This window comes from Erigeron canadensis, chromosome 9, assembly GCF_010389155.1.
Source record: "Erigeron canadensis isolate Cc75 chromosome 9, C_canadensis_v1, whole genome shotgun sequence".
NCBI classification, from domain to species: domain Eukaryota; kingdom Viridiplantae; phylum Streptophyta; class Magnoliopsida; order Asterales; family Asteraceae; genus Erigeron; species Erigeron canadensis.
Window position 1 is genome coordinate 1,425,437 of NC_057769.1, and position 71,793 is coordinate 1,497,229.

The following is a 71,793-nucleotide window of genomic DNA, read 5'->3' on the forward strand; positions in this document are numbered from 1 at the left end:
GCTGACTTATATGGTCCAGACATAAAGGAACACACTTCCTGTCAAAATACCCATGAACACCACCCATCCCGGAAACCCATGATTTCACATCTGACAAATTCAAGTTCAAATCTTTTTGCAACAACCGTATACGATACACAGTTGTATCAGATCTTTGACAGAAATGAGCACCACATCGATACAAGTTCTCCTCAGAAGCCAATCTTATTAATATCATCGTCAAAGTTCCATCAACGGGCTTTGGGTCTGCAAGACTTTTATCACCCATCATCTTGATTTCCCTTTCGGTAGGAAAATGAAACTCCTCATTTCCATCAACATCAAAAACTCTCAAATCTTTAGTGTAATGTTTCATAGCTTCACGTTTAGTCGATTCATGTTTTTCTGCTAAAGTCAATATACAAGAGAACCTCAAATGATAACTTACAACGGTTTTTACAATCTTAAAGTTGTGAGAACAACAGAAGTAATCAAGCCATCTTTTTCCCACACCCGTGTACCATTTAATAATGTCAACATCTTCAAGAGCCATGAGTGCACTGATTGGCCTTGGACGACCCATGTTATTAGTGAACCCAGCTAACCTAACTGTTTTTCTGACAAGTTGTTCAGGTGTATCAACTTTTATACATAGTTGGGTCAAATCTTTGACCGTTCTTTCTGTGTATTTCTGTTCCTCCTCTTCTTCCACCTTCCTTTTTCTTTCCTCCAACTCTTTTCTAGCTTTCATCGGCTTCAAATACTTGTCCACTTGCTCTTGGAATTTGTCATAAGACTCAACAAGTTCCGGAGGAAGTTGATCTCTAATTCTTTTCAAAGATAAAAAATCTCCACCGGAAAGCTTACGATACCAGGCGGCACGCTCCTCTATCGACTCCAAAAACTCATCAACCACTTCACGGCCCCAAGTTTTAAAAATCTCCCTCACCTCATTTTCAATTTGGAAATCAAACTTGAACCCGTTGCTTGTCTTCAACTTCTTATGAACATGACTAAAGATTTTCATAGCAAGTTTCTTCCTGTTCGTCTCCCTCCTATTTTTAAGTTCTTGAAGCCTTACTTCTTTCTGTCTCAAGTACTTCTTTCTCGCCCTAATCGCCTTCTCAGACATTGGAGGATGCAAAACAGACGGTGTTACTGCCCGAATATCCATACCCAAAAAATGAACTTCCTCAGAAACCGCACTATGTACAACGGTTTTCTCTTTATCAACCGCCAACACCAAATTCTTTTCAAGAAACTGTACAACTAAATTCTTCAACTTTACAGTCAAACCCTTCGACCCTGATGTAATCACAAGTATCTCATCCAAGTACCTAACAGCATACACCTTCAATGGTTTATAAAAAACACGATCACCATCATCACCGTTCCCCTCATCTAGCCTACTTTTCACATTTTCCTTATTAATCATAAGCCGTAACTCTTGCAACTTTTGATCAAACACGTTCAAGTAAACGTTAATCAATATCGAATTCAACCCACATTCTTGAGGCAGCCCTTTCCCTAAACAACATCCACCCAATTCAATCCGGGCGACTTCTGATTCAACCAATTTCCTAACCAAACCAATAAATTTCTCATCTTTAATCTTTTCACTAATAACTGAACACAACTTATTCACATTCTCTAATCCAAAGATCCTATCTTTTTCAAACTTTACACTAAACCACCAGGAGGGGTTCTCTACATTGCTCTTTAAATACCGAATAGCGGTATGTCTACCCATACCGACCCGCCCACCGTAACTAAACGTCGCGAAACGATCATCATATATTACTTCTAACACCATCCTAATTGATTCAATCAAAACTTTCAACTTCAAATTAGGCAAAACAAGTGAAAATGAATCAAACTGAGAAAATTGAGAAAAGGGTTTACCTTTATTATTGTTATTTTCCACCGGAAGCAAGCAAGATTCGATATCGAACCGGTTTTCGGTGAGTTCTTGGGCCATTTTAGTGACTGAAAAGAAATGGGTATGTAGTGAATCAACAGAAAGTGGTGGCGCCGGAGAAATGGTGAGGTTGTGGACGGCGGTGAGGAGGACAGCCGGCGAAGAGATGACATTTTGAAGAAGATTTATGAATTTGTTATGGTGGTATTGAGATAAGACTAGGGTTTTGAATTGGGGTTTTGTTAAGGGTTGTGATGTGGTGGTTTGTGGTGGTGAGATGGTGGTTGAGAGTGCTGTCGAAATGGGTCTTGCCAGCCGGAAATATGAGGTGGTGGTGGTGGTTCGCCGGAAAAGAATAAGCATTGATTGAAGTAGGGTTTTGTGTTGGGGGTTTTGGAAATGTACAACTAATGTTATGTCTAGTTAAAAATTTGACTCTGATAAACCAGTAATTATTAAGAGTTCTTTTTTTTAGTGAACTTCCCTTTCGTGATGCGAGAATCGAGAGTTTTAATATATGTTGTCTTAATCGAACTTATGCTAAAAGATTTTCTCGAAATAAAACTACATATCTCAAAGAAACCCTACTAATCCGATCGAAGACACACCGATTAATAGAGTAAACTCTGGTTCCAAACTTGTATACTTACCAAACCCTTACAAAAACCTTAACACAAAAATTGTTCTATACTTTTGAGAAAAAAAATATAAAATAATTTAATGGAATACAAATTAAAAACAGACTCTTAATTTCTTACTGATTTATTTACAATAAAACCATTGACCCCACCGATTTAATGTTAAACTGGTCGGACTTGTTGGACGGTTCGGTTTTCAAACCATGCTAACAAGTATGATGAGCAAACACATGTCATTAGCCAAACGGCCTAGAAGGATAATCACCAAGCTTTGAAAATTATCTTATGTTAACAAAGAAGCGTGCATGATAATAAATTAGTAATAGTGGCCAATGAAAATGAGAGGTGTTTGTTTTGAAATAGTTCTTTGAGTGAAATGAAAGTGAGCTTTTAAATCAAGTAATCAACCATCTTAGATGGTTTAATATATGCATGCATTAACCAGTTAATCTAACTTAATTTTAACGTACTTTACAAACACTTTTAGCAAGAGTAAAAGTAATTCTTTCATCCTGCTCATTCCTACAATGAACAGTTGTCGAACAAATCACAAAAATTTGGTCAAAAGATATCATGTAGATACAAAACTTGAAAGTTCAATGGTATATTGGACAATAAAACGTATATTATGTAAAGAATTAACAAATTCATTAGCATCTTAAGTCTTAGAGAAAATTACATTTTTGGTACCTCAAGTTGGCAGATTTTGCATTTTTAGTCTCTAACTCAAAAAATTGCAGTTTTCATACCTAAAGTTTTGTGTTTTTTTCAGTTTTGGTACTACGTTTATACGGCGTTAATTTTTGCCGTTAACGCCCTCACGTGACAAACACGTGAGGGGTATTTTAGTCTTTCGGCCCCTTATTTTTGAGAAAATTACACTTTTGATACCTCAAGTTGTCAATTTTTTCACTTTTGGTACCTCAAGTTGTCAATTTTTTTACTTTTGACAAACATATTTTTATTACACTCTCCAATTTTCATCTCACATATTAGCATCTATCAAACAACACACACTCAAAAATCAACACATGATTTTTTTTTTTACGGCTCTTAAAAAAACACCCAATGGTGTGTATCCATTCTTGAAATATTATATGTTGTTGGCGTAATTACGGGTGATGGTGGAAGAACTAAATGCATTGGTGGATTGATGGCCGGAAAAAACTCATGTCGCCGGAATACGCACCCACCATCGATCTCTTTTCTTCATATTATTGAAAACCCTCTCACCCCTAAATTACCCTATTCTTCGATCGGAGTACGCTACAAACGAAATTTGATTGGAATCTGGTACAAACGAGATCTAAACGGAATCTGTTACAGATGAATATATTTGCTACAAACGAGATTAGATCGGAATATCTAGCTAAGGTGGAGGTTGTGGTGCCTGGTGGGGAAGGAGATAGTCGGTAACCCTTTCTGATAGTGTATTATTCATATAAGAGATTTGAATTTATTTACGCATGTTTATGTATTGGATTTGGTATGGTATACAGATATACGTATACATGGATATATGGATGATCGCAATGTGTGTTGATTTTTGAGTGTGTGTTGTTTGATAGATCCTAATGTGTGAGATGAAAATTGGAGAGTAGAATAAAAATATGTTGTCTACTTGAGGTACCAAAAGTGAAAATATTGACAATTTAAGGTATCAAAAGTGTAATTTTCTCAAAAAGAAGGGGGTCAAAAGACTAAAATACCCCTCACGTACCCTCACGTGTTTGTCACGTGAGGGTGTTAACGGAAAAAATTAACGTTGTATGTACGTGGTACCAAAACTGAAAAAAAACAAAACTTTAGATATGAAAACTGCAAATTTTTGAGTTGGAGACTAAAAGTGCAAAAACTGTCAATTTAAGGTACCAAAAGTGTAATTTTCTCTAAGTTTTAACCTTTCTAATCTATCTTGGGCTGCTACGTATACGTTAATGGTATGAGTTGTACAAGTTATATTCTCCTTCCGTCTTAAATTTATAACCCATATTTTTGTTTCGAATGTCTAAATAATTTTCCATTACCAAATTATTGAAATGGTATATTTCAAATATTATTGATGACATAATATAATTATTGGTGTATGATTCCCCCTCTTTATTTCTTCTCAAGTAAAGACTTGTTTGAGGCTCATCTTCATGGTGGACTTGGAAAGACGAAAGGGATGGTGATACAAGGTATCATTTTCACTACTTGTTGGATCATTTAGAAAATGCGTAACGAGAAAAGGTTTAAAAGTGGGAAGATTTGTTTCGAGAAGATGTTCCAAGATGCGAAAGCAATTGGCTTTTTTGGTATTGGGATATATACAAAAAGTTTGCTACAACATGGAAAGATTGGTGTAACTTTACGTTTTTGTAAGTATATAATGTATATTTGGCCACATCACTCTTGGTGTTTGTGGCGATTTATGAATAAAAGTCAAATTTAAAAAAAAATAAAAAAATATAATGATTGTAATATTGTTAAATGATCGGGCCAATGAGGTCATTAAAAATAATTTCTCATCAATAAGATACATAAAAGGTTGACAAATCACACAAACTAATTTTTTACTTGATTCGACTGGTCTAGTCTTGCCTTTGCCACCTTAAGGAAATGAATGTTCGTTCGTGGCAAATCAAAATGAATTACAATGATTAATCAATGATCAATAGTATTGTTTTTTATATAGGAATACCAAGTTAATCATTGTAATTAATTAGAGAATGTCAAACAAGGATTAGATTATATTGTTCTTCAATTATTGACCTTGTGAAAATTATGAGGTGTACAAAGTTAATGTATCTGGTATCCCTATTTCGCTAGACTAATTCATATTTGTTTGATTTGATATGAATATGTAATGTAAATAATCATATCCATGTAGATTCCATGCATAATGTCTTGAGATCCATTGGTTATTCTGCTACAACAAAACATGTGACAATCTGATGCTTTTTATGTACATACTATACAAACACTAACACTTGTATCTCTTTTTCTTATAACTCTTTTTTTCGGAAGTTTTCATAAAAGTAGTCTCTCTACGCTTGATAAGAGATGTCTACATCTCACGTCTCCCATATCTCGTTTTGACGGGATTGAATGTTTATTATATGCACTGTATTTAGTAGCATAACATTGCTAAGAGTACTATAGTGATTCTGATTTGCAAGAATTCAATTAGTGTTTTTTGTTGAATTCAACAGAAACGTAAGTTAGAAGTTATTCTTAAATTTCAACACAATACTTTTTCTTCTAGCTAGTAAAGCTTTGCTAATTATATATAGACTTATAGTTTCCCAGGAAAGTCTTTACATGTTATATACAGAAAATGTCTCATGGGCTCCTGGCCAAAAGAGCCTGCCTTGTAAATAATGTTATCGATTTTTAGCCTTCACCGGAAACTTGTGGAAAGTAAAAACTGGTTGTTATAAAACATATCCCTGGCATTAAACTAGCATAATAATTTCTTTTGGAGCATCACTTTTGGTATGAAGAATACCCAAGTGCATGGCCGGCTCTTTGGTGGCTCAGATGGTGCTAAGAAGCCAGGCCCATCATTTTTGGGGGCTCACGAATTTCTACACAGTTTGTTTATATATATATACTAGCTTAAGAACCCGGGTGATACCCGGGTAGTATTATGACAACTGAGTAATGTAAAACATAAAAATAGGATAACACAAGTAACTACGAAATAAGTAGTCAGTTAAAATAGAAAACGCTAAAAGTTTATTGCAATAAAGAAAATGTATATGTACGTAAACAGTAAACAATGTAATATTTACACTAAACAATCTAAACATACAAACGGTATAAAAAAGTATCTAAGTAGATCATATATGTATTTATGTAATCATTAAAATAGATAATTAATCAATTATATGATGGAAAAGAAAGGTTGTACCAAGCATGAAGGATATTAGCCAATTAAAATGATTTATGTAAACAAATAAATATTGCGTATATCTGTTGTTTGTGTTTTGTTTGAATAGATTATCTAACTATAAATACATTAATCACCAATGTATATCTTATAATTTAGTTGCATTTTGTTCATTAAAGAGGATAATATGTTAATAATAATTATTTGGTGTTGCATGACGTCATTAAAAGATTTGTTTTAGTTAAGTTAATGAATGAATAGATTATAGAAGTACCAAGTAAGCTTTTGTTTAACTATTTTTTAGGCTTGGACTTTTGTTTTATATATGAAAAAGATTCTTTATGGTGTTAGTACAAAAATCTGAAAAATTGGTGTCTACAAAGAGATGTGGGCTATTATAGACCATAGAAAGAAAAAAAAGCCCATGGACTTTGAGGTCATAACCTGACATCCTCTGTGTTTTCAAAAAAACACCAATTGACAATTCATTCATTCATTGTCATATATAAACTATTAACTACAATTAAAAACGGGGAGGTGTAGGCCGACCACCCCATATGTAATCCGACCACCCCTTTTGGAGTGACTGTCGCTCCTAAAGGGGTAGTAGGATACGACAACGGGCGACAACATACGACAAATGTTATGTACGATTCGAACCTACCACCCCTTTAGGAGCGACTGTCGCTCCTAAAGGGGTAGTAGGTTCGAATCTAACTATTTGCCCCTATAATGTTTCTGTTTCCCCGTGACGATTCATATTCCCTTTAAAAGTTCGATCGATCGAGGCATTTCATTTGCTCACTTTTACACTTCATAATCTACACATTCCTCATTTGAATTTTCTCACTTTTACACTTCATAATGTTTCTGTTTTCATTTATTCAAACTCATTCGGTCGTTTTTGGATATAAAGTATAGTAAGTATAGATATTACTGATAAGTGTTTTTATTATTTTAGATGGATTGCTTGGAGGAAATTTTCTTAAATCCAAATGCGCCGGAAGGTGTAAATGACGAGTTTGTGTACGAAGAGCCTGATGACGAATTTGAATCCCCAGATGTCCGTGCTGAATTTGATTACGATCACGATGTTTTTTATACCAAGGAGGTATGTATATAATCCAACCTTTTCATTTTTTGTGTTGTTATTTTGTGAGTAATTGTATTTTGTTATTATTCATTAGATTTGTTGCTATAAAAGTATGTAAGAAAACTAATTATTAAAACTACGGATAAAAAATTGTTTATAAAAACATATTAAAAAATGTACGTAAAAATGTAGATTAACAAAAGCTATTGAAAAATTGTTAAAAAAAGTGTATAAAAAAGTGTATTATAAAAAAGTGTATAAAAAGTGTATTATAAAAAAGTGTATAAGAAAGTGGATTATAAAAAAGTATATAAAATAGTGTATTAAAAATAATGTATTATAAAAAAGTGCATATAAAATCTAATTATAAAAAAGTATATAAAAAAGTAAAATTAAAAGTGTATAAAAAGTGTATTAAAAAAGTGTATAAAATATTTCAGGTGTTTGACACACACATAGATTTGGTAGACTGGGCTCAAAGAACGGCAAAGGAGCTTGGTTATGTGTTAGTAACACGAAGATCAAATGCCACAAAAGGCGGAGAAGTTAAAAAGGTGGTCCTTATTTGCAACCGTGGTGAAAAAAAAAGATAAGCGGTCAACCGGGGCACCCAAAGGGAGTACCAAAATTGACTGTCCATTCAAATTGGTAGGCCGTCTGACAAAGGACCATAGTTGTTGGGTTGAAGTTATAGATCACCGACATAACCATCCATCAGCTCGTAATTTGGAAGGTATTGCGTACGCAAGACGACTAACCGATGTTCAAAAAGAATGTGTGGACGAAAAGGCGTTGCTAGGTTTTGGGCCAAATAGCATAAGGGACCAATTGAAGGATGCATTTCCCGGCAACTTGACCCGTTCACAAGACATTTCTAACTACCTGCGGCAACACCGGCTAAAGCACGCCCAACAACGAGGGGAAACTCGAATGCAGGTGAAATAAGAAACATACCTGCATGTGGATCGTATAACTATATGTTTATTTTTTTAAAAAATACGACTTCCTTATACTTTGGTTGTTTACCCGTTGCAGATCGTGCTCCAATTACTATCTGATCATCAGTACACGACGGATAGCAAAACCGGATGTTTGACCAATCTCTTTTTCGTACATCCTACATCACTTGACATATGGCGTGCATTTCCTTGGATCATTGAAATAGACGTCACGTATAAAACCAACGTTTACAACATGCCGCTTGTTGAGATTGTGGGTGTCACTCTAACTGGCAAGACATTCAGCATTGCGCACGCACTTATTGAAAATGAGCAACATGCGGCATACACATGGGTGTTACAGTGCTTGAGATCGACGCTCGAAGAAGGGTTCGTCGTGCGTGTGGCACTCACTGATCAGGATCTGGCCCTCATGAAAGCGGTTAAGGATGTCATGCCGGAAACGAAGCTGATACTGTGTAGAATACACATTTGGAGGAATATTGAGTTACATGCCAACCCATCGTTTGGGTCAAAAAAAGATTATGGTTCGTTTAGACACCGGTGGGATAAACTCGTAAAGCCAATCACGGTTAAAGAATACGCAGAGAATGAGCAGTGGCTAAAAGTATTCTTGGCAGATAAACCAAGTATATACATCCCGTCCCCATACTGTTTTTATGATAACGCTTACGATGTAACCATGTAGCTAAATCACTTTTTATTTTCCTGCAGATCTTTATAAGTATCTACAAATACAGTGGCTTGCCTCGTACAAGGAGTTATTTGTGTCATGTTGGGTCGACCAACACCGCAACTATCGTAACTACACTACCAACAGGGTTGAGAGCGAGCATTCTTTGCTGAAGTCAGTTATGCATCAAAAGCGGCTTACGTTCCACAGAATCGTTGAATGTGTTAACTCTGTTGTCAGCGGGAAATACACCGAAATAAAGGGGTCACTGGAACATTGCAGGCAGTACAATCAAAATAAACACAACTATCCCTGTTTAAAGGATTTGCTCGGTAAAGCCTCCCATGTAGCCTTGCAAATTATGGTTGACGAAATTGATCGATTGAAAAATACACTAAAAGGGGACGTGTCAAAGTGCGGGTGTACAGTATGGGCTAGCTGTGGCTTGCCATGTAGTTGTCGACTTCTAACATACATGCAGGAACGTAAGTACAGTTCATTCAAATACAAATGGTCCATTTTACTTAAAAATACTTAATGTAATATTTTTATTCCTGCAGGAAGGCGTGTTCAAGAATATGAGATAGATGCATTTTGGTGCAGGCTCGATATAAACCCGTCCACCTGCCTGCCTGGAAATGTGAAGAAAGACTCGGATGATGACGAGCCTGTTGAGGACTTTTGTGGCGAGGTTACTACTGCCTTGGAACGACAACCCATAAAACAAAGGAAAAGCTTGATGTCAAAAATAAAGGACCTCATCTATCCGGGTCGGTCCAAAATCAAGGATCCGGAGGTCCAAAAGAAAACACGTGGTAGACCTGTTGGGTCAAAGAAAAAGGTATATTATTATAGTCTAGCAAATTATTAATTGTTAAATACTATACGGGTATACATCTAACTTAATTATTCATTCATTCATTGCAGATGCCAGACTTGAACGTATCACCTCCGATGCCACCACCACCAAAGATGAAAAAGTCGAGGTCCGTGCACGTGACAATACCTAAGTATCCGGATACCGCACCAGACTTAGGCTCATGCTACAGAGACTTTCAGGCGGCGAGACACAGTGACCATGTGCCCACGCAGTCACGTTTCGCGGAGCGTGACACCGAATTACGGGAGGACACCGGTGATTATATTGATGAGTTGATCCGATCGTCACAATTTTCAGCAGCAGGGCCGAGTAATGAGCCTACAACCGAACCCTCATTCTTAGATCAGTTGTTCGGCGCAGCCGAACCCGCGTACTATCCTGTGCCACCAACAGCACCAACAGGCGTAGTGGATCAGTTCTTCAGTGCCGAGACTTATTTTCCTGCAGGTCCTAGCACTCCGATGCCAGCTGCACCATCATCGTACTTTGATTTTTTCACTACGCCCACACAACCTTCGATGCCACCAGCACCATCACCTCCGATGCCACCAGCACCAGCACCATCACCAATATCTCCCATATCAGCTGAGCAGCAATTGGCTGCTCTACCAGTACCACCACCTAACACTCGCCCACTGCAGACGACGGGTATAAAGGGTTACCTTGATGACATACCGAATGTATTTAGACCATACGTCAAGGGGATTATTAATGTCAGTGGTGATGGCAATTGTGGATTCCGGGCACTTGCTGTTGCATTGGGGTACGATGAAAACGAAGGTTACGAGTGGATCCGACTACATATGCTGGCCGAGTATGAAAACAACAAACAATTCTACAATGAACTAACAAGATGGGGACAGGCTGAAGCGAGGTTTTTTGAAGGGTTATCAAGGTCTTATGTAGGGGTGTTTAGACCAACTGGCTACTGGATGCACATGACTATGGGGGCCATGTTGTTGTCCAACAGGATGGGTATAGAAATTAACTGTTTATCTACTGCCGCCAGTTGGACTTCGTTCCCATTTACCTATGGTCCTGATGAGATGCCTAGGACAGAGCCCATATCAATAGCATTAGTACATGGTCACGGTCACTATATCATGGTGCAGTTGGAAGGTGACTACCCGATGGCCCCGGAGATCGCATATTGGGTACAGGATCGTGTAAGGCCTCCCGTGAGCAAATGGAAAGATTTGTACTGACACCCCAGTTAGCCTACAATAGATATATAGATGCAACAAAACCTCCTCCCATCTATATGGGAACAGTGGACTCATCTGATTAGGATTGTAATAAAGTTTTTTGTTTTTTGTTATGCCCGTTTTTTTTTGTTCTTTTTTTTTTTATTAAAGAAAACTTGGGGTGTTACTTCATAACTTTATCATCTTTTTACTTGCTATATTACTTTTAATAATATAATAATACTACGAAATTTGGGGTGTTACATTTTTGCAAACCGGATAGTCCACCATCATTATAAACAAACTGTACACAAATAATAAAAATGTCCATATCAAATACAAATAATAAAAATGTACATAACAAACTGTATTTATAAAAATGTCCATACTTCGTACAAATAAAAAAAGTCTAATCACCGGAACCGTCGTCGTCCTCACCGGCATTATCATCACCCACACCTGGTCCGGATACAGAGCCTGTTCCACTAAAAATTCCACTCATATCCGACAAGCTACCAAATTCCCCTGATGGAGGTCCATAATGCGCCGATGTCCCATCCCATAACTGGCGGGGGTCGAAATACTCATCACCAGGCTGGTTCAAGTCAACATAGTAGCCGGAAGGTTGGGATCCAGAGGGGCCGGAGGAGGATCCAGACGGGACAGAATACGATCCAGATTGGCCTTCCGGAGGTCCATAATGTGGTTGCGGCAACTCAACAGGGAAATCATGGGATCCGAAACCCCTAAGAATCCTCACTAGTCCGCGCTGATGTCCCGATCGCGATCCAAATGCTTCCGGGAACAACTGGGTTGGAGGTGTCGGTGCAGGATCCTGTGAATGTCTCACCTGCGCAGCTTCCAGAAGGGACTGCATATAAATAGTAAGTTAAGTTTAATAAATGGAGCAGTAATTAAAAGTAATTTAACTTAAAGTTATGTATCTACCGCAACTTCCGGAGGTTGTAGTCTGTGGGTTGCCGCCCAAGTCGACTCCCACGTGGGCGGTGGCCCCTCCTTCTTTTCGTTATGGTGCTTGGCCTGCAAACAAGTCAAATAATTAGCATAAAAAAAACACAAGAATTGTATACTTTTGTTAAAACCAAACGTACCAACGCCCGATCGTGGGCAAGAGAAATAGATCGCCGACCTTGAGTCCCCACCGCCTGTTTGGACCGGTTTGTCTTGTTTGTCTCGGCCCGCTTGACCTGGTCATCCCTCGTATAGAAACGCAATAGTTTTCCCCACTCTTCCGGGTCCATACCAGCTGGCGGTGCTGTCTGCAGGGTATCTGCTGCACCTACACCCCCCCGTGCTGTAAAATGCTGAGATTTGAATTTTGACTTTCTCTGCCTATATATGCTAGCTGCATCAGCACGGAAAGCCTGTTTTGCTGCCTTCCGGGTGGGGTCGTCCCCATCAAGCTCTAAGTACTGGTCCATCGCAAACCAGCGCTACATTGTTTACAAATACAAGTTAGCATTTTCGAGGTTATCATTGTAAAACATATTAAGTAAAAAAATATAAAAAGAAACATATTCTAACCTGTATTTCCTCCAAGATATTGTCCCTCAGAGACTCAGGCACATCGTCCCATGACTCGTAGTACTGGGGGACATCTCCGATCAATGAGCCTAACAAAGATTTGTACATAGCCCCGTAGTCCCCGATCGATTGAAAGGTCTTTGATTTGTAATCGAAGTACATGGGTAATGGGCCTCCATTTTTCTTGAAGGCAGCCTCAAGATTTAGATGTTTGGCTGCCCCTCTTGGTGGTGGTGGTGTTTTCTTCGACCCTACAAAACCAATAAGTAACAATAACATAAATAAGTTACTTTAAACGATAAGAATACAATTATTTCAATGCATAACTAAATTTAATGTAAAGTCAATTTTCTTACCGCTGTTTTTGCAGCCTGTTATTTTCTTCCACCACGATCGGTGCGGATCGTTTCCATCGCCGTCGCCGCCGTGAGCTCCTAGCACTTTTCTTATATCTACATAAATAATACACGTATTATAATACTTTTTATATCAACTTTTTTAACTACTTCTCTTTTAACTTAATTTTTTATATGACTTTTGTACTACTACTTTTTCAATATATGTTTTAATATCTTTTTATACTTATGTTTTAATACCTTTTTTATTTATACATTTTTATATTTTCTAATACAAACATTTTCTAGTACAAACTTTTATAAACTTTTTTTAAATATATTTTTTATATACTATGTAATACACTTTTTTTACATTTTATATTTTTTACACTTTTTTACAAACATTTTTACATAACAAAAACAAGAACAACAACAAGAACACAAGAACAACAATACATTAAATCTATGGGCGTATACAATACGTTAAATCTATGGGCATATAAGATCGATCCTAATACATCTATGCATAACAAGAATAACATCAAACTAATACATATACTATATAGCAAATTAATAGATACGAAATAAAAAATAAAAAAAAACTTACTTCAACGTTGGGTTTACGAAAGGGGTAACGACGGGTCGCTCCTAAAGCCTCACTGAAAAACTGGGTCGCTCCTAAAGCCTCACCGGAATATCTTGGCCGGAAAATATGGGGGAGAGGGGGGTTGGATGGGTTGGAATGGAGAAGAGAAAGGGAGAAGGGAATGAATAAGGGGATGGATCGGTACAGAGAAAGAATATATTAATTATTTCGAGGCACCCCTTTAGGAGTGACAATCGCTCCTAAAGAGGGGTTTGACGGGTCAACGGTTCCAACGGGTATATGCATAGGTATCCGCGAGCAATAAATGGGTCGACCCTTTAGGAGCGACTGTCCCTAAAGAGGGGTGGTCGGGTTAGTGAACATTCCGTGGTCGGGGTATGTGGCCTGTTAAAAACCCATTTGTTGTCAAGTTGTAGCCGTACCCGTACGTCCTTAGCAGATAGTTCGACTCTTTTTTTTAGCAGCCTAGCAGGTACTATTATTCAAACCTAAATAGCTATAATTTGTTATTTAATTGTTTATTATTTTAAAAAATATATATAGCTTAGTTAGATTTTAATAAAGTGTTGATCGACAACTTTGCTTTAAAAAATGCATGGAGAGTTGCACGATTTATTTAATAATATAAACTAGGTTTTTTTTTTTTTTATCATACTTTGATTTTATTGTCGAAAATGTTTATCGGCATAATATTATGCCTTTACATTTTATTATCGACTTGCTATATTTATAGGCCCATTTTTTTATTTTCGCTCCAGACTCAGAAAATTTTTTACATTCTTGAAGACGGCACTGCCGAAGTGTAACGAGAAAAATCATCAACAATCACAAGAATGTATCTCTTTCCATGAAGTCCTCACATTGGAAGGCAAGCCTTTCGTGACGGAACACCGTCTGAACGAACGAAAGCACATAGAGCCGGTTCACCAGAAAAAGCGCAGCCTCTTTGCCGACAGAAACGAAGCTTGAAAAGACAAATTTTAGGAGCATGGACCCTCTCCCTGCAAGAATAAAACTCCAATCTTCGTATCATCAGGATAAGATATACCATGAGTTTGTCTTTTCAATTAATGATAAAATTGATACATAAATATTCATAACTATATTAAATCGATATGCGAGAGTTTTCATGATGCTTAATAATTTTGAGCTAATAAAAATTAAATTTTTTTTTTTTTTTAAACCAAAGAATACTAAAATGATAAGCTCACCAATTAACATGAAACACTTTATATAAGCTACCAAAGATGCCTAGTAAGAAGTCTATCTTGTTTATCTACATTTTTACACCTGATTACAACAAAACATTTCTAACCAAAGATAGCGCTATCATCCTTCTCTAGCCACCCAGTGCCCTCGCTATTAGAAAAGGGGAAATAATAAATAACGTTATGCTTAATTAGTTTGATTATAAAACAATGTTTTACTGTCCATTCAAAAAAAACGAGAAACAATGTTCTACTTTGCTATTTATGCATATTTCAAAGAAATAATTGTATCGGATGTGTTATATTATACTTTTAAAAATGTTTTAACAAGCTAGACGTAATCCCAAACTATACTTATTATTTTTATTAAATGAAAAAAGTTGATAAAATCATCAAAGTTATTCACCACCACATTACATGAATACAGACTTGTTCATCAAACCGTTTCAACCGTTGTCTTTTTTCATATATATATACAAAATCGAGACAAATACACACAAAGTTATATGAAAATAAAAGAAAATTGAAATTACTCAAAAACTGAACTTATTTACATGGTTTGATCTGATCCGACCAGTCGACCCGACAACTTTTTTGATTTGATAGCATTTGATATTTGATAGGCAATGAAACCGAATATACCAGTTTGATTTGGGATTTATATAAAACCGAACCAAACCTTGAACACCCTAATAAGTACCATACTTTTACAAATATGTTTTGTAAGAAATTTTTTTTTTTTTTTTTTTGTCTTTTGAAAAAAAAAACACCTGGCTTCTTGTGACCAAAAAATGAGTGAATCAACTTCTAGATCTTGGTCTTAACCAAAACATTTACCAAATTACATCCACCGCCACCAATCCCACTCTAGTCTTCATCGCCGGCGATCTCACGCCACTAAAGTCTAAAACACAAAGTGAATTTTTAATTTAACTTTTTCTATTGGTCTAACATGGCTAGTACAATTCACAAAATTTAATCAATTCAAACCATCGATTAAACCTAACATTAGATGGGAACCATTAACCATCCACGCACACAAACAATATTCCCAAAACAAAATAATTACAAAAAAATAATAATCAAGAATATTATCTTAATTTCATTAAAAACATTAGAATCTTTGATAGAATCTTTGGTAGAATCACATTAAACAGCAAGTATATTTGTTGATTTGTTACTTATATTTTTTTGCTTTCTACATCTATCTTTGTTGTTGTTCCATCATAAAAACAAAATCCTCAAAACAAACAAACCCATCACCTTTCTTATCAACACTACTTATCATACGTTTACAATCATCTAACGTTGTTGTAATAAAATCACCAAACAACATTTTAAACACACAAAACAATTCATCAGCCGATATCATTCCATCTTTATCCGTATCGAAAAACTCGAATGCACCTTTAATATCCTCGTTATTATTATCATTCGACTCATCAAGTCCAAAAGCCGAACTTATAACATTGTTAAATTCTTTCAAACTTATATTTCCGTCATTGGGGTCAATACCAATATCATCTATCATTAACTTAACTTCCTGTTCTGATCCGGACCCATTTATCCGGATTAGAAAGGCTTCTAGGTCGGATCTTGTAATCCGACCATCTTTGTCTGTATCAATGATACAAAAAGCGTCTAGTAAACCAGACGTTGCATCTGGTAACACACTCGTGGGAGTTGCGTTACCAGATGTTTTTTCTTTCAAATAATGAATAGATGGCTCTGGGGACGTAGACGATGTCGTGATGGACGAGTTGAATGAGGACGTTTCGGACCTCGTCACGTTATTTTTTTTGGACTTGAATAGGTTCTTTGGGTTGAGTTTTTTGGCTAGTGTCATGGTTTTGTAGCTAGGAAAAATGTTGAACAAAATGATAATGATAACAATGTTAATGATGTTATTGGGAAAGGATGGAAAGAGCAAGGAAGATGTGGGAGGGTTATAAGGAGGAAATATGGGAAAACCATAGTAAGGTTCCACGAAGGTTCGTGTTAAAGAGCCGTAAACAAACTATTTATTGGGGACCAAATTTTGTTGGTTTTTATTGTGCGTTTATTATTAATAAATGATATAGTATTTTTTTTAAGTTAAAAACTTTGATTACCCAGAGGCGGTACCAGAAAAAAATTCGAAAGGGGTCAAACTTAGAAAACTTATGAAAAATAAATCTAAAAGGAAGCAAAATATTAAAAACCTATAGAAATCTTTTAAAAATTTATAAAAAATTTAAAAATACATGACAAAATTTAAATTTGAAGGGGGCATTGGACCCCTTGCCCCCTTTGGTACCGCCACTGTGATTACCATTTGTATTATTTTAATTGGGATAGTTGCATTGAAGTCCCTACACTTCTGATATTTGTATATTGGAGGTATAGTTTTTGTTTTAATGTACAACTTATCGTAATTATTTATCACCGCCATTAAAGATTATGGTGTACACCGTTAGCTTTTTATTGACCTACATATATCTAATAAATTTCAGAAATTATGTATATTTGATAGTTGATACTTTTGATTATATTTTGATGAATTTCAGGCAATATTTTCGTTTTCCAACATTAATAGTTCTCACTGTTTTTTTCTCATCATCAATTTCACACTATATCCATCTTTCTTTAGTACAAGACTTATGAAATAATGTTTTGCCAATACTAACTTGTGAAATATAATTATATACAACTTATCGTAATTATCTTATCTACAATCTATGTTATGGTTATACGTACACGTAGGTTGTTTAGGTCTTTCTGCGTTGTTGAAGACTTGAAGTACAACTGTTTTGTAGTTGGAACTTTTACTGCAAAATAATAATTGAATAAGAAAGATGTAAATGACAACTTTTTATGCGATGCAAAGTTAGATAAAAGTTAGATATAGGATAAAAGTGGGATATAGATAAACTTGAACTTTTATGTGAAGTACGAAATGTTCTTGTAGTTCTCGATCGTTAATTTGTTCCCATAGAATAGTATAAAACCAATCATTCTATCATAAAAAAAAGGCTCGTTTAGGACTTTAGGTACTCAACATATCTATAATCCCTTATAAAGAAGATTGAGATTAAGAAATTAAGCAAAAATTTTTTTTCCAAAATACCCTTACTTAAAACATAAAACCTTTATATATTCTCCTTTCCCCAATTTTCTCTCTAATCATTATACACTCTATCGACTTTCTATCACTCTCCGTTGTCGCCCTCCTTCTCCACAGCCTCCCTCGATCTCCACCACCGCCTGCCTTTCTCACCTTCTAGCCGCCGCAACGCGCGGGCACTATGCTCGTATACTACTACACAAATACCTTTTATAGAACGATGCATAACATAATAACATTGTTCCAAAACAAAGGTTAAAATAAAATGTCAAAATTCAAATTTGATTTAACCTTTGATTTTAATTCAAAGTTAAAGTTTGTTCAACTTTACCTATAAAATTAATTTTAACTTTAGAGAACTTCTATCCATAATTTAAGGTATAATAATTACTGAAGTACTGATTTCACCAATTTTTGTTTTAATCTGCGCATTTGATTTATCGAATTTCAACACCGTATGTTTTAGCATACTTATAAGACTAATAAATCAAATTTAATATTTTTCGATCATAAATTAATATAGTCGTTTTTTGAAACTCTTCATTATTCTCAAATATCAATAATACGAAGACATTTGAGTTTGAAAAAGTTTGATTATTATTTTCTGACGATATATTCTGGAAGTCGACCCCCTGTGTACATTACAAAAAAACTAATTAATCTATGTATCCATATCAAAATTCTAGAAAACATAATAATCTTATCTTATGAGTTATGACATTGTTGCCATACTTCTATATTGTCACTAAACTCATGTAGTCATACGTAAATTTACAAGTGTTGTAGTTTCAATTTAAGTCCCCATATAAATTCCGATCCTTAATCTCGACATAAGTGTAACTATATGCTTATAGGTCAGTCTCTTTTGGGTCGAGTCAGAATAAGAAAAATAAGATTGGATCGAAATTAAAAAAAAAAAAAAAAAAAAGGATCGAATAAAATAGCCGTTAGATAAAGATAAAAACAAATGCATTTGATACAAAGTGAAAACTTGTTTAAATAACATTTAACAATCACATCAACTGTTTTAATAATTTGGCTAATTAGGAATTACGAATATAATTTCCACAAAACGCAGCACACGGTAATAACACGGAGTCTGACGTGCACACCATACATACAAAATAAATATTTGTAGTATATTCACAAGTATGGTTATTGTGTCATACTAAGTCCCTAATCTTTTTTGTTTATCACAAAAGAGCTCTGATGTTCAAATTGTCTCACTTAAGAGACCTTAACTTCCAAATACCGAAAGTTAGGCCAAGCAATCCATAATTCATGAATCCATTCTCTCCAATAAAAGAATGGACGTGTCGAAACATGTATTCGTATTATGATACAACCATGTGAAACGTCATACTCGTCTATTAAAGCAAAGAAATTATATCAGTAGTTCCAACCCCACGCGTCTCTTGGTAATCGAGTAAACTACATCTATATGTATCCATTATTAAAGTTTATTATTAGTGTTGTTTCTCGGGTGCTGATAAACTAGAATCCGAATTGAAAGTTATGTAATTAGTTATAGAAACAATATAAGGGAGCGCAAACAAAAATATGTACGCACAATTCCACAAAATAGTTTATAATAAACTAGTTAATATTGTAGTGTGTCTTATATTTATCTCGTATATACTACTTTAAGTCCTTTTTATCTAAGGTCAACATTGAAACCGGCCAAACACTATACCATTGTCTTGAACTAATCATAATATTAATAAATAACAATGATAAGCTTAGAAAAAACAGTAGAATTTTTCATAGGTTAATTAGCGATTAATAAAAATAACAATTGTTGTTAGGTAAGAATATTTGATTACCATGACTCCATGAGCACAAGTCATAATTAGGCTTATAGTGACTAGGACCATTGGGTAGCACTTGGCCACATGCACACACCACTCCATGCGCCGGACATGCTTTTGGAAATTGCTTTCATTGTCTCTTTGTGCATGTTTGCTGGACTTGTCCATATATTTCTTATATCTATATTTAATATAAATATTGGAATTATAGTTAGTAAACATACTTACATTCAAAAGGTACTAAATAAGTAAATAGTATATTCAAAAAAATGATGTAATGATCTAATCTATCTACTAATAATATAGGTATTATTGGAATAATATCTATTAAAAGGACATAACTACATTCAAAAGGTACTAAATAGTATATCCAAAAACGTTAAACGATGTAATCTAATCTTATAATCCGGCTCTCAATTTGTTGTCATTAGTAAGCAAATTTGTTTATAAAGTATAATTTATTTATTTTTTATATTAAACTTGTTTGATGATAGCTGGAAGTTCAAAAAAGCTTTAAAAAGATAATCGCTTGAACGTGTTCAAAAGCCCCAACATTGTACTAAAAAGGAACAGAAATATGAATATGGGGAAATGTTGTATGAGGGAGGCCGGGAACAATGGCCAAGCTTAACGTTTTTTAGTAGGGTTGCAAATATATGTAATTAAAAATTGATTACCTTCTAAAATAATTAGTAAAGGATTGAAAGGGGGGCATATATATTACCAAAAGTCATATCTACTTTGTCTAATTAATCAAAAAATTTTCTTGTTATTCCAAGTTTCATTTTACATGTTGAGTTACAGGTTAATATTTGATAAATGGGAAAAGTTATTCAATAGCTTTAAGCACAAAAGAAATATGGATATATATATGAGAAATTATTTGAGAACTTCTAAAAAAAAAACTCAAAAACTCCTCTACACCCTTGGATCAAAGAAAATGGATGGACAAGATTAAAAATAAAAAAACTCCTCTCAATACTAGAGGGGTATTTTCGTCAGCTCATTTTTTTTCTCTCTCTTATTTTAATATAATTCTATCTAATTCATTAAAAAACTTTTATCTCACAAACCGTAAATCGTTAGACGAAAAGAAACGCATGGGTAGTCTTAGAATTTCATCCTCTTTCATTAGAGATGCGATTCGATATACTTTTGACGACTTTTTAAATTTTGTTTTTTTTTCCATCACGTTCATCTTACACGTGTAAGTTATATATATATATATATATGGGTAACACTCCGGTGAGAACACTTTTAAAATAAGAACGGTGAGAACACTTAAAAATATCATTTTGATGCATTAAAAGTCCATAAAACTAACATAGTGCATAACTAATTATCATTATTTAAGTGTTTAACAACACATTAATCCTTCAAAATCAAAAAAATAACTTTTTTTGTTTTGTGCATCCATCTTAGATGCATATTATCAAAATGATGCATCCAACAAAAAACGTGACTTTTTTTGATTTTGACGGATCCATGTGTTGTTAAACACTTAAATAATGGTAATTAGTTATGTACTATGTCAGTTTTATGGACTTTTAATGCATCAAAATGTAGTTTTTAAGTGTTCTCATTTGTTCTCATTTTAAGTTGGTTCTCATATGATTACCACTTTATATATATATATATATATATATATATATATATATATATATAAACACTCCGGTGAAAACAGTCTTAAAATAAGAACGGTGTGAACACTTAAAAAATATCATTTTGATGCATTAAAAGTCCATAAAACTAACATATTGCATAACTAATTATCATTATTTAAGTGTTTAACAAAACATTGGTCTGTCAAAATCAAGAAAATCATGCTTTTTGTTTTGTGCATCCATCTTGGATGCATATTCTTCAAAACGATGCATCCACCAAAAAACGTAATTTTTTCGATTTTGACGGATCAATGTGTTGTTAAACACTTAAATAATGATAATTAGTTATGCACTATGTTAGTTTTATGGACTTTTAATGCATCAAAATTTAAGACTGTTCTTATTTAATTGTTCCATATATATATATATATATATATATATATATATATATATATATATATATAATATATATATATATATATATATATTGTATTGATTAAGTTAATAGTTATTATCACAAACTATAAAATAATATAAAGCATAGGATATGATATTGTAGCCATGGCCTCTTGGTTCTCATGAATGGTCTGTAAAAGCCTTTTACAAAAGTCATATATCTTATCGTTTGAGAATACTACCAAAAGACATATACTCGTATATTTTATGAAATCAAAATGAAAAATTATTATTAGAGTATGTATAGTTATTGTATGACAGAGATATGCATAAATGCCGGGAAGTGGAGAATGGAGATGCTCCATTTTGATTTGCTGGTTACCATAGTGTATAGTTGTTTTTTTAAGAAAAAAGAAGGTCGTTTTATTCTTGACTCAGATGTAACAACTTAACTTTTTTCCTCTTGATTATTTTTTAAAATTTCTCTAACAACGTACTTGAATGAGTAGTAAACATTATGTCCTCTGGAGACAGAGATTATGAGTTCGATTTCCTATTAGAAATTAAAAACAGTCTCTATTTAGATAGAGATAAGGTTTGTCTACATAACTTCTCCCCATATTAAGTCTTGTAAAGAATCTATTTCTTGAATTAGGTCACTTGATGATGATGATGGTTGATTTATGTCATTCTAAGCATGTGAAATATTCATTTGAAAACTAAATTTTTTGTGAAAACTAGAAAACTGTCCAAAACACATTGTGATTTGAATATAACACAATGTGTTTCAATTGTGTTTTCTTTATTGAGTAATTTAAAAACACATTATGTTAGGTTTAAATCACAATGTATTTTTAATAACGTGTGAATAAAGAAAAGTGTTCAAACACATTGTGATGTAAACTTAACACAATGTGTTTTCTAAAAAAATTTAAAAACACATTGTGTTAAATTCAGATCACAGTGTATTTTAATCAGTTTTTTGTTTTCACGAAAATTTTAGTTTTCAAATGATTAAAACTCTTCTAAGCATTTATCACAAAATTTGTTAAACTTTCTACAATAATAATTTTAGCAAATTATAGTTTTCAAACTTATACTAGTAAGAAAATTTATTTTTGAGTATAAATCTTTAAAATCTTTTTTTTACCATCAACTTTTATTAGCCACCCAAACAGACATTGTCACGATCAATAGTCACCGTCATCACCATTCGACGTCGACATTACCAGATAACTATCGTAGCCACCACCGTCGTATTGCGTGGATAATATGCTAGTATAAGTATATGGGGGTTAGGTAATGTAAAACAAGTATTAAGTAAAATAAATAAGACAAGATCTTGACCCTTAGATTATGTTTAATTTGATGCATGAAGATTCACGAAGCAATTGATGCACGATGATTTTCATGATGCACGGTGGTTTTCAGTGAAGAGAAATATATTGTTTTATTTGTTTTACTTTAGTACTTGTTTTATTTTACCTAAAACCTAAGTATATGTTATGTGTTTTAAGTTGTTTAATAAAAATAAAGGGCAAAAAGAAGAGATCATTTGAGTTATATATAAATGCAGATTAATCTCCTATACCTAACACATGCTTGTTACAGATTAGGTTTGGTTTTGTATCATTTTGTTCTTGTTATTCTAATGAATTTGTTAATTAAATTAAAACTTCCTAATTTTAATATCATTTTTTTTTTCAATTTCCATGTTCATAAAAAATGTATAAAAAAGTATTATTCTAAATTGGTATAATTTACAACTGAGTAAATAATAGATTTTCTCTTAAATTGTTCCTAACTTGAGGGATCAAGTTAGAACAATCTTGACCATTAAATGAAAATCAATTATTAAATCAATAGTCAAGATTAAAAAAATTATTTTTGAATTTTAACTATTGATTTTAATTCAATGGTTATGATTTTGTCAAGTTAAGAAACTTAAAAAATCTCACCCGTAAAGAATATGCACCTTGTTGACAATACTACAGTAGGCATCCCAAATCATCAAAATGTGCAAACTTTTATCACTCTATCAGTCTATTGTACATCATCGATTATATGGCTTAAAATTTACTGCATATAATCATACTTGATGACTGTCAATGTGAATGTTAACGATGCTATTTTGTCATTAACAGAATAGAGAGAAAATAAAATGATAACTATATAATAATCTTTGCGGTCAGCAAAATAAACGTGTTTTACTAATAAAAAAGATTTTAAGAGTCTGTAATCATGACATATTTGTCATTATCAACCAAAAAGTTCATTTCGTGTTATCGTGTACCGTTTCTATGTCTTGATTTGTTTTCTCATGCCAAAAAATCTTTGGCCAAATTCCAATATATCGACATGTTTTACATGGGTCATGCATTCTTCTTTTTAAAGCAAATACATATCCATACAATGTCAACTGTCACAACGTAATTTTTTATTAAACTGAGACTTAGAACCCACAGTCTATTATGCTCGATATAACGTTAGAGCAACGTGTTTGTCACAACGTGTTTGTCACAACTTATTGTCCGTTTGTTATCGCTCTGATAAAGAACCAACACCACTAAGGACTCGATCATTATTGGCTCGTTATGGAGGGACTAGTTATGGTGTTAACAAGCGAGGGAAGTAACTTATCAATATATATTGCTTCATACATTTTGAAGAATACAAATTAAACAATAAGGCATTCACAGTTTCATCTATATGTTTCCTAAGTATAATATAATGACAAGTCCACAAATTAGACCTGTTGCTTACTCTCCTACCCTCAGCTCAATGGCGCAAACTTGGACTCGAGTTAGGGGCATTACTAACTTACTACACTTTCATATCTACACCATTTTAGTGATCATCATCATCTACATGACTGCAAGGATCCATTGATTCATAACTAACCTCAGGTTCACCGCATTCAGAAGTCGAGCTAGCATCAATGTCCTTTTCTGGGGAGTCGAGTTGCACACACTCAGCAAGAGAGTTAGATGGTGAGTTGTTCACCGAGTCATGGCTCCTGTTTGATGGTGTCAAGTCACCTTTCCTCACTACATTAAACACAATCCCGTTATGAATCTTCTCTGGCTGCAGAAGATCGCCTGCAGCAACTGTAATGCTACCACTACTGCTACTGTTATGAACTCTGTTGTTAGGGGTCTCCCTTTGGTCAGTTTCGGGATCAGAGATTCTATCGGGTGGTATCACCCGCAAATTCTGAAAAGCTCTAATATTTTTGTTCATTTTCGAGTCGGTATCAAGGTTCTGAACGAAATCAACGAACTGATCAGCAGAAGTTGTTCTCATTAACGGCCCACCAGATCTCGTCCATGTGTTTAACTCGGTACCCTCGGATTCGCTATCACTTCCATCATGTACCCGGTGGTGCCGCCAGCTCTTATTACCATGGTGGAAGGAAGAAGCAGCATCTGCAAGGTCTTCCTCAAGAGAACCAGTTGAATTCTCTCGAGCTATACAGTTCCATGAAGGGATTCTTTTTGATGCATTAAACCGGCCCGTGTTTGGAGCACCATGAGATGCTGCAGCTGCTCTTTCTGCACTACGTTTCAATCTACGCATATGATTGAGAATGGCAACACACTCGTCAAGAGCAAGCTCAATCCCGCAATTGGCTTTTATGGCAGAGAGCTTCTCCCAGGTGCATCTCCGACCTTGATTAGCAGCTTTTTGGAGCTCCAGATGAGATGGATTCTGTATGATTTTTGATAACTGCCAGTAGGAAAAAAAAAGTTGCTTAACATATTCGTGGGTAACACAAATAATAAAGGATTAATTGCTCTTATAAAGAGGTACCTGAGCTAAGGTTGCAGGCATAACGACAGTTACATCACCTTCCCAGTCTTGAGCAAATAGCTTTGCCAGTCCTCCTAACGGAAAACCAAGTTCTAATACCTGATTACATCGGTGTTTCACCTCCATCTCAACAAGATGTGCAAGCTGCACCAAGAGATTATAAACGTAAAAAACCAAAACAGAAGATATATATTTCAGGAAGAGGCTGTAATATTGGCTTATTTACTTAAAATGGTCCGATTTGTATCAGGTTAATTTATGTATTTGAACAGTTACACCCTTTAACAGAAGATAACCTTTTTGACCCAAATCCTCTTTGACCCATTACCCAACCAACCCCCTAGCCCATTTTGGCATTTTGCCACCTCTAATTTAAAAGCAGGTATTTCCTTCGTAGTTAATACAAGATTAAAAATGACATAAACGAAACCAGGTTTTGACTTGTGTCCAATCTTTAACATTTAGGCAAAATCCTGTTTACTGAACGGGTCATTGAGAAATTACTAATACCAATTTTACAGGTAGGAAATATACCTTTGCAGCAAAGTTGCCTCCATATGCTCTTATGAACTCTTTTATCCGTAGTAAAGGAGCAATATGTGGATTAGCTTGACTTACAATGAAATGATTTACGTTAAATAGTTCTTTCAATTGAATCATAGGTAAATCAATCTCCAAGCTACCATCCCTCCACCGCCTAACAGACGTGCCATTGGCTTCTTCAGGGCCCCAATGAAACGGCGGGTGATACGGGACAATTTCTCCACTTCTATCCTTTGCCATTAGCTCTTGAGCTTCAAAAAGACCAGGGAAAGCACAAGAAGCAGTGACAGCACTCCATATAACCACGTTAGGTGACGTCAGGTAGTTTAGACATCTCGGGGGCTCATGTTTTCTTGGAGAACATACAGTTATCCCAAGAACACGACCTGTCATATCATAAGCTTCTTGAAATGTAAGATTGTTCGTCAAGTTTCTTAATAAAACTTGCAAATGTCTGATGTCATGAAGTGCTCCTTGTGTCATAACCCTCTTAAAAACATTGAAAATCCCACCCATTTGATCAAAGAACTGCAACGAATGCCACGAATCTTCAAAGAAACTTTGAAGTTCAGGCCAAGATCTGGTCGCGACAACTGAACACATTATCGAGCCAACACTAGACCCTGCAATTATTCTTGGCATAAGTTTATGTTCAACCAATGTTTTCACCACACCAACATGAAAAGCTCCAAGAGATGCGCCACCACTCAAAAGCAAAGCCGTTCTACCAAAAGCATGTCTAGTTTCATGCATAAACGCAAGCTTTTCTTCTAAAAGTAACTCATCAGAATCCGAATCACATACCATCCTCAACTGCATTGTAACCTCATCAATGTATTCCTTTATGAGTTTCGGTACTTGATGTCTACCCTTATGAAGTTCAGGATTACACATATTACCAAGATTTCTAATCAAATCCGCTCGCATACAGAATATAATATCTCTAAGTGAACACTCTTGACGCCTATGTCTAAGTTCCTCAAATTTATTCCTCACAAGTTCTTCATCATAAAGATCATGTTCATTCAATTTAGGCGTTTCTTTATCTAACATTTTAGCGGCATGAGCCCATTCCTCATACGTTAACGCAGCCCTCATCATATTCCTCCAAAACTTCCTTTTATACGCCATTTCCGCCTTTACTTTCACATTCGTGTAACGTTTAAGCAAAAACGCTATTAGAGTCACCAACACTAGTATCCCTTGTGGGTTTCTTGGGTGTAACCATGATATAACCGGTGTAACAACATCCGAAACATATGTCCTAATCCTAAGTAAGTAATACAACAACACATGATACATTTGATGCCTTAAATGTACCATTGACTTGCAGAACAAAACCCTAAAAGCAATAGTCCTACCAAATATAGTCGATGGCCCGATCGAAAACCGATCAACTGCAGCGTCATTACTTATATCCATTTCTTAACTACAACTTAAATCCTAAAACTATCCACTAGACTATATAATGCTATAAATTAAGATAATATTAACACAAAACAATTGCAAATTCACTAACTTTGAGCTAATTTGATGAAAAAATTTTCTGGGTCATAAAAAGATTAAAACTTTAAGCTAAACTGAATCAATATTTTACTAAATTTGAACTAAACAGATGGAATAAAAAGACTGAAACTTTAAGCTAAATTGAATTACAATTTCACTAAATTTTAACTAAATTAATGAATAAATTTTCTGGGTCAAAAGATTGAAACTTTAAGCTAAATTAAATTACAACTTCACTAAATTTAAGCAAAATTGATTAAAAAAATTACCAAAGATTGAAACTTTAAGCAAATTATGAGAAAACAAACCACAAAGAATTGATGGAATCTGCCAATATCAAAAGGGGTTCACCTAAATTTATGAAAGAACAAAACCCAGATTTAAAGTTTGAATCTTGTCGAAGAGTGTGATGGAATTGAATGGCGTAAAAGATTGAATCGAAAATGAAAGTATGGGTGACCATCAAGATCAAGATAATGATATATATAGAAATAGATATAATAATGTGCACATGTAACTCGTCATATATGTGTGATTGTGTGAGCATTTAAAAATATTATAAATACGTAACGAAACAAAATTATTCAACGTTGCGGATAAGAGAAGAAAAATGCTATCATTGATGACTGTGCAAAAGATGATGAAGGAATTTGGGTAATGAATTTTGAATATTTGGGTTGGTTTGAACTTTTGTGTCTAATTTGAGGATTTTTGAAAAGGTTTTAGCAATTTTGACATTATCAACACAAATACACGTGGATGTATGAGGTAAAAAAGAAAATTCTGAAATAGAGAACCAAAAATGGTTAATACTTTCAATTTTGGTGTGGTTATGTCAAGTTTGAATTATGATAACGTTTAAATTGTTCCACCGGAGTTAGACAATTCGTTTATGGGGAGTACTTTTCAGGTTTTTAATCAAGTGTACGCCGAGCTTGAAGATACTGGCACCTCTTCCGACACTCGTAGGTATATCGATCGAGATCGAGAAGAAGCTCACGTGATACTAATGCGTGACTACTTCGTTGAAGACTCAAAGTTTGACGAACCATTTTTTCGTCATCGTTTTCACATGAGCAAAAGGTTATTTTTGAAGATTGTTGGTGATATTGAAGCTAACTTTAGCTACCTTTAAGAGGGGTACGACGCACGGGGTAAAAAAAGTTGCACCACTCTTCAAAAGTGCACATCGGCGATTAAGCAACTGTCTATGGGTGAACCTTCAAACGCGTATGACGAGTATTTATGTATGGCTGCCAAAACGGGACGCGAGAGCATGGAGTACTTTTGTGATGCGGTCGTCAATTTATATCAAAAGGAGTTCTTGCGTAGGCCGACATTTCATGACGTTGCTCTCATCACACAAGCTCATGAAGAAAGACACCACATTCCAGGAATGCTTAGCAGTCTTGATTGCACACACATCGAATGGATGATGTGCCCTAGACACTTAATAGGGAAATACACGAGGGGTGATCACAAGATACCTACTATTATGATTGAATGTGTTGCTTCCTATGACTTGTGGATTTGGCATTCGTTTTTCGGTCCTGTTGGATCGAACAACGATGTCAACGTTTTGCAGCAGTCGCCGTTGTTTCAAAACGAGCGTAATGGATCTGCGCCAGACAGTACATTTAGCGTAAATGGACATGATTACAAGTGCGGGTACTATCTTACCGATGGAATCTATCCTAGGTGGGTTGCGTTTGTTAAAGTTTATCCTCATCCAGTGGAACAAGATGAAAAGAAATTTAAAAGACTACAAGAGGCTGCAAGAAAGGATGTTGAGCGGGCGTTTGGTGTTCTCAAGGGAAAATGGAAGATTTTAGACCGTCCCCTCCGGCTATGGACAAAGGAGAAGATAAAAAAAGTCGTCGCTGCGTGTACTATACTACACAACATGATCATTAAAGACAACGGACGGGCAATATCACCGGTTCATATTATGGATCCACTGGTGCCAAGAGTTTATAACCCAGAAGCAAACCGGGAGTTACAGGACGAGGACGTGCATCATCGGCTCCGATATAATCCCCCGGCGCATGTATCGGCTTTAGACTTATCATACCTTGACGATCCAGCGATGCAGCCACCATCAGTTGCGAGTTTGATTTAGTTGTCTTCATTATCATGTTGAACTTTAATTTCGGTTTATGTTGTTATGTACTTTTTAATTCATGTCTATATAATGTTTAGTTTAATTTTAATGAAATATTTAAGTTTTTATTAAAAAAGAAGAAGTTTGATTAAATTAAATGAAAAAGAAAAAATTAAAATTTGTGAGGGTTGAGAAGGTCATAAATGCCATTAAAAATGGTTGAGAGGGTTGAAAAGAAAAATTGAGTTGGAGGTATTTGATTGATAAGATTTGGGAGGGATGAAATTTTGGGAGACATGACTCCTTTCCCCCTAACTTCCATCCATGTAAAGACTAAAGAGTCAAAGACTACACATAAATAACTAGTGTTATACCTGACAGCAGTGGTGGATCCAAAGATTTTATTAAGAGGGGGAAAAAAAAATTTTTTGGGGCATTATAGGTGGAGAGACTTCTAGTGGTTAATACATTTTCATATAGAAATTTTACATCAATATAATCACTTGATGACAAAAATTTTTTCCTTTTGAGGTACTTTTGCAAGATTCTCTAATAAATACAATTAAATAAATATAAAAGATATAGAACTCAATAATAATTCACAAATTATATATTATAGTATAACCTCGATAATTTAATACTCGATAAATTAATAACCTCGATAAAATTAATAATTTGTCTGGTCTCAACTTGAGACCAGTACAAAATTGGACCCCAATCAATAAAATAATAAGATAATAACTTTTTTAAAACCCTAGTGTAAATATATTGGTCCCAGTAAAACTATAAATTAATAATTTCATAAATATATTCCAAAATTAAGGTTGTCTAGTTAGAAAATGAATCTATAGTCACTTACTGTTATTTTAACTTCAAGTTTATATTAAGTTCATCTTTACATTTTTTCACTACATTTAAAAGTTGATGAATCGTCTTCTCGTATTACAACAAAAAAGTTGTGATGAGTTGTTGCCGCTTACAATGCTTCTTTCTATACTCATAAATCATCCTCAACTTCGTCATCAAAAAGTGGTGATTATTCTTATACCCGCATAAAAGGATTCGTTTTTGATTGGTCATGGTTGATCTTTTAACACCTTTTAGTTTATAAGCCATAATTGATGTGAATTTAAAACTTACCATTCGATATTTATAGTGATCACTTTAGATACATGTGCGTTGAGCTATCTTTAATTCAAAACAATGAACTTGGCAAGTTTAGTTTATTGGTTAACGCATATTGGACATGAAAATTTTGAAGGCTAAACATGAATTTCTTTTAAATTGATAATTTATTATTTTATCGATATAATAATATCTCATTAAATTAATAAAAATACTCTGGTTCCAACATTATTAATTTATAGAGGTTATACTGTACATTTCTAGTTATGCTTAACTCTTATTAACAAACTTAATAGTAATTTCTCAATCAAAGTTTCATCAATTTATAATTCAAATAGTTACCCCAAATAATAACAATAATAATAATAATAATATAGTTAATTGTTTCATATTTATAAATTGCTCAAGAAAAGGAGATAGAGTTTAATAAATTACCAAAATATTGTGTTATAAAGATTGAAAATAAACCTTGTTACAAATTTAAAAATTATATATATTTTGTATATTAAAGTATAAGATTAAAAGGATAAATTTTTCAAAAATAATATCAGTACTTATAAATAAATTAATAGTTTAGGGTCTAAAATGCAAACTAGCTAAACCTATAATTAATTAATCAGATCTTGTTTTCTTTTTCGAGACATCACCGATCCATCACCTGCAATTGTAGATTGAACATATACAACTCATACATATATAAAACACATACACACATATAAATCTATGTCTCCCGCTGTGCTTGTGTGTGTGATTATGTAAAATAGAGACAAGATTTAGGTTGTTGCTTGTAAAAGATAAATAAATAAAAAAGGGAGGAGGGTTTCTAACCCACGACGTCCCCCGCAACAGGAAAAGACACAAACCACTCTAACAAGTGTCACATTTGATATTACATTTGATAATTTGTATATTTAACTTAAAACTGTAGATACAGACAAAAAGAAACTGGTCATATGAATTTATTTTATATAGATATAATTATAAAGTTCTAATATTGTTAATCAGTCATGACCTAATGATAATGTAATGCTAAAGATTTAAAACAAAGTAGATTATAAGGTCAAAACTATCGGCACTAAAATAAAGAGGATGCATTTGTCATTAAAATTGTGTTCTTGTGTGTTAAAGAGACAATTCTTATTTGCAAAAACTATTACATTTAAAAAAATTAACCTAATTTCACTTGTTATCTTCTTTTAAATGAAAATTATATATGGTTGAAATGGGTTGTACCTCATGCTTAACAAACTATACTCTTTGATATAAGAATAGATGGTTAAAATAATATTCTTAAATGATAACTATAGTAAAAGTGTAAAACTCCCTCAAATCGACCTTGTATTTTAAATGTAATATATATTACAAGCCTATTTTTAGGCCTAAAATAGTCACGGAAAACACACACACCACCATCAACCAAAGTCATGGGTAAGAAGAAAGTCAGGGTCAGCTTTAAGAAGAACGTCGTCTGACCGATAAGAATTACGAATGAGATGATTAGTGTCAAGCTTTGAGATGATTGGTGGAAAAGTACGCATGGTTATGTTGAGTAAGTGTGGTTGCAGATTTAGTTGTATAGTATCCGATGGGCAAAAAGTCTAGAATCATAAGTGAGATGTAGGTTTATTAAATATTCCGAAGTATTATTATTTGTTGTTATTATTATTATCTACGATTATTACTTATTGTTTTATACAAAATAATTATTGTTGTTGTTGTTATTATTATTATTATTTATGGAAAAAATTATAAGATAATAATACCAAAAACATCTAGGAAAAAGTTATATGAGATTGATGGATGTTTAGAGTTTAACAATACTTAAAGATAAATACAATAATCCATTAAAAACACGAATGAATTAAGGGACAAACACAATTATTGCATAACCGATATCATTAGGACAAACATGATCGATGATGATGATTGTGAGAGAGGTTTTAGACAACAACGACCATCACGTGCCAGCCACGTGATAGATATTTCCGTGATAGGTATTTCTTTATTTTCTATTGTTCATAGACCAAAAGTTCAACTAACTTGTTTTGATGAAAATATGGTACAAGTTGTAAAGATCTCTATTAGCTTGTTTTGATGAAAATGATTATGTAAAATCGATGTGATTAATAATAATAATGTAACATCAGATTTGGTGCAAAATGATTGATTGAATAACGTTTCATCAGATTTTTATACCATATTTATACTTTTGTTAGAAAAAGCGTGCACCAAAATTTACACAATTTTGATAGTTTGTATTGGAAGTGTTTATAATGACGGCACCGGCTAACTTAAGCCAGATTTCAAGAAACATCTCTAATAAATATCGATCAATGACATTGCACGTACATCTACCAACATTCAACCATATTTGTTGGTCCCTTCATTGATGTTGGGTCCTTTTTTCATCTTCTTTTAAACCAAAACAATTCCTTGATTTAATACACTATTATTATTTGAAGATTTACGCGTTCGATCAATAGTTTATCAATTCAATCTTGGGCTACTATAGCTCCCAAATAGATATGAGAACTTTAGTTCATAATTGTTAGAATTTTTTTTCATGTTTATCGATGTATTTTATCTTGATTTTAAGTTTTCCGAACTCTTAAGATCACTAACTTCTTAAATTTACTGATGTCTTTCATCTTGATCGATTTTTAGGTTGGCCGAACTCATATTGCCTTACAATATCTTGTTACTAGATTTATTTTTGATGTTAATATATATAAACGTAACAAGATATTCATCCGCCATATTATGCAACTATCCTGCTCTGACATTAAGATACTTTTGTAAATACGAGTATATAACTTAAAAGTTATGCCTAAATAAATACCCGACATTGGATCAGATCATAAAATTTGTTAGAAGATTCTAATTTTAGGATTACAATATAATAAAAAAGGGGTTTGCTAAATACAGCTCTTAGACTGTGTTTAAGGTGCATAATTGTTTGTATATTTACCATGAAAATCAGGGGCAAACTTTTAATATGAAAGTTACAAGTTTTTTTTATGCACGTTCATTTTTCAATAAAAAATAGGAAGAAATGGAAAAGTGACAGGTGAACGAATTATGAGTCGGTGCAATATATAAAATAACAAGAATCATGGCGAATTATAGATTCAAGCAAAATAGTTTTGTTTGTTTTTTATTGACCGAAAATATTTTAAACTAAAGTTGAGTTATATACATAAGAATTCGTTACTTTGTGCTTCGACAATATCCATCTGTTATATGTCTTTAATTTTAAGTTCATGATAAGTTTGGTGTGATAAGATTTAATTTAACCAAGTCATTAAAAATTTAAGGTTTTTTTTTTATTAATACGATGTCGAACTATTAGATGATATTTCTTTTTATTAAGTATTGGGTGAGTAAACTCTTTAACGTATACGCGATTAAAACAATATAATCTAAACGCTGTTATAATACTTTGTTATCATATTCAATACGCATTAAAAGAAAAAATGCTTCTTTTAGCAAGTTCTTTTATGCATTAAAAGAAAAAATTATAGTAATTTTTAGACTTTCAATGGAAACACTCACAAATTTATAAGGAGATGAGTGAAATATACATGTCACATCTATAAAATGTTTAGAGGCTTTTGGATCCAAGATGAATATACAAACTTTTACTTTTCACAATTCCATCGTTACATCATTTTCAAACCATTTTTCGCTTTTTAGTTTATACCAATCAAAGCTTCCATCTGCCAAGTCAAAGAAGGCCAAGTCAAACCATCCAATTTTCCCCTCATCTAATACAGAGTACAATTATTCCAAGTCTTCCACATGCAAAAAGTCTCCAATTTGTCAAAATTTCACAACACAAGAATACACACACACCAGCTATCATCACGCCACCATATCACTTGCCAGCATCAAATCATCACAATCTTGTCTCAACTAAAAAACACGCCAAATCTTGCTTACACCCTTTTCATATTTCTTCAATTTAGGCAAGTTTTTGCTGAAAAGGTTGAAACTTTCCATCTGGGTATTAGAAATCTTTAATCTTTTTTGGAAAGAAATTTCATACATATTTACAAAGTGTCCATTATGACATTTGAATCATCTTTGACTCAAGATTCAGTGACTGAAAAGAAGAAATTGCAATTGGATTACCTTTCCCCTGAATCATCTTTGACCCAGGTTAGTAGTTTACATAACTTCAGTTTCTTTCTTTGTTTTTCATTTGTTGATCCTTATTTAGTGTATAACTTTTAGGACATGGTTAGTAAAATCCCTTATTTTACTGAATGGATCATTTGAAGCCATAGATTTGTTACTGAATCTTTATGTACTAGAGATTTATTAGCATTGAATTGGAGTCAAATTTTTTCTTGTTGACTTGTTCAATTATGGTGTTTTTATGGGTATTAATTTATTTGTTGGTTTATTGAGCCTTTTACCTTTTGTATGTATTGTACATTTGTACATGTCTAGTTTCATTTATTGTTTTGTTTGGAGGTTACCATATGGCGTTTTATCTAGTGTTTTTCTGCCATTAAGCGCGAGGTTGTGTGTTCAAGTCCCATCAAGAATAATTTGCAAATAACTGTGTAGTGTATGAATAGCTATATTTGAGGTGTAAAATTTACCAAGAGATCGTGTGTTCGAGTCCCATTAGAGACAAATGTGTGAATAATAATTTGGAAGCTATGTGACACTTTCATTAAAAAGAGATATTAGCTCATATGATCGTTGATATGCAAGTGAGTGATGGAAGATTGGAAGAGAAACAAATAGAAACTTGTAAGAATCGCTAAGTTTAGTGAAAGACTTGAATTGGGAGGCTAAATGATGGGATTTGGTTCAGAAACTCGGGCCAATCTGTGACCTTTTCATGGGCTGGTTTTGTGACCATGTGATGCTTCCCAATATAGAAGTCATGTTTGCCTGAAAAATGTGTTTTTCTTTCATGCATTTGTCATGTTTCCACTGATCCATAATTGTCTTGGCTGACATTCACTCTGATTTGCATCAGCATGAAAGAAAACCATAAATTTGTTAACTTTATATCTCCGTGTATCTAATAGGTTGATAGTGATTCGGAATCTACTTCAGCTTCATCATCAATGCAAAGTTCCGTATCAAGTGCAACATCTTCAATTGATCATGGTAGCAGTAATGTCAATGATGGAACCCAACAAAAGAAAACGCTGAACAACTCATTTTCAAAAAAGTTCGCCACTTTTGGGAGCTTCATGTCATATAGGAGGCGGACACAATCAAAGCTCAGTCAAACGTCAATTAAGTTGTCAGATGATGGTTCAACTACATCTCCACAATCTTCATCCATTGAAGTATCAGATGAATCATCTAATTATGTTGAGGTACCCTTTATTCACAAAAGTCAAAAACTGAATATGTTTCGACTTTTTAGTTAAATACTCCGTATCTTCCTAGCATGATCTATGCATATCACAACACTTCCATATAACAACTTCCCTTCTCATCTGCTTTAGTGAGTTGGTCACTTGAGTTTAAAATATGTTAACCACCGTACTCTTCAATATACTGGTTCTTAAAAAGGCCTGATAACCGGATCCTAGTGGATGTTTGGGACCAGCCCTTTTCAAGAAAATCTATGTTTTTAGCATTAATAAGTTACTCCGTATTATATTTGAAATACAAATTTATATATAATTATGTGTACAAAGAGATGTTACAAAGGTCAATTGGAGAAAAGTGGATGTTTAATGCCTAGTCTCTGGAGTTGTGTGAAATGGTCGAAAGGGTAGAATTGGTGAGAGCCTACAAAGTATTATAGCTCTATCCTCAGTGAAACCTGCCCATAAAACCCAGCCCAGGATAGGTTAAGACTTAATAGACCCGTTCTTTTGAGTAAGGACCTTCCTTTTTGCACTGTTTAGACTAAGTATGGGTAACTTGAAAACTTTATAAGAAATGCAAATCACAACAAATAGCAATCATATTATATATCCAGTCTTAAATGAAATATAATACCTCCAGCTGTGTCAGTAAGTTGCAATATACAGTACTAATAAACATTTCAGGATATCACCAAGCTTTTTCGAGCAATGGGCTTAAATGTTCCTAGGACTGGGTTCAAGGGTGATCTTGTGTTGCGGAAAATTCTTTAGTGCCAGTGGGACAATTTTGATTTACGTGGCCCTTTTCAACATTATTTGGACCATGCTATGGTCAGGACCGATTTTGCACCTCTCCCCATTCCTATTAGTCAATTATCATTACAATGCAAGTTGATGATATTGATGTGCATCCAAAACATATTTTAAATTTATCATCATTAAAGGGTATTTCAGACATTTGACTAATTGACATTAGTTTAGGTAAACTAATATTTGACTCTTTCAATGCAGAAACCTATGCCAAAGTTCACAAGGAATGGTAGTCTGAGGTCTGTCAAGATCCTTAGGAGCAAAAGCAAGAACAAGTCTACTCTCAAATCCAAAAAATCATCAATAAAAAAAAATTCAGAAGCTTCAGGGGAATCGCATTCAGAAAGAGCCACTTTTTCATCAATTCTCAAGGACTCAAAGTTCCCTGAACAACTTAAACATCAGCCCGGACCATCAGAACCAGAAGAAGTACTTCCAATAGCAAAACTTTGTCCATACCAACACTGTTCTCTTCATGGTCATCATCATCATCATGAGCCTCCACAAAAGCGGTTTGAGTACCTAAAACGACGCACTACAAAGGAGCAAAAGATCATAAAGCCCAAAAGTCAACCCATGGATAAAAGTTCTATCAAGAAACGAGAAGTCAAAGGAATGAAAAAGGTTTCTAATAATGACGATTTCTCTATAGAATTTTATGCTAAACCAAGATCAGAACCGCTTTCGAGTCATGATCATGATGATGCTGAGTTTGCTGATATCTTATTTGGGGTCAACAGCTTTCAAGAGATAAAGAATGAGGTATCCATCTCAAACAATCATGATTTTAATGAATTCAATTATAAGAAAGATGAAAATTCGAATGGGTCGACGAGTGTTCTTGAAAATAAGCAATCTTTAAAGAAAACGAACCAAATAAGCATGTGGCATATGATCCATCAGCATATGGTAACTGGTCTTGCAGCAGAATCAGGGGAACCGATACTTCAAGAAGTAGATGAAGAAAAGAAAGCACAAACTAAAGGTTCATAACCCATGCCTTATCATTCTTGTTCTTTTTCTTTTATTTCTTTTATTGAATGAAAAACTCACACACCCACATGGCCATGTACTCTACACATGGATACCATGAGGCGTACTTTTTTTTCATTCATTGTATTAGTTTTTGGGATGTAAAAAGATTTTCTAAGTTTAGTATGATTTTTTCAGATTTTGATGATGCCACGAGTCAAGAAAGTGAAATCCGAAAGATGTTTGCAATTAAACTTGTAAGAGATGCAATTGAGAAGATTCTTCTTCCAGAAGTGCAAGATGATCAATCCACTACAAGTGAGGTTATATCAGAACAAGATTTATCAGAAAATAATCAAAATGGAGGGGAAATAACGACTGATCAGAAAGAGACAGCCCAGGTGACTGCTGCTCAAGTACGTGCAACAAAAACGGAAAAAGGAACACCTAATAGATGGAGTTACCTAAAGAAAGTTATTCTTTTGACGAAGTTTGTCAAAGAACTAGAAAAGGTGAAGAAGTTTAATCCGAAAAAGCCTAGACATCTTCCGGTGGCACCTGAAGCAGAAAACGAAACGGTTTCTCTCCGACGTCAAACAACTGGTGACAAGAAAAATTCCGATGAATGGATGCTAGATTATGCTCTTCAAAAGGTTGTGGGTGAACTAGCCCCAACTCAAAAACGTAAAGTAGCTTTGCTCGTGAAAGCTTTTGAAACCGTGGCTCCTGCCCAAGATGATCCACAAGAATCAGGATCGAATAGTGAAATTCAAAGTGTTGGTTCTGAGTCGAAAAGTAAATTCCAAGGCATAATGCAACCGACTTGTGTAGATTCGAAGGCGGGTGCCGAGATAAAAATGACTCCCCCTGTTGTACCAAGTTCCTTTGCTGAGAAGAATAAAGAATCAAAGTCTGATTTGGAGAAAGAAAAACATATCAAGATGTGGCATATGATATATCAACATGTGGCAAAAGATATTGTTACGAGAGTTGGATCTGAGTTACTTCTTGATGGAGAAGAATCGACAAATGGTGAAGAGAAGAATTTGCAAGAAGTTGAAGATCAAACCGAAAGAAATTACAGACTGCAGTTCACCCAAAGTGATGCTTTTAAGCTTGTTCAAGAATCGGTTGATGAAATACTTCTGCCAGATGTTCCCGACAATTCTTCACAAGACACTCAGTCGGTTGCAAGTGACATAGCCTCGGATCAAGGCGACGAAGAAGAACCCAAAAAGATCGAAAAGGATTTAGTTACTGATGAAAATAAGGTGGTCTCAGCAGTTACAAGATTACAGCAACAAAAGTCACAGAATTGGAGCAAATTGAAAAAATTGATCTTACTAAAACGCTCGATAAAGGCATTAGAAGGCTTTAGGCAACTTAAACCTCAAACCCCACAACGAGAAATCGTGAAAAGTGATCGAGAAGAAGATAAAGTTGATTTAAGGCGTCAAATGATTGATGAGAGGAAGAAAGCAGAACAATGGATGCTCGATTATGCAGTTCAACATATCGTGACTAAGTTAACTCCTGCTCGTAAGAAGAGAGTCTCCATGCTCGTTGAAGCTTTCGAAGCAGTTGTTCCATTTCCTGAAATCTGATACTACAATGCCAAAGTCAATATTTCTTGAATTAAAGGTATACATATGTACACTCAACTTAAGTTTAACCAAGAATATAACTAGGTGTACCATTCTTGGCTTATTTACTGATCTATTAAGATTATGTTTTATCTTTAATGTGTCGAACAGTTCAACCGGTTTTAATGGAAAATGTCAAAACTCAAAAAGCATTTTTGAAAAAAAATATGTTACCGTTATATGTTTGTAATAATACAGATTTTGTAACAATATTTAGCACAGTAACTACATAAAAATTTTATAAAAAAGTTGGACAAAAGTGTTTCTGGCAACTCAACATGACCTGGTGCACTTCAACTTTTAGCTCAAGCCTATTAATGATCTGTTTTGACATGTTACCCAAACCTGCCCGTTTTGTCAACTTTTAGTATAATTTTGCTTGGTCTCGTAATCTGATGCATATTCGATACAGGTATGGAATATGGACTCCTTGCAGTTTGTTATTAAGGGATTGTTAAAGACAAACAAGCATACAAGGTACATAGATAGTGTGTGATATTTATACGTTTGCGAAGCATAGAATGGTTTGGTTGATTGCATAGCATATTCTTTAGCACTTATTGTGTACAATCTTTCATATGTTCAAATTCGAAATACCATTATATTGTATCATTGGTATTTTAATCTGAAATATAGTTATGATGATCTTGTTCTTTTTATCAACTATTAAAAGAGTAGTCGATCAGTTTGGTTTATTAGAAATTTAGAATAGTCGACTTAGCGTTTCATTTACATAAATATATTCGGCTTAGCTGTTTGTACCAAAGTAAGTTTTCAAGGTTTTGTGATGGTTATATATTGTATCACGAGGTGTGTTAAACACAAGATGCTTGAAATCGGTTGCTTGGTTTTCTTGTGTGGATAGTTGCATATTCAAGGCTATGAAAATGAGCTATGGACAAACCTCATAAGGGCTTTCCCAACCCACACCTCTTTCTCACTTTTTTCTCACTGCCACGTCAGTGTCACATCATCTCTTTCTCATTTCATATTTCAGAAAATATCCTTACCAACCCTACTTCTTTCTCACTTCTTTCTCAAATATTTTATTATTTTTTACTAAAAAAAGAAAAGGTGCTCCCGTGAATAAAATAATATGGTACTCGTTTTCTAACTCTTTCTCGTGAGAAAATTCCAATCTTTTTTCTCCAAAAAAAATACATGCTAATGGCTTTCTCAGAAAACACATAAGAAAAAGGGTGAGAAAACTTGCGTTGGGGAGGGCCTAAGTGTGAAGATGGGTGGGTCAGACGCGTTGAATAAGATGTCAAAATGGATAATCTTGCACGATAGTTTCATTGGGTTGGGTTGATATATACACTTTTTCTTTTTGTTAATTTTAATTATAATTATCACACCCTTAAAAATTAGCTTTGTTCAACCATCACTTCACTTTTTGAGACTCGCTGATCACACCATTATCCGCCTGATATACCATATAATACCCAAAAGTTAAAACAAAACTAACAAACAAAAAACGCATGCTAACGGGTTCCACTTCTATTTTTAGCTCAGTTTTGAGTTTTCAGTGGTACATTTTTGACATCATTGAAATGATATGTCCACTGATAATTCAAGAATTCTTGAGGAGACAAATCTAGCGACTTTTCTATGACTCGCATTATTAAAATCGTACACTTTTGTTTCACAATATTTTAGGGCTCATATATGACTTTTGTATTGTGATTCTAATGATAGCTAGTATTGCATGTGTTGAGTTACAAGAATATTCTAGAAAGCTCTTCAAGGGTGAAGGGTGGAAGCAGTAGTTTTCATCGGTTTTTCCATTGGAACATTTCGGCACCCCGGTTTCCTTTCCCCCATTCCTTTTTTTTTTATGTGTGGCAAAAACGACAATTATCATTGCCGATGATTCATCGGTTATATATAACATTAAGTTGAGAATGTACTATGTGAATGTTTTTTTTCTTGAGGTGTAGTCCATCGTTGTATATTGTCGGAAACCTAACTTTTAGTTAGGGGTTTTTGGTTTTGAGGCTAATATTATGCTTTCTTGGCTTCTATTGCCCGAATCAAAGCCGTAAAACTGATGTGCCGATGCTCCCCAACGCTCACTCTTATTCCGGTGATAAAAGGAACCATTTTAACTTTTCCGGCGAGTCTTATTTTCTTCCATTAATATAATTAAAAACTTACATTATTACTCGTAATAGTTTTCATTGCTTGATACGTGTGAAAAGTCTATCGAATAAAGAAAGGGTAAAAATACTATAGTGTATAAAAAAGGACATAGCATTATCTTATGATGAGTATTATATAGCCTACAAATAAATAAGTGACCTCACAATTCATGCTTGTTCTGTTTTCAGTCTTGACATAATTAATCCCTAGTGTTTCTTCTACTTATAAAAGTTATCCTTCTAAGTTCTAACTCAAGTGTGATAATGGGAGAGACAAAAAGGGCAATCTTTTGTACAATTTATAATTTTATAAAGGAGCTTCAAAAGTGCTAAGGTCCTGTTTAGTTGTAAAAAGATATTTTCAGTTTTTATTAGAGAAGTTTTTCAAAAAAAAAAGAAAAAGAAAATAGTAAACAGAAAATGTGATAGAGTTATTATAATTTATTTTCAAGAAAATGAAAGCACCATTTTTCATACTACAATATAAATTTGAAAAACAACATTTTTATGTTTTCCATTTTCTATTTTTATTTCCCACCCCCTCCAATCTTCAACATAATAACTTCAACATTTATTTTTAGGAGATCATTTTTACATGTTTTTTAGAGATAACATTTTTACATATTTTGTATCTTGATTGGATATCATATTCTGAGCTCAAATAGTCAACAAAGTTGTGTATTACAACAATAAATTCGTATCTTGCTCATCATCTCGTATAGAGTGATAAATGTTTTTAAGCCAAAACAGACACAAAATATTACTCTAGGCCAGTCAAGAAAGTTGTGCATTCTTCTAAACAAGGCCTTTGTATCTTGACTTGTGAGGATTAATTAATGGATTATTAAATTTAATTTACTTAAACTAAACAAGTGGACTAAAATCTTTAGGCTCAACTATTGGTCAACAAAGTTGTGTTTCCTCAGTTATAAACTATAAGCCAAGTTTTGAGCTCTATAAATACACACTTCTTAGAAAACCAAACTCTTCAAGGTTGATATCCTTTCTCACATTCACATCCAATACAACATAGTCTTTTGGTGTAATAGACTAATAGTCGATGGCCGGGCTTCAATACAACTTCTTCCCGACCGATTTCTTATATCCTCGAACCACAACGATAAATAGAGATGTCACCCTTCCTCAGGCTCTTCCGTTGATCAGCCACACACCCGAAGTTTTAGTCGAAGAATTGAACAAGAAGAAGTCTACCAATACAAACAAGAAGCAAATCAAGTCGCTGAAACTTTCTGTATCCAATGAATAAATATGAGCACATCTTCAACTTCAAGATGTGAATTGATCGAATATACATATTACAAAGTACTTCTACTATATACAACTTTTTTACATGTTGTAGTCTTGTTATTTTTTTCTTCTTTTTTTTGATATATGATGTAAACTTATAATTAGTACTTAATAAAGCAAACGCACATCGATATATATATGAGGAGATGATTATACTTGAATTATGCTGTTTTGGGGTGTATTTTGTCTGATAAGTTCTTTACAATATCTACAATACAAATTAATTACATGACAATACAGGCACAATAGTGTACTTAAAAAGATTTTTTTGAAACAATTTAAAACTAACAAAAAAAAGCATTTTTCAGAGGTCCAATTTTAAACTTCATATGTTTAACCAACTATCCTCATTAGTGGACAAAAAAAAAAAAGAAAAAAAAAGTACATGCTTTCATACCGCAACGTGTGTCATAAACCGGCTAGAGGAAAAGTCAAAATTAGCCATGAAACTGTGATTAGAAAATGATGCACACATATATTTTCAGTAGCGTCTAATGTAGATGATATCAACAACGAATTTACAAAACAAATTTATATTAAATACACACATTAAAAATGTGCAGTATAAATAAATTCTGAACTAAAAATAACACGTTAGGAAGAACCGTATATTATGGATTTTTTAGATCATTGTTTATAAGTGAAACAGTTGGTTGATAACTTTATATATTAAGAAATGAAAAAAAAAAAAAAAAGTAGATCGACTTTATACGTCTAACAATATTTATGATAAAAAAAAAGGTGAATAACATGTAAATACATATATATATGTATAATTTTTATATTATATTTATACTTTATTTTATCAATAATTATAAACAAAAATAACTTAATTAATTTGTATAACCCATTTTGTCATTTTTATATATTGTATAATAATCATTTAAATTATATGAAAACTAACAAAGTATAGTAATTTTACTCTAAAACATAACCCAAGATTAAAAACTAATAAATTACATAAAAACAAACGAATATACATCTATTTTTATACCGTAACCCAACTAGGAGAAAAAACAAGGTAAAGGTTGCATCAAATGCAAAAAAAGAAAAAGAAAACTAAATATAATAAGTATCTTTAAAAACATAACTTAAAACAAAAAAGATTGAAAGCTACAGTTTAAAATAGAACGAAAATGTAATTGGATAATAATAATAATATTTAATAGGATTAATTTTGTTATAGTTAGAGAAGTGAGGCATAGATAATATGGTCTACATTAGTTTTCTGTCAATCTTTTAATAATAGAAGTGATGTTTTCAATAGAAAAGAAAAAGAAATAATGAGAATAATTAAATAAAATAACTCTTTGCATTATATATATATATATATATATTATATATATATATATATATATATATATTGTATACTACTTAACTTTTGGTCATTTTCATGGGTTCCTCATGTTTATTTAACCAATACCTAAATCACAACCGAAACGGTTTTTGGAGGTATTATTTTATGTTTTTGGATCAACCCATCAAGTGGTCCTAGAATGACACAAAAAAATTAAAAATGAGATGTTAGCATTAATCTCCTTTTGAACAAATTTGGCCGAATCAATAACCACACTTAAATTAGCTGTGACAGTATGCGAGTGAGCATTCACGCTAGAGAATAAGATCCAACTACTCTTCCGAATAGGAGAGGATGCAAGCCCCCATCTTCGGCTAGCTAATATAGGTGAATCGGTTCGAACACCATTGGTCGATTGTCCGTCTAGTGAGTTAGCGTTGATACCCCACCAGTCAGGGCGGTAAAAAATTTGTTATTTCTGTGAAATGAAAAAAGAAAAACAATGGAACTTGAGGGTAAAATGAACAAAGTAACAAATTCAATTTCGTCTCGTTTTCATTGGATACGTTACATGACAAGAGGAGATGACTATAAATTACAATGGTACAAGAACCGCATTCCGAGTATAGTAGTTGATGAGTTGATACAAAAATAGGTATACGTTATCTTCTTTCACGAAGTTAAATTGTATGCAATTATGGAATTCTAATGAAGGTTGAGTATTTTATTTATACATGGTTATTGTATATCGAGTGGTCTTGTTTCTGTTTTATTTAATAAATTTAATAGTCTACAATTTAATCATTCAGTCGACTTTCATGTTTTTTTTATTTAATAACCAAAAACAACCGTCAATTAGATATTCTTAGTATATTTAGCTACTTAAAAAACTCAGTACTTAATGGAAAAAAAAAAGTTCAGATTATTTAGTCACAGGAAAAGAAAAAAAATGTGACCATTTTTATATGCTCTTTGCATTCGGAACCAAGCAAAAGACCAAGGTTGTAGCATTTAGAAAACTCCTTGACTTTAAAGATAAAGATTAATGGCTCAATTCTCATTTCTTACAAAATGGTCCTCTTTTGTTATTTTTATTACTTTTCATTCGGAAGCAACTAAATTACATAAGAAAATCGTCCACAATAGTATAGATATATTTACTAAAAATGCATGCGAAAAGTAAAAAGGATGATCAAAAAAAGAATGGCGAGGAATGGAGAATATTTGCCGAATATTAAAAGAGAGGACAGGTAACGTAACACGTCGATATGAGGAATGTCCCAAAATTTTAGTCATGAAACACCCATTACAATTTACAAATACACGTGAACAATGCCAACTACCACTATTACGTGTTTTTTTTTTTTCCAAATAAAAATAACTATTTTTTAATGAAAGTTTTTAAGGATATGACAAAAAAAAAATATTGCCAAAAATAAGAGAAGTAAGTGTTTTCGAACATTATATATTATATATATACTTAAAAACCTATATAAATATATAAATACTTTATACATGGAATATACAAGCTTTTAAAGCACATATTAATTTTAACCAAATTTCATTTTTAACCCCTTAAATTTAAACCAAATTTCGTTTTAACCCCCTAAAATATTTATTTTTTTAACTATTACCCCACATCAAAGTTTTCGCTTTCATTTTTTTGACACTAAACTTTTAAATTCTCATGTTTTCATCAAACAACTTTTACACAGTTACGGTTTTACTTTTAAATATTTGGTTTTTGATTATTTTCATTTGTCTTTTTATACATATAGTGTTTTCATTATACAATAACTTTTATCATGGTTACGTTTTACGTTCATGTTACATTTAAAACATTAATATAGTTATTTTCCATGTTTTTATACATCTTAATATTCTCTACATTACTTTTATTGTATTGCTACATGTTTAGTTGTTTTTTAATGAAAGTTTTCATCTTTTAACTTGTATCCCATTTCAAAATTTTTGTTTTCATTTTTATTGATACTAAACTTTTGGGTTCTTAGGTTTTCATCATACAATTCATAGACAATTATGGTTTTACTTGTAAAGATTTAGTTTTTTATTATTTTCTTCTGTATTTATACATACATATATATATATATATATAACATTTTTAATATATAATAACTTTCATCATGCTTACGTTTTACATTCATGAAACATTTAAAGCATTACTATAGTTATTATTTGTGTTCTTATACGACTTATTATTCATTTACAATATTCTTAATGTTATTGTTAGATAGTTAGTTGTAATATTTAAAATTTGGGTTCGAATATTTGACATAAATTTGTCAAAACTTTATTGTATACCTTCCCACTTTTCTCAGGGCCCCTCACTTTCTCACTTAACTCACTCAGATGCTCGCCAAAAACGTATCCCGCAGCAACGCGTAGGGTCAACAACTAGTTTGTATCTATTATGATATGATGATGATGGTCTAATACTTTGACAAGTGGAGTGAAACTATATACTGAGTAATTATTTTATTTTAAATAAAGTATAAGTAAGTAAATAAGTAACTGCTCGGTGTCGCCTTCCGCGGTTTTTAAACCCCAATACCTCGACGGTGTATGGGGGAGGTTAAGATGTAGGCAGACCTTACCTCTACCTAAGTAGAGAGGCTGCTTACAGTTTCTACCTAAATGGTAGAAAAAGCTCTCCAACCTTTACATGGGAGGAGGATAACTTTCTTTTATCATGAAAAATAACAATAACTAGTTTCTAAAATATGCATATGTGGGTGTGTTTGCAAATTGCAAACGTACGTATACAGTATACTTACAAACTTTACACATAATATATACGTAAATGTAAGCATATAAAACCTTACATGTACTCGTAATATGCTATTGCCCTAATCAGGGGCGGTACTAAAGGGGCAAGGGGGTCCAATGCTCTCTTTCAAATTTAAATTTTATCATGTATTTTTAATTTTTTCATAAAATTTAAAAAATTTTCTATAGGTTTTTAACATTTTTTCTCCTTTTAGATTTATTTTTCATAAGTTTTCTAAGTTTGTCCGCTTTAGAATTTTTTCCTGGTACCGCCTCTGACCCTAACCGTTACAATTGTGTTAATAGGTCATGTTTTCTTGTCTTTAACAAGTTCCTTTGCAAGTTTCATTTTATATTTGTTTCGTTTGTTAACATGTTTGGACATGTTAATATACACGCAACCTATTATAGCCAACACAAATGATAATAAGTTCGTATTAAAAATTTCCAGCTCTAAGATAAATGATTAAAATTAATGAGTTGAAACAAATACGCTTAACAACTTTTCCGTTAAAAATATGCTCACGGAATCACTAAAGGTAAGAATATCATCAACTAAGGGTGTGTTTCATATTGATAATACAATAAAGAAATATAATATGACTTTAAAAATTACGTTAATACTTTATTTTCATATTATAGGGTATTTTGGTCTTTTTTTTTCAATTCCATTCCATAGTTATTTAACAACCAAACATAACTATGAATGGTGATAACTCATTCAATTATAAATTATCACGTTCATTCCATTACGTTTTTCATTCCATTTTTTTGTCATTTCATTCCGTCCAACCAAATATATCTAATAGTGTTCCAAAAGCATCTTTGTAGCATATCCATCAAATATGTTTAGTTAACTTTTCTTCCATTGACTTTTTATGGTCAATTAAGAGTTATGAAGATTCCAGAATAGTGAAAGAATTGATACCTTGTGGTAATGTGGTTGTTTAACTTTGCAATGAAGTTACGGTCAAAATAATTAGGGAAATGATTCCTTAAAATTATCTTAACTTAAGATCTTGACTTTGGATAAAAGTTAAAGGTCAAAATTTAAAGATAAGTTTTAAATCTTGAACTATAATTTTTATCTAAGGGTCAAGATTTTCTTAACTTGACTAGTCAAGTTGAGATAACTTTAAAAAATAGTCAAGTTATGATAACTTTAAAAAATCCCCTCCCAAATAATTAAAAAAAATAAATGCTAGTGAGTGTATTAAAAAAATATATATTTTTTATATCAAAAACACATCAACTGAATTTTATAATAAATATATACCTATTTTAAACATGTTAAATTAAATATTTATTTCATTGGTACCAAAATCATCTAGTTAAAAGTCTTTCTTTTCTTTACAAAATCATCAATGATCGGCCTAACGGCTGAAACTTAACGACGTTTGGCGAGGGAAGATGATTGAAAAAATCTGCCAACTTTAAGGTCAAAAGTGTAATTTTTTCACTTAAGGGATGAAAAGTGAAAAACGTGCCACCTTCAGGGACGAAAAGTGTAATTTACTCTATATTTTATATCAAAAACATATCCACTGAATTTTATAATAAACATATAACTATTTTATACATGTTAAATTTTACTTCATTGGTACCAAAATCATCTAGTTAAAAGTCTTTCTTTTCTTTACAAAATCATCAATGACCGGCCTACAATACCATTTTTTTATACATGTTAAATTAAATATCGACTTCAGGTACCAAAATCATCAATGTCCGGCCTACAATACCATTTTTTTTTGCAATGGATTTCTTGTACACTTGTACCCTCAACCCATACACAAGATCACTGATGTCGTCTTTTCTCAGGTTTATGTATGCAAAAAATCAAAGATTTCACTCAACATTTTGTCCTTAACAAAGTTGTCTACTGCCGAAAATCAGATCAAGACTCTCAAGCTTTTGTCTTCCAACTTCAGCTGATTTAATAATACGAGTAATTGATGAACCACATATGATTGTCATCACTCGTCAGTTATGCTTATTAATATGGGAATATGTGTAAAACTTTTTTGGCCATTTTAGCACCCAGATGAATGCATATCAAGTAGCAATTTTGTAACAACCGCCACTCTAGATTCATATACCCGTATGCATCACCTTTCTGATATATTTAAAATGAGAACTAGACTCAAAAACAAATATGAAACCTAGGCTCTAATAAATAAAACATACGAACAAGTAAAAGGAAATACAATGGGAACTATTCCTGCAACTAAAATGTGAACTAATGTAAAGTAACTAGAAGCCGAACAAGAAAGAAAGCTCCAAGTTGAACTAATTAGCAAAGTCAAAGCCGAAGTAACTTCAAAAGTGAGTTCGGGTTTAACTTGGTCACACTTACAGAAAAACATATACTTGCAGTTCTAAGTGGAATTTGCCGTTTGAGTTATCAGGTACATACAGTTCGGGTTTTATGCGTTAACAATAATGTATAGTCTTCCGATTTGGGTTTCTCATATTTGCAGTAGCAAAACAATAGAACTAACAAAAAGCTGAACTACAACTCAAACTAAAGCCGAACAAAGAGTAAAACTAGAACTAATAACCAGGGGAGACGCAAGCTTATGAACCAGGAGGCATGTAGTACGTTCGCTATTTACGTATTTCAAGTGTTAACAAACAACTGCAGTTCGGGTTTTCAACAAACAACTGTAATTCGTGTTTTCAATCAACCTACATTCAGATCCAGGTTTTCACTACTGTAAATGCACAAAATTGTACCTTGGGTTTTGAAAAAAAAGATTCTATGTTAAGATTTTAGCCCGCAATTGTCTTCAGTTCAGGTATTGGTTAGAAGTATTTCAACACGTTCATGCAGTTCGGGTTCACAAGCAGTTTAGCTTTGTAGTTTGGGTTTTAAGCAAATAGAAAATAATGCAGGTCTAAGTTTGCAGTTCGGGTTTCACTTGACTATTCAAATAACTAAAACTGGACTATAAATAAACACAATTTAAGTAGAGAACTAAACTATGGCAAATAGAAAAACAAACAGCATGAGTACAATGTACAATTACAAATTGACCAAGTAGGAAACCAAGTAAGCTACTAGCCAAAAGAGGTTAATTATAACTTTATATACCAAGTGGCAAAACAAACACGAATGAGGTCGATATTGAGACAATATCAAATTCGCATTCAATTTTCCTATAAACTGGTGTTGAAGGAAGCCTTTAGCAGGTTCTCTAGCAATTGACAAATGGTCTCAGATTCAAAGGTAACCACTTGAAATACCACACAAAAATAATAAATAAAAAGTGTTAAGGAAAATATTTAGTTTATTTAATTATACTTTGTTCATCAAGTTATTAGAATTCTAGTCATACTAAATATTGAATAAGGAAACAATACTAAATATGAGATATAGCATGACTAGAATTCTGATAACTTGATGGTATCACAGCCACATAATTACAACGAACCATTCCAACAGGTAAGCAGAAGACCAGCATACTACTATAATTCCAATGCATCTTTTACCCATATCTAGACACATGTTGTGTAACATAAAATATCTCTACAAAATAAATCAATAATCATAGAAAACTAAAAAGTGTAATTCTCCATTTTCGGTAACAGTTCTTTAACGCATTTTAAAAAGTATTGTCGGTAAGCTTTAACAAATGCAACATTTTCGGAGTGTTGTAATTCTCCAAAACAAATTGGAGCACTTTTCAAAATGTATTGACCTTAAAATGCAACACTAAATAAGTGTTGCATTTTAACTTAATCTATGTATAATGCAACTCTTTTTTAAAGTGTTAGCTTGCCATAACCTCAATTTGTAGTAGCGATACTAGCTGAAAATAGCAATACCATCCTATAATAGATAACAGAAAATCCTACAGAGAGCTAAGCTCGAAAAAAGTCCTACAGAAAGTTAATAGCAATAAGAAGTAGCAACAGTACCATCCTAAAACGTGCATCCTAAAGAGAAGCTAAGCTTCAAAGAATTACAGATTGTTTCAACATTAAGAGAGTCGATCTTCAACAATCTCCATTTCAATTCATTATAACAAGGGCATCACAGTGTTGGCTGTCTCTGGCACGGTAAAACTCTGTTAAAAAAAACAGGTATTGATATTTTTTTGACAAGTAAATATACCAAATCATTATTATTATTATTATTATTATTATTATTATTATATTATTATTATTATTATTATTATTATTATTATTATTATTATTATTATTATTATTATAAATTCTAAAATAATACAAGCAATCACCTCTGTAAAAGTACCCCTCAGGACCGAATTCTACAGTTACAAAATACAAACTTGAACACACATCCACAACCCTTATCCGACATTTTTAAGGAGTGTACAGAATACATAAACTTCGCCAAAAAGCCAATATAGATATCAATAATGGGGTAAAACATACCACATCACAAACGGCTTGAATCACAGCACCGACGCCCCAATCTCCATCTCTAAACATTCAGGTCACGTAATCCTCAAAAGGCTCTGTCTGGTTCCACCGAAATGAATTATATCTAGCAGGTTCTCTCTTAATCTAAAAAAATAAAGAAAAAACTATTATCATGGGCAAGCTTTTACAAACAAAAGTAATTATGTTTGAATTTGAGATTGTGAAAAAAATCCCCAAAAAGCTTTGAAAACAAAAGACGCAACCCCACCTCTAAGTTGTTTTGTCAAAAGACGTACCTGGGCTACTGCCATTCTTCTAACCCGACGATGGTTAGACTGTGTAAAGAATCCCAGTGTTCTTAGACAACAATTGTTATCCCCCAGCATGTGAACTCTAACAAAACCGAGTTCCTGAATCCTAGGCAAAATGTAAAAAACAAAATTGAACACAGATTTAGAAAGAAAATAGATAAGGCATGGAGATTTTAAAAAATGGGATCTTTTTTCTACTTGGAGCTACCCCTACGTACCTTTCTTCATGTCTTACGTATTCGTCTGCCGGATAACCATTAGCAGGCACATCGGCCAAAAGGTTTTCACATACCTAAAAACCATACACCATATATTATAGTATGGTTAGGGCATAAAAGGAAAAGGAAAAGGAAAAGGGAAAAAAAAAAGAAGAAGAAACAAAAGGGGCAGAAAAGGAAAAGGAAAAAAAAAAGGAAGGGCAGAAAAGGAAGAGGAAAAAAAGGAAGGGGCAGAAAAGAAAAAAAAAAGGGGGCAAAGTGCAAAAACAAAAATAAAATAAAAAAAAGGGGGGGGGGAGGGTTTAAACCTCCCCCCAAAAAAAAAGACACAAACCACTGTAACAAGCGTCACCTTTGATATTACTTTTGATAATTTATATATTTAACTTAAAACTACAGATAAGGACAATAAGCTACTGTTTATACGAATTTATTTGGGCTATTTGATTGGAAAGTCTCTCAACTTGTCCCGAATACCTTTTCTGAGGTTCGAACAAAAAACTTCTCTATTGTAGGGAACGAAACCAGTAAAAACTTCTTTTGTGGGACTTTACCGGTTGAGACATGATGTGGAGCAAGTCATTACTTATGTGGACTCCTAAGACCCCACTTAATCTTATTTATTTATTTATATATATACTATATTATAAAGCAGATTCCTTCCAGATTTTCAACATTGAATTGAAATTTTTAATATTGATTTTAAGTACATCCCTAAAATGTCCCTCTCATCTATTCTATATTTATTTAAAATAACCATAATACCCTTTCTCTCTCATCTAATCTCAACCAATCATCTTTTTTCTCTCTCCTCCATAAATCATTTATTCCTCCAATTCATTCAAAATCTTTTGTCTCAAAAACCGTACATCGATAAATTATAAAAATTGTATAGGTGTTCTTAAAATTTCATACTCTTTCATTAGAGATGTCATTCGATATACTTTCGACAAATTTCTCTCTCATCTAATCTCAACCAATCATCTTTTTTCTCTCTCCTCCATAAATCATTTATTCCTCCAATTCATTCAAAATCTTTTGTCTCAAAAACCGTACATCGATAAATTATAAAAATTGTATAGGTGTTCTTAAAATTTCATACTCTTTCATTAGAGATGTCATTCGATATACTTTCGACAAATTTTTAAATCCGAGGGAGGAGCCCGTACGGCTAAGGCATTTGACTATCATACTCTATGACCTAGATATCACCCCACCATCTCACCGCCGCAACGCGCGGGTACTTGTTTTCGTATTATATTATATACGTATAATATAATATAAATATACAAAAATGTATATCTACAAATAACACTTTGCAGATAGACATTAATGTTCTTCTCCCTTTCTCTTTTCTGATTCCGGCAACCCCTGCCGTACTGCCGCCTCACCTTGCCGGGGAAACGGGATACACCTCAAAACACTACAAAGATAATCTCCATCATCATCTAAGCAACAAAAGGCAACCACCCAAACCCCAATAATATCTAACGTCACCTATGCCGCCACTCCCACGTCGCGCCGTCACCAAGGTCACCACACTGCACCGCCACATCCCCAAAACCACTCTTTCTTGGTTATTTTCGATTTCTAGCAAAACCACCAAAACCCATCTTCTCTTTTGCTCAAAATACTTAGTATCTTGACAAGTCCTATAACAGAAAGAAAGTCCAAGATAGCTAGAGGATTGATTGATGTATAGATCTAATTAAGTTAGATATTGGTCTTGTGGTTTTGAGTACAGTTAAGATATATGTGGCCAGAAGATGAATGTCTATTGAGAAGATTGAGTGAAACTTAAATTAGGCTCTCTTCCAAATCAATGAAAGCTTTCATTGTTCAAGATTTCAGAATTGGTTAGTTGACTGTAAAGCTACAAACAACTTTTGGAAATTTTCATATAGGTGCCTTGACATTGCTTCAGCTTTGTATTCGCATTTGTTATCAAGAGCAATTCTATGACATTTATTTTTCTTGATGTAGTATACACTGTTAAATTAAGGAATATGTGGAATTTATTGACTTCCACTGATGTATGTAGATGTTGTACAGATTAAGATATATCTAGTTTTGAGTAAGTTAAGAAATCTAGTGTATGGATTTTGTTTTGGAAGCGAAGTCTTTTTATTGTTAAGTAGGGATGACTTTTTAGTGTGTTATGTTGGCCGGAAACTGTAGTGGTCACTGAAAAATCTGTCGTCGGATACTAAAGTTAGGAAGTCCAGTGTATGACTTTTTGATGTTGATGATGTGGCAGTAAAAAAAGTCTAGTTGGCATTAATTATCTTAATAACTTTTATTCAAATAATTCAAAATGAAATTAAAAATTAAAAGGGACTGGTTACGTAGTGATAGTCCCACAAAAGACGTTTTTGCCGGTTTTGTTCCTTACAATAGAGAAGCTTTTTGTTCGAACCCTAAAAAAAAATTTGGAACAAATTGAGGGATTTTCTAATCAAATAGCCCAATTTATTTTATATAGGTTATAATTATAATGTTCAAAGTCTCGAAATAATGTTGATCAGTCATGACCTAATGATAATCTAATGCCGAAGATTTAAAACAAAGTAGATTAGAAGGTCAAAACTATTGGCACTAAAATATAAAAAGGATGCATTTGTTATTAAAATTGTGTTCTTGTGTGTTAAAGAGTCAATTCTTATTTGTCACCACTTCACCATCACCTCCATCACCGCCTCAACACGCGGGTACCGTTCTCGTTTGGTTTAAAATATCATTTATTATTATTATTGGTGATTTATCATGTTTTGGTAATTTTATTCTATCACTGTGATAAAGACTTTGGATACTTTATTTATGATAGCTTATCAAAATGTTCTCAATATATACCCAAAACATGTTCTCAATGTTCTCAATAGACTCTAGACATACAAAATGTTCTCAATATATACCCAAAACATGATCATTTTATTCTTGTGTGAAATCAGTAGTTTGGATATTTTATTTATGATAGCTTATTAATTAAAGTTAATTACTGAAGTAGTACCTAACGTTTGGGCCATATTACTGGTTTCATACCTTTCCTTTCGAAATTACGCTGATCATACCCAACGTATGCAAATCTCCACTCGGGCCATACTGGAGGCCAACGTCGTCCAATGGCCGTTAAAACCTCCCCCACGTGACTTGCACGTGAGGGGTAAAGATGTAATATCGCGTTTTAATGTTTCATAATTACTGAGATGGTACCTAACGTTTGCACGATATTGCTGGTTTCATACCTAATGTTTCTTAATTATTTAAATGGTACCTAATGTTTAGTTATTAATTTATTTTTTTTACTTTTTTGTATTTTTTTAATTTGTTTTATTTTTCTTTTATAAAAATTATCCAAAACTTATTACAATTTAATGAAAATAGTCAAAATGCATTTATAATCCACTAAAAAAAAATACCAAATAGATTTGCGAGGTATTTTTATAATCCACTAAAAAAAATACCAAATAATTTTTATAAATTTGCGAGGTATATTTTTTAGTGGATTATAAGTGCGTTTGACTATTTTCATTAAATTGTAATAAATTTTGGATAATTTTTATACAAGAAAAATAAAACAAATTAAAAAATATATATAAAAAAAATAATAACTAAACATTAGGTACCATTTAAGTAATTAAGAAACATTAGGTATGAAACCAGCAATATCGTGCAAACGTTAGGTACCATTTCAGTAATTATGAAACATTAAAACGCGATATTACATCTTTAACCCTCACGTGCAAGTCACGTGGGGGAGGTTTTAACGGCCATCTGACTGCGTTGGCCTTCAGTATGATCCAAGTGGAGATTTGCATACGTTGGGTATGATCAGCGTAATTTTGAAAGGAAAGTTATGAAACCAGTAATATGACGCAAATGTTAGGTACCATTTCAGTAATTAACTCTATTAATTTTTTATGAGAATAATAGCTTATCAATTATTTAAGGGAATGAATCTTACTTTAGCAAAATTCAAAGAATATATTAGGCATCCAATATTGATCTCGCTTAAGGTTTCTAAAAAGCTTAAGCCGGCGCCTTGTGTACCATTCCAATATTTCTTAATCTTAATTGATGTTTCCTCAAATGGTCACATGAGAATCTGTTGAGACACGAAATGTAGCATATCCCCGACTTTTTCACCCAAATCATACAATTGAGGGATAAAAAATCAAATTAAACACATCTGCTTTAAAAACTGATAGAAATTCAGCACGTTATTATCAAATAATGATGTACATGAGCACATGGATTTAGATTTTAGGTTTGTGTCCAATACATGAGTTTACGATGTTATATTTTAGTTTATCATGGTTCAAAATTTGTTAACTATAAAAGTTTGATATATATATTAAAACTTTGGGTTAGTCAACTTTAAACAATTCGGACTGTTTGATTTACCTCTTAATTTTCAAGTCTACGAAGCCTGGATTTCAAACAACTGGGGCTGCTTGATGAAAGATTGTATTCGTTGCAAATTTCAAGGCGTTTGAGCCAACCAGCCCATTTAAAGTTTATAATCAACCCGATTCAGACTGATCTTCCCTGTCATCTTTAAATTGTATTGGTATGTAGCCATCGAACCATGTCAAGTATGTTTGTAACTTTGTATCATTGCGTCTAATTTTTTGCAGAACTATATAGTAAACTACAATAACACCACACAAAGCATACATATAAGCAGAAAAATGATATCAAATGCTTCATGAATTTCTACTTTTCCAATTTTTTTTTTTTACATTTACCTTTACATTTCCCTGGCTAGTCGAAATGAACGATGTCAGAATATGAACAAGGCTAGATACGACGACAACTGAGACCTTGCTCTATACAGAAAATTACAACATAACAAATGACACTACTCCGGTTGTTGAACACTGGATTATATGAAATTGATACTACCCTAGACCAGAGAAATCTTTATAACTAACCACATCTAACGTGGTTGCTGGATGCGTTGTGTGCGTGACTTGGGGCTAATCGGCTTTGCTGGCTTTTCCCAATACCTAGCAGTCTCCACTGGTGACCTTGGTCCCCTCACTGGTTTCAGCTCCAATTCGAGACCTGATTATTAGCCATTAACAGTCGAGTCAAATTAAGCGTAAACAATCGTTTGATACAATATTTTCATTACACGAATGTATATTAACCAACCATTTGCGGGAATTTGTTTGATAGCACTTGAATCAAAAGCTTTGGCGTTTTTCCTTTCCATTTCAGAAAAAAGGAGGAACTGCTCATACTGCGATTCCATAGTCAAGGTATCTTCATCAGCATCAATGGAATCAGGAAGCAGATCAACAATGTCAGAGTAATCAAATTCATCCTCCGTGTTTCCAAAGAAACCGCCTTCACCCTGTTGCTGGCTAAGCCAGTAGTCATGAAACCATGTGGAGGTTGTCACCAACTCCCACCATTCTGGCGAGAAATCCTCAACTTGACGGACAGCAGCAGGTACAAACAATGGAGCATTTGGATTAAGCGTAGACCGTTGTGCAGAAACTAACGTCATTTTTAGCTCGGTACTAAAGCTACAATTTCATGAAAATTAAAACAGACTCAGATTAGATGATCAAAATTTCATCCCTGACATTGTTCTACGCTCTAAAACGATATCAAATAGATATCAAGCGTCCTTTAGCAAACAATCAGAAACGATTTGATTTCACCAAAACTTTATTACATTGCAACTAGTATCAACAAATGCATCCTACCAACCGGCAGTACTACCTTTTTCATAAACCTAAGTAAACCACCAAACTTTAAAGATCGATATCTAGTAGCCAATCACATCTAGCATAATTACATGATCGAACCATCAAACTCGGCCAAACTTTAAAACTAATACTCGATACGTACAGTCAAACAAAATTCATGATCTAAGATAACAAATATCATATTTTACAATTCTCATCACAATCCTATCAATATATTAAGCTCAAACCTCTACAGATCAGATCATGATCCAATCCACACACACTAACAAAATCAATATACGCATACGACTATACGTATATGTATATTTTTACTTCAAAATCAATAACAAAACTAACACATACATAAATTTCAAATTAGTCAAAATAAGTCAACGATAACCAAATCAATCACAAAACTATTAGATGATATTATTAACCTCAAAATTAAACTCAAATCATCACACAAACTGATATATACATCATCCAGATCGTAATTTCAATCCTCGTTTAAGTCAACGCAAGTCAACGATCACCACTAATCATCACAAAACTCATATCTAGACATATACTAACCTCAAAATTAAGCATAAACCATTAAAATAACAAAATATCTATATATATAATCAAAATCCTAATTAGTAATTTCTATGATCATAACAAGTCAACGTAGGTCAACGATCAGAAAAAATGTCACATAAGTTACAAAAAATTATAAAAAAATCTATCTATTATCTTCTAATAGCTTCATCCATTCATCATTTTGAATTTTTGATCAAAATCAAAATAAAATCAGATTAAATATAATAGATTCAAATTCAAAATAAAGTAAGATTATACCTGAAGAAAAATATCTAAAAAAAGGAGGTGTGGGTTGTGAATTTTGGCTCGGGTGATCAGATAATAATATAGATACAGATACAAAGGATATACATGTATTTATAGGGTGAGAGATAGGTTTGGTATCCGAACCTGAGGTTTTGTTATATAAAAGGCGGTCAAATAGTCAACAGCCGACGTGGTTGACGAACACGTGGTTATTTGTGACTGGGGGAAAGTGATTGGGAAGGTGTGTGGGACCAGGTGAATTATTATTGGAGGATTTGGATGGTTGAGATTGAGTTTTTTGGTTTTGATCGGACGGTGATAAGAAGGGATAGTTTTGGTGTGGGGTTTGGTGTCTGGAAGGTGACAAAGGTGTTTGATTATATGGGGGTCCATCATGTATGTAACTTTGAAATAAAATTATTATTTTTCTTATTTTTTCGAATGTCGGAGGAAATAGTGAAGTTAAAAAAACGAATTACATATTCATTTTTCCTATGAGTATCGAATTAGAATTGCTTTTAATATGTCTGAATCGAAACTAATTTTAAAAATATATATATATATTAATTTTTTATTATTTATATCTTTTAACACAAAACTATAGGTTCATAAAATGCTTGCATATTTTGTTAAAAAACAAACATACATTTTTGGCTTTGCAGTGAGTTTAAAAATAAAGCATTTTATGTTATTTTTTTATCATATAAAAAGATATCCATAATGATAAAAAGAAACATTATACAAAAGCGACAAAAAACTTTAGATAACTTTAATAAATTGCATGATATCAATTAAGTGGATCCTTATTACATATGTCACAAACAAAAGCGAAAGGTGCACACAAAAGTCAGCATATAATTTGGCTATAAATAATAGTGTTTGCTGCCTAATTTCGACTACCATCATAAGATTCTCCACTTTGTCCCAAGCTTGATTCTATTGTAAGGAAAACAAACATTATACTAGTTAGACATGTTTAATTTTATGGATTTTAAACTATTTAGACATGAATAATTGTTATATCGAAATTCAAATACAACAAAATTCATTAATGGTGTATAATATCTAATTAGTAAGTTGTTATTTTGAATTTGGACAAACTTTTCTAAGATTGAAAAGGTTGACAACTAATTTATGTGAAATACTACATATTTTTTGATAAAAATATATATAGAGGGAAGTGTTTTTCCTTTTTTATTTTTTTGTTGCTAAATCTTTGTCAATATGTTTATCTCTTATTAGTTGTTAGCTTTTATATTCACTTTTTTTTTAAGTTACCAAAGATAATAAAGATAAAGACTTTGAGTTCGGGATATATGTTTTCATCACAGAATGGTTTTGGCAAAACATCTAGTTGCCCCTAGTGTTTCTACTTTCTTGTTTGTTTTTGATCGTTGTTGCCCATACTACTGATACCATTGTGTTACAACCTTTTCAGTGCGTCATTGTCCAAGAACGAATGTATAGAGTATGGAAGAAAAAGGAACAACTTTTGGAATAATTTTTTTCTGTTCTCTCAAAAGGGAAATTACAATGTTTAAATAGAAAACTACATCTCTGCTCTATATATATGATTTTATTAGGAGATCATGTAAATAGTTAATGTGAATATATGATCATGCATAGAGATGGGCAAAACCGGTTTTTTGGGGGAACCGGTTCCAAACCGGAACCAAAAATCGTTTTAGCCCAAACCGGAACCGGTTTCGGTCATCCTTTTGACCGGTTCTTTTTTGGTTTGTTTTCCCATAAACTGAAACCGAACCGACTTTGAACCAATTTTAGGAACCGAGAGCTGAAACTGGTTCAACCGGTATTTTTCGGTTTCGATTTGTCTTGATCGATCTTTTGCCCACGTCTAATCATGCATACAACATGGGACATATTTGCATCAAACTATCAAAGCCATCAACGGCTTAGTGCCTTAGTCTGATGTCTTCATCCAATATGTAACAAAAACTTTAGGCCCAACTATGGCCATAGGACCTGTCTTGGACTTGTATAATGTGTAATTTAAATTTGTATAATTTTTTAGGCCCAACTATTAAAATTAAAGTTGAGGCTCAACTATGATCTATGACCATAATTGCAACGACTCCTTTTGTCTTTACTAGAAAAACATTGCAAGGAGCCTTGCCGTTTGTTGTAAAGTGATTCCAAAACCATTTTTGTTCTTTCATGTTTTACGAGTAGTTCTTTCCCTAGCCTACGGTTGGGATAATTCACAAAATAACTTTAAGCACATTATCATTCACACGTGTAACATCTCTTTATGGTCATTCACACGTGTTGGCATGACACTATGACTAACACTAACATTGTACCATGTGTCAATCACAAAAAAACAACCTCTTATCCACAAAATCAAATCCTATAAATAAATTCTAAATCTTTTAAATCACCAACACATCATAACCCAACTTCATAACATCAAACATCTAAGAATCTTTCTTTCTTAAAATGGCAAGTTCTATAATTCCATGGGAAATTCTTGATCTTGTATCCAATATTCTTGACCCTAAAACTTTAGCCTTAGCTTCATGTGTATCAAAAACATGGTGCACCACCATGTCATCCGACCACCTTTGGGAACAACCATGCACCACCACCTTTCCTTCCCTCTCCCACCTCCGTACAACCACCGTTCCACCACTCCCTTACAACCGCCTTTTCGGAATCGGTCACACCGCCACCAAACGCCGCCAACAAGCACCATCAAACCCAAAAATCACTCTAGAAAACCTCATTTTCATCATAACAATAAACAACTCAAACTCACCACCTATAACCATCATAAAGCCCGGAAGCAGTCTCTCACTTGACCCAAAATCTCTGTTTCGGTTCGATATCGATGTTCGGGACCACGAAAAATGGCTAAAGTTTGAAGTATTAGATGAAACGAAGGTGACATGGAATGTGGTTTCAAAAGGGTATGAAAGTGTTTTCACAATGATGAATTGTAAAGGGAAAGGAAGCTTTGTATCGGGTAGTGATGGGTGGTTTTCGGCGGAGTTGCCGGCGGCAGGGTGTTGTTGTGCGGCGAGTTGTGGTGGGTCTAGTGGTATGATGGCGGATATGAAGCTGGTGATGAGGGAAGAAGGGAAGAAAATGGTGGTTGAAAGGATTAGTGTGGGAGTGATGAGTATTTTGAGTTGGAGATATGTTTGTGTTGATGATGGGCTTAGATACTTGCAACATTTTCTTCAACCTTGTAATAGTAGTAATAGTTTGTGATATGTATGTATATATAGTCCAAGAATTTTATTTATTTATGTGTTTAATTAGCTTTTGTGAATAATAAAATTGTGGAATTTGATTTCAATTATATATACTTGGTTTCTTTCCTTTTACTTGATTTCAATTATCAAATTTTGGCATTTGATCGATGTCGTTGGACCTTTCTAATTAAACTAGACAAACTTAAAATTGATTGATTGATTTTTTTGATTAAAACTAAAGTTAAGCATGAACTTAACAAAACTTCCATTAAATAAAAGGGATCATTCTTATGCTTCAAATTATGCTTTCTTTTATGTAACCTCACTTATATTCATTGAAAATCACATAGACATGATTCGTTATAATGTTTGGATTGAATGAACTTAAGAACTAAAGTAATCGGTTGTGATGATTCACGATAATGAAAAACCGGGGAATTGACACAACTAGATTTTTAATTCATTAACATAGAATTACAAGTTCATGAGAGATTCTTTCAATAATCCATGATAAACAATAATTTGAAATCAAAACATAGATGAAATTCATTTAAAGTCATAAACATGTAATCGTTCATTCAAATCCAAACAACATTAGATGCAAAACACAATTAAGAATTAAACATCTAATCCAACATGAATATGAGAAAGGTTGAACATAAAAGTCTTACATAATTGTTCACATGAGAATGATCAATAGAAACTCTAGCCTATAATCTTCATCACTGATTCTTTAATTAAGGCTTGAATTTCCATGGAATTATGATATGATAATGATATTTGGGGTGTTGTGTGTGTGAGAAAATGCTCCAGGGATGAAAAAATATGAAGTGGTAACTTCCCGGTTCGTGTTTGAAAGAGATATAAACTGAAAAATATAAAATCCCTACTTTTTGGAATTTTTGTGCAGCTAGGGCCGTCCCAGACTATGTCCCAGAAATGATGATTTTCCAGATTTTTGCCTTTGACTTTTCTTGACTCGTTTCTTCATCCAATTAGCTCCATTTTGCTACTTAAGACCTGAAATCACTCAACAAACATAAAAACGCCCCAATCCTCTATTAACAAGCACAACAAGTATCGTTTTAATCCATTAAGATTATGCAAATTAGGCGTTCATCAATGTCACACAATTTTATAGTATGTATCTTATAAACATCAAAATTAAAAATCAGATCATTATAAATATATATATATATATAAATTTGTCGTGTAGGCAGTTTGTGAACAATTATCTATCTACAACATTTTATATAAACTGGGAAAATCAATAATGATCTGTTCTTCGATATCAATCTTATGATTTAAAATACTAATCATCTTAATATCATACATAACTAAGCTTGTATAGACAAAATTTGATTGATTTTTATGAATTAAAATCTCAAGATAATGGTCTTATAACTTAATTAAATAAGAGACTTAAGTTTCTCAATTGACTAATCAGAAATTTAATTTATTTAAAATTATATTTTCTTGCTTTACAAGTAATTAACTTTAAATGGAAACTTATTTTTTTTAAATTGAACTTTTTTATCTCAAAAACATTCACAACTTATTAGATTCAATTTATATAAAAATGAAATAAGATTGAATAAAACATAATGAAATATTCATTTGAAAACTAAATTTTTTGTAAAAACTGTTTAAAACACAGTGTAATCTGAATCTAACTCAAAGTGTTTAAATTGTGTTTTCTAAAAACTTATTGCGTAATCTAAAAAAAATTGTGTCAAGTTTTAGATCACAATGTGTTTTTGATAGCGCGTGAAAATCATAAAATTGTTCAAACACATTGTGATATGAATTTAACACAATGTATTTTTTTTAAAAAAAAATTAAAAACACATTGTAAGGCAGAGATAGTGTAAGCCGAGATATTATTATTATTATTATTATTATTATTATTATTATATCACTTACATTAGAAATTCATAGGATTTACATTAAATTAGTGGTAAGCCGAGACAGTGTTATTTTCTAAATTAACTCTTAAACAGGGATCCGAGACCCAGACCCTGTTCTCAATTCTCATTTAACGATTTTACAGGTATTAATATTACACACATGTAAGGCAGCAAGTATTGATTTAACACAACACATTGAGGTAGAAGTTGCACAGAAAAAATAACTCACACATAACATTTTACTCTCGGCACATTAACGGATACGAACGTCATTGAGCAAACTAGAACCCTACGGTACAAAACTAAGAAATCATTTCTTTACACTCCATCTATGTGCTACAACTCCCCCATGTGAACTCGGGTTCACCGGTGCACAATAATTACTTGATTTCGTCCCATTTCCATTGTTCCTCCGGGAACGACTTCCCTGATTATCATCCTTACGGGACCTTGAAGTTTTATATTTTGACGCGTACCTCCCACTCCCTACTTTAGGCTCGTTTCTAACATCCGCGTAGAAATAGTTATTGTTATCATACATATTCCAACCCCAGTAGTCATTCCTACTGTCACCCCAACCTTGATCTCTTTCGGCTGTTTCGTCGTTTTCAATCGACCCCCACCAATTACTACCATTATTATTATTATGAACAACATCCTTTCTGTTTCCTTCAACTTCCCAGTGATTCCCGTTGTATTCTGGAGATGTGTTTGGATCTATATCTTTCTTTTGGTCGTCATCACTATCTCCCCATCCGTAAGTTGAGAAGCTCTGATAGGAGGGAGGGAAGGTAGAGCCAAAAATTATTACTTGTTCGTCTTTGGAACTGGAATCGGGGACCACTGAATTAGATTCCAAATCGAGTAATAGATTTGGGTCTACCTCAGAATCCCAATTTATGTTGTCGATATATATATCGGGATCCGGTAACCAGGTGTTATGGGGAAGATTATACATATCTGCATAGAATTTATCTTTTGCGTTTTCGAATGCTTCTTTTCCTGCAGAATCGTTCCAATTTATTACATTGTCGTATAAATGGATGAATTTCTTTAACTCCACAAGTTTCTTCCATGGTATAGAGCCAACTGAAGCACAAAATTTTTTCTCCCATGAAGGGACGCCTTGTTGCCAATTCGAACTCCCACCTGAAACAAAACAAAAGCAGAAAACATTGTCATTATATCTCTTCCATAATGCAAGAACAAGTTTAATAAGAAGTATCTACCAATGTCAAGCTCCATACGTTAGGTAACATCTATATGTCGGATGGTAAAAACGAAGAACAGAACTTGCAGAATTCCACAAAAGGAATACCGAAATTCTGTCTTGATACACAATATTCATAGGATCATGTTGAGATAGCCTAACGGATGGGTTTGTTAACAGGTACAGAAAAAAAAAGGTCCTTATAGTACCAATGGAAGTCTGTCAGATTGGGAGTTGTCTACCAGATTCTGCAAAAACATTTTTGTGCTTTTAACGTATGGGTTAATCTGAATACAAAGTCTTAGTAGTTACGACCATAATCTGAAATTTTCACAAAGAACCATTTAGGTATTATTGAATGACTTTTGACCTATTCAACCCATTCAGCTAGAGCTTTAATTTGACCTGATTGAGACAAAACTTATTCTAAACCAGTAAGCTGAGTCAAAGTTGCCACCAATAGGACCATGATTCCTTTTGAAGGACCTACAAGAAGCGCTTCCACACAACAATGTGTGAGTATGGTATCAGGAGATGATCTTGAATTGCATACCTAACACAGTGAACTTATGGTGCAAAACCATATTTTACACGAACTTGATTTGGGCCCAAAGGTTAGGCTAGTGTTGCAGGGTATCAATGATGCACATGGAACAGGCTAATCAGGAAAAATAATATTTAGGGTGCGGTTCCTGTAGAAAGATTAAATCCTTACTCCTGGTCAAAGATAAAATTGGAACGGGTTAATATGTAATAGGACTTGGGACAGCTATGTGACAGACCAGGAATTTTAGTCTACCGCTAGTTACCAAGAATTTTGCAGAACTGCAGAAGTTAATACTTTCCAACATTTTTGTATCAATGGAAGAGTTGTAGGGACCTACAGAATTTTTCATTATGCCAATAGAACCGCATGGAGTTGTAGGTCTATAAATTAACGAAAATTTCTACAGAGTGTTCGTTACATACTTGCATCTTCTTATGCATGTTCCCTAAACAGGCCTAACAATTGTCGACAGATAGTACTTGGAACCACAATCTTTTGGTGGTAAGGGGTAAGGTTCCCTAAAATGCGACTAAACCAAACACTGTTTGGTCCCTATAAGAGTTTTAACTCATCAAGGACTCAAGGTTTCTGCTTAAAGCATAATTACGAACTTCCAGGATACATTTCACATTTTGATGACAGGAATACCACTATACATCATTCACTATTCATTATTCCAAAAGGTACTTATAAGCCAACTAACCCTAAGGAAAAATCTTGTTGGCAAAAAACTAACCGTGGAATTGTTCAAAACTCGACTATATTTAACATCAGGCGGATCTCTAAAACTTGGGGAAAACTATTCATACAAAAATAACAGGTAATGCATTATGCATAGATGATAGTTGTTATAAAAAATGAACAAGAAAAGTACATATTTATTATAAAACATTACAGAGTACAGGATAACATTATTGGACATGAAAGATATACAGAGTAAAGCCTGGCGAAGCGAACAACATAAATGAAAACAGAAAGGGTAACATTATTGGACATCAAAAGAAACTTATCATTTAAACAAAGCCTTGATATAATTTAGATACAGACGATACAAACAACATTAAGTGAAAACAGAAAGGGTGCTGATGAAACCTACGAAACAAAATGATGATTAAGAGGAACAATGTAGGAGTAGTTAAAGTATCAAATCAAATCTACAGAAGAGAGTTAATACGACGGATGATACTATTCAGATTAACGAAATATTAATTTTTCTATTTTTGTTTTGTTTACACACATCAATTATGTGCTTCTGGACATCATTTTCACAATATTTCAAATTCATTTTCATAAGTTTCGCTGTGTTATGCATGGCCATCATCGACATCAAAGATGTACCACTTTTCAGATCACGAGAAGTGGATAATCTAAGTTCTTATCCTTATGTACACAGTATATCATATCTACCAATAGACCGACCTACATCTTGAAGCAACTAAAAGGAGCTATTTCGTGACCATAAGATCCGTGGTTCTATCCACCGAAAGCTTTTTAAAAAGACCTAAAAAGCTAAGCTTTTACCACCTAGCACTTAAAAATTGTTCAGAAATGGGCCATCTAGCAGACCAGTTTTAGAAAACACAAGAAGTGGCAGGGCAGCTAATCGAATTTCTAATCTTTATCTAGTGTCTACCAATAAGGTCACCTACATCTTGAAGCAACTAAAAAGAGCTATTGCGTGACCATAAGATCAGCGGTTCTATACACCGAAACCTATCTAAAAAATGCATACCACTTAAGATTCTACTACAAAGTAACAATTTTGACAATAGGGGATATGTAAGAGTCTTCTAAGTAGTAGAAAAGTGAAAAACTTTCCAGTATTTCTTTATAAAAACCGAAATGACAGTTTCCATCATCGTTTAACCACACTTTTAGAAACTCAATTCTGCCATAAGTATTTTCCTTTTCAAAAATGAAACCACTTTATGTTTCCTAAACTTGAAAACCAAAGCAACTAAACATGTTTTCAAAACAATCGACAGTAATCTAAATATTTAAGAATGCACATTTCATTTTCTTGAAAAATGAAAATAAAAAACTAAAGAATTTTCTGTACCTAAACACACCCAGATATTTTCGCGTTCCCAACAGGTAACATAAGTCTAATTTCCCAAATCGACGAACCTTAAATACAGGATAATTTGCCACAATGCCACACACGAGAAGATAACTTAACATACTAATTCCGACAATGTGGGTACCGTAAAGTTTCAATTTTTTTAACAAATGTGCCCTAAAATCGAGAAACTGGACTTATATTACCTTTTCTAGACCTACAAATATTCAAAAATTCTCAAACTTTGTAATACATCTTAATTCTTAGACTTACAAAATTAGTAATCACAAAAAATACCCTGTAAATACATAAAATATATAAATTTCTTCCACCAACATATTAAACATCAAATATAGTACTATTTTTTAATTTTTTTTAAATCCAAACTCAAATAAAACAACATTAAATACAAAAACTAAATTAAAAACCAACAAAAACTAAAAAAACAATTAAAATTCATACCTAAAGGAGGCTTTTTGCAGATATTATTATTATTTAATTTTGTCCTTGTAACTTCTTGATAATGATGATGGTGATCTCTCCAATTATCCATATAAATTATATCACTACATCAAAAAAGTAAAACAAGAAAACTATAATTAAATTTCATTTAAAAATTAATGAAATTAAAAAAAAAAAAATTAGAAGTGAAAATAGTACCTCGAGAGAGATTTATGGCAGAGGTTGAGTTGGGTGTTATGGAAATGAAATGGGTTTTTATTTATTTTATTATTATCTTGAAATGAAAGTGAGCGGATCTCTAAAAAGCGGTGGGTGTCAGGGTGTGTATGTTACTATGTTTTAAAGTTTTAAACTTTCACCCGGGCCAAAAAAAACCGGTTAACCTAACCGATTCGTTTAAAAACCGATTAACCTAACAAGTTATTAACTGATTTGTACTGTATCGGTTATAGGTTATTATTAACCGTAGGTTAGTAACCGATCATCACTTTCAAAACAATAATCGGTTATTAACCGGTTTTTTTTCAATAACATTAACCTATAACCGGTTAAGCTATATATTATTAATAATATTTATATTATTTACATTATTAATTAAGTAAGTGGATATTTATATTATTATTAATAATCTGTATAGTTTTCTGCTTCAGTTAATAATAACCGAAAATAGGTTAACCTATTCGGTTAACCGGTTTTTTTTAACCGTAATCGATTACCCCGGTTAAGGTTTTTTCGTATACTAACCGGTTATTAACCGATATAGGTTAACCGTAATCAATTATTTTTTTTAAAAAAAAAAATAACCGATTTCAATTACTAAAAAAAATAATCGGAACCGGTTAACCTATTTTTGCACCTCTAACCCCGGGTTTTCACTTCTTTGTTTGCAAATTTTTACTCGCATGGTCAATTTTTTTAATTTTTATATTAACTTTTTTACGTTGAGTTGGTAGTTATTAGTTAATATTTGAGACATTACAAGAACATTCAATTAGACGTGAAGCTCAAATCACACATGGCTGTTATTTAACCATCAATAACAAATTTCCGTATTATATTCATATTGTGTCATCAAAATAAAACATTTATTGTTGTAGATAGTTACAAAAATCAGCATGGTTTGATCAGTGGTAAACACTCTTACCTCTGGAGATAGTGGTCATGGGTTCGATCCTCATCCCATGCAAAGGTGGAGGGTCTTTTCTACCATTTAGGTAGAAACTGGAAGCAGTCTCTCTACTTAGGTAGAGGTAAGGTCTGCCTACATCTTAACCTCCCCCATACACCGTCGAGGTATTGGGGCTCAAAACCCACGGAAGGCGGCACTGAACAATTACTTACTTCTTCGTTATTTGTATCTTGAATAATAAAATGATTGATTTATCTAAAACATAAGATTAAAAATGTATTACATAAATACATAATTAACATATGAACTTTCTCACTCATTATTATTGATATGGATCATTTCTCATGTTTTGTAGTAATCTACTCGTATTAAACAGGTTATTGGATCAAGGGATCAAGTTGCTTATGTTTCATGACCTAGTAAAGTGCTTTGTGCAAATGCGTAGCCCACTCAACGTAACATAGTCCATGGGCTGGATTAGGAATTGGTCAGAAAACTTATTCCGTCTTTTCTTAATTTTATAACTCATGGAGGGCTAAAAAAAATATTGTTTATTTGTTTTGTTCAATAGACTTTCAAGATTCAGCAAGAATTCTTCTGCTTCAACCAAAGCAAATCGAAACTGTACTCGTGTCAAAGCATGCGATGAAATTTTTTTGGAAGTATTCTAAAAATAGTAATCTTTGTTTCTTTCAAGAATAATGTCGTGTTCATATTTATTTATCTACATGAAAGACAATGTTAAAAGCAAGTATCAACCCAATACTGTTTTCACGTCTCAATATAATCTATCACAATGTATGGGGAGGTGAAAAGGACTCACAGTAAAGATCGAATCCCGACATCTATCTTTAAAAGCAAGAATTTTGGCCACTTGTCACTTGATCCAATAAACAAGTGTGTTAACCACTTGATCCATAACTTATTTTTTTTTAAAAAGACTAGCATTGTACCCGCACAATGCGGCGGCGGTGACGGCGACAGTGGTTTAGTGGTGTCGGTGACGGGTGGTGATAGATGACATCGACAATTGGTGTCGAATGGTCTAACCGTGTAAGTTGATACAATGGTGATTGCATCAAGCTTAAGATTGTGCAAGAATGAAATATCCAATTTCAAACTCGATCCAAGTAACTAAATAAATGAGCCGAGCCCTAAATTTAGGTCACTCATTTTGAATCAAACTGGTTTACACCCCTATTTAGGAAGAAACGGATGATGGTTCTTGCTAGTGATAGTTAGAATGGAGAGGAGATTATGCTCTAGTTTTTAGCAACAAAAATCCGAGCTCCAATGTGGAATTTTCCTACATCTTTTTCCAACGTGTATTTCAGAGGAGACATAGATTGGAAAGATTAAAAGCTCAACTATTAGTGTTTATTGTTTTATTTTTCTTTTTATGAACAACGAGTTAGTAGTTAGCATTTGAGACGCCACAGTGAAGCTCGAATCATGCATGTCTGAGATGAAACTCAAGACCCTCGAACCCCCAACCCCAATCCAATAATCCACCCTTGCAAAAGTAGGAGGTGCGATTCGAATCCTAGTGAAATACCCCAAAGTCTAAGACCGCACGTTTGGTTCACAGAATGTTTTTGGATGGAATGGAATCTATTGAAGGAATTGGAATCTGATGGAATGGAATTTGATGGAATGTTTTTTATTTTTTAAAGATTTAAGGGAGAGATGGAATGATATTTCTTCCCCCATCCCCATGGAATGGAGATTCCATCAAATGAAAGAATGTTGGCATTCCAACGGAATGATATTCCTTCATCATTGAGCAACCAAACACACTAAGGAATGAAATTCAATTCCATCAAATTCCATCAGAATCTGCGAACCAAACGTGACGTTACTAAAAACCACTATCATCTTTAACAAAAGTGGGGCGCCCAAACCAAGCCAACTAGCTCAATTTCTGTTTACTGCTTCTTCTCATAATCTAGTTTCTATATTGTTCTACAATGAACCAATGGTTTCAATTGTGGGACAAAAGTGTAAATTCATGTAACTTTGCTCGCCAAAGCCTTGACAGTTATGATTAACATGTAAATAAAAATGTTGTATATAACAATAATTTGTCCTAAAAATAATGATCAACTACCATATATAATATCTTTTTCATATGTAAACCATAGCCTTCTGCTACAGAAAAGCAAAATCCCAAATTATATAGTAACCCTAAGTATTTATAATTGCTAATTTAGCTATCATTTCAATTAAATCTAATTAATATATGAAATAAAGTAGTTAATGGGTTCTTAAGAGTACCATTGTTTCCAAACACTTAATTAAAAAGTTAGTTACAAAATAACTAGAAGCAAAGTTCATTTAATACACAAGTTTGTTCAAGCCCGGTAATAACAAATAGTATGGGCCAACCCACAATGTGTCCCTTGCTGGCTGGCAAACCTTCGCTTCCTGATCCATCTATCTTTCTTGGTATCTTTTTTTTTTTTTTTTTTTGGAAAGACAAATTATATCCAGACGTAATTCACACAATATTTATAAGTTTGTCCACCATGCCCATGACCATCTTATTGTTGATGGCACATCCGAAATGTTGTCTAACCAGGATATTCTTGGTACCGTATACAAAAAAAAAATTAAAAATTTCCAGGTACCTTAAAATGCTT

General features: G+C 33.2%; 9 protein-coding genes and 2 long non-coding RNA genes across 15 annotated transcripts in view; 4 read left to right on the plus strand and 7 right to left on the minus strand.

Moving 5' to 3' along the window:
• The window catches only part of LOC122582615 (nuclear intron maturase 3, mitochondrial), a 3,760-nt gene extending 1,468 nt beyond the window's left edge, over window positions 1-2,292 (minus strand). For both annotated transcript variants that reach the window (XM_043755033.1, XM_043755034.1), the window contains exon 1: window positions 1-2,292. This exon is cut by the window's left edge and continues 72 nt beyond it. In XM_043755033.1, the coding sequence (XP_043610968.1) occupies window positions 1-2,260 (2,260 nt within the window). In that variant the 5' untranslated portion in view covers window positions 2,261-2,292.
• A 4,985-nt stretch (window positions 2,293-7,277) lies between these two features.
• LOC122580891 lies at window positions 7,278-8,162 on the plus strand. Its single transcript, XM_043753038.1, has 2 exons — window positions 7,278-7,520; window positions 7,943-8,162. The coding sequence occupies exons 1-2, from the start codon at window positions 7,371-7,373 to the stop codon at window positions 8,093-8,095; spliced, it is 303 nt and encodes a 100-aa protein (XP_043608973.1). The 5' UTR covers window positions 7,278-7,370; the 3' UTR covers window positions 8,096-8,162.
• Window positions 8,163-12,616: 4,454 nt separating this feature from the next.
• On the minus strand, window positions 12,617-13,182 carry LOC122580821. Its single transcript, XR_006320885.1, has 3 exons — window positions 13,100-13,182; window positions 12,744-12,994; window positions 12,617-12,652 (listed from the first exon to the last, which is right to left on the minus strand). It is a non-coding gene; the product is annotated as an uncharacterized LOC122580821 (long non-coding RNA).
• A 2,776-nt stretch (window positions 13,183-15,958) lies between these two features.
• Window positions 15,959-16,883, minus strand: LOC122582136 (probable calcium-binding protein CML36). Its single transcript, XM_043754493.1, has one exon. It carries the CDS (start codon window positions 16,737-16,739, stop codon window positions 16,098-16,100), a length of 642 nt encoding a protein of 213 aa, XP_043610428.1. The 5' UTR covers window positions 16,740-16,883; the 3' UTR covers window positions 15,959-16,097.
• Window positions 16,884-24,432: 7,549 nt separating this feature from the next.
• On the minus strand, window positions 24,433-27,794 carry LOC122582236 (triacylglycerol lipase SDP1). Its single transcript, XM_043754603.1, has 3 exons — window positions 26,149-27,794; window positions 25,615-25,758; window positions 24,433-25,530 (listed from the first exon to the last, which is right to left on the minus strand). The coding sequence occupies exons 1-3, from the start codon at window positions 27,577-27,579 to the stop codon at window positions 24,652-24,654; spliced, it is 2,454 nt and encodes an 817-aa protein (XP_043610538.1). The 5' UTR covers window positions 27,580-27,794; the 3' UTR covers window positions 24,433-24,651.
• Window positions 27,795-28,873: 1,079 nt separating this feature from the next.
• On the plus strand, window positions 28,874-29,782 carry LOC122581451 (protein ANTAGONIST OF LIKE HETEROCHROMATIN PROTEIN 1-like). The gene has a single exon (XM_043753684.1). The coding sequence runs from the start codon at window positions 28,874-28,876 to the stop codon at window positions 29,780-29,782; it is 909 nt and encodes a 302-aa protein (XP_043609619.1).
• A 4,921-nt stretch (window positions 29,783-34,703) lies between these two features.
• On the plus strand, window positions 34,704-40,728 carry LOC122582263 (calmodulin binding protein PICBP-like). Of its 4 annotated transcripts, none has more exons than XR_006321140.1 (6): window positions 34,704-35,047; window positions 35,935-36,231; window positions 37,243-38,026; window positions 38,212-39,654; window positions 40,069-40,133; window positions 40,522-40,728. XR_006321140.1 is itself a non-coding variant. In XM_043754632.1 (5 exons), exons 1-4 carry the CDS (start codon window positions 34,955-34,957, stop codon window positions 39,615-39,617), a joined length of 2,580 nt encoding a protein of 859 aa, XP_043610567.1. In that variant the 5' UTR covers window positions 34,704-34,954; the 3' UTR covers window positions 39,618-39,654; window positions 40,069-40,319. The 4 variants fall into 4 exon arrangements, 2 of the variants coding, with proteins under 2 accessions (XP_043610567.1, XP_043610568.1); XR_006321141.1 differs by having other exon boundaries at window positions 40,093-40,133; XM_043754632.1 differs by lacking the exon at window positions 40,522-40,728 and having other exon boundaries at window positions 40,069-40,319.
• A 10,702-nt stretch (window positions 40,729-51,430) lies between these two features.
• LOC122580874 lies at window positions 51,431-52,232 on the minus strand. Its single transcript, XR_006320902.1, has 3 exons — window positions 52,102-52,232; window positions 51,869-51,989; window positions 51,431-51,716 (listed from the first exon to the last, which is right to left on the minus strand). It is a non-coding gene; the product is annotated as an uncharacterized LOC122580874 (long non-coding RNA).
• A 4,558-nt stretch (window positions 52,233-56,790) lies between these two features.
• On the minus strand, window positions 56,791-58,736 carry LOC122582027 (protein EARLY RESPONSIVE TO DEHYDRATION 15-like). Its single transcript, XM_043754370.1, has 3 exons — window positions 58,635-58,736; window positions 57,256-57,632; window positions 56,791-57,165 (listed from the first exon to the last, which is right to left on the minus strand). Exons 2-3 carry the CDS (start codon window positions 57,611-57,613, stop codon window positions 57,038-57,040), a joined length of 486 nt encoding a protein of 161 aa, XP_043610305.1. The 5' UTR covers window positions 57,614-57,632; window positions 58,635-58,736; the 3' UTR covers window positions 56,791-57,037.
• A 2,307-nt stretch (window positions 58,737-61,043) lies between these two features.
• Window positions 61,044-61,873, plus strand: LOC122584004 (probable F-box protein At5g04010). The gene has a single exon (XM_043756372.1). The coding sequence runs from the start codon at window positions 61,083-61,085 to the stop codon at window positions 61,854-61,856; it is 774 nt and encodes a 257-aa protein (XP_043612307.1). The 5' UTR covers window positions 61,044-61,082; the 3' UTR covers window positions 61,857-61,873.
• Window positions 61,874-63,780: 1,907 nt separating this feature from the next.
• Window positions 63,781-68,318, minus strand: LOC122582347 (GATA zinc finger domain-containing protein 4). The gene is made up of 3 exons (XM_043754718.1): window positions 68,224-68,318; window positions 68,026-68,129; window positions 63,781-64,896 (listed from the first exon to the last, which is right to left on the minus strand). Exons 2-3 carry the CDS (start codon window positions 68,114-68,116, stop codon window positions 64,058-64,060), a joined length of 930 nt encoding a protein of 309 aa, XP_043610653.1. The 5' UTR covers window positions 68,117-68,129; window positions 68,224-68,318; the 3' UTR covers window positions 63,781-64,057.
• Window positions 68,319-71,793: the final 3,475 nt, after the last annotated feature.

Coding starts and splice junctions, on each gene's coding strand:
- LOC122580891 (XM_043753038.1), top strand. CDS start 7,371: ATGGATTGCTTGGAGGAAATTTTCTTAAATCCAAATGCGCCGGAAGGT. Junction 7,521..7,942: donor ATGTTTTTTATACCAAGGAG/GTATGTATATAA, acceptor AAAATATTTCAG/GTGTTTGACACACACATAGA.
- LOC122582136 (XM_043754493.1), bottom strand. CDS start 16,739: ATGACACTAGCCAAAAAACTCAACCCAAAGAACCTATTCAAGTCCAAA.
- LOC122582236 (XM_043754603.1), bottom strand. CDS start 27,579: ATGGATATAAGTAATGACGCTGCAGTTGATCGGTTTTCGATCGGGCCA. Junction 25,759..26,148: donor GAGGCAACTTTGCTGCAAAG/GTATATTTCCTA, acceptor CTCTTGGTGCAG/CTTGCACATCTTGTTGAGAT. Junction 25,531..25,614: donor TGCCTGCAACCTTAGCTCAG/GTACCTCTTTAT, acceptor TCCTACTGGCAG/TTATCAAAAATCATACAGAA.
- LOC122581451 (XM_043753684.1), top strand. CDS start 28,874: ATGGGTGAACCTTCAAACGCGTATGACGAGTATTTATGTATGGCTGCC.
- LOC122582263 (XM_043754632.1), top strand. CDS start 34,955: ATGACATTTGAATCATCTTTGACTCAAGATTCAGTGACTGAAAAGAAG. Junction 36,232..37,242: donor AATCATCTAATTATGTTGAG/GTACCCTTTATT, acceptor CTTTCAATGCAG/AAACCTATGCCAAAGTTCAC. Junction 38,027..38,211: donor AAAGAAAGCACAAACTAAAG/GTTCATAACCCA, acceptor TGATTTTTTCAG/ATTTTGATGATGCCACGAGT.
- LOC122582027 (XM_043754370.1), bottom strand. CDS start 57,613: ATGACGTTAGTTTCTGCACAACGGTCTACGCTTAATCCAAATGCTCCA. Junction 57,166..57,255: donor CAAACAAATTCCCGCAAATG/GTTGGTTAATAT, acceptor GCTAATAATCAG/GTCTCGAATTGGAGCTGAAA.
- LOC122584004 (XM_043756372.1), top strand. CDS start 61,083: ATGGCAAGTTCTATAATTCCATGGGAAATTCTTGATCTTGTATCCAAT.
- LOC122582347 (XM_043754718.1), bottom strand. CDS start 68,116: ATGGATAATTGGAGAGATCACCATCATCATTATCAAGAAGTTACAAGG. Junction 64,897..68,025: donor CTGCAAAAAGCCTCCTTTAG/GTATGAATTTTA, acceptor GTTTTGTTTCAG/GTGGGAGTTCGAATTGGCAA.